Source organism: Enoplosus armatus, chromosome 9, assembly GCF_043641665.1.
Source record: "Enoplosus armatus isolate fEnoArm2 chromosome 9, fEnoArm2.hap1, whole genome shotgun sequence".
Lineage (NCBI taxonomy): Eukaryota > Metazoa > Chordata > Actinopteri > Centrarchiformes > Enoplosidae > Enoplosus > Enoplosus armatus.
In genome coordinates, this window is record NC_092188.1 from 5,404,341 (window position 1) to 5,461,886 (window position 57,546).

The window sequence follows — 57,546 nt, forward strand, 5'->3', positions numbered from 1 at the left end:
TTTTACCTTTATATTTTTACATGTTTGTTGTCTGTCAGATTATATGTTATATGTTAAAAAAAATGTAGCACCATCAGACCACGGCAAAAACACTGTTAGGGGGTGAGGTTGTGCAGGGGGAATTTGGACTCATGACCTCTAAACGTCTGGCTATGGCCCTACATGTCCCTGCCAACTTTTCTTTGGTTTAAGTTTAAGTGACTATTATGACTTCTCTACTCCAAGTCCAAGTCCATCTCCTGCGGAGAAGATCATGATGGAGAAATGCTTGAAGAGCACCGCACTCGTTCTGGTAAGTGTGGAAACTGTCATCTCAGCAGTCGAAATACTACTTGAACAATGTTTGTACAATGTTGTAGTTCTATGACTGATGAGTGCTAAATAGAGGGTTTTCATTGTTTTAAAGATATTGTCTTAAAAGTTGCCATCTACAGACTTGTAACAAGTTCAATTTCCAAAAAATGCCAAACATGAGCTGCTTCTGAAATGTGCGGTTTTGCAGCTTTTCTCTGTTTTATTTAATTGTAAATGGAATATTTATTATATTTATATTTTTAGTTTTTGACTCTTGGTTGGACAAAACAAGACGTCACCTTGGACTCAGGGAAATTGTGATTGGCTTTTGTTTTTGTTTTGTCTTTTACAATATCTGACGTTCTGTAGACAAAATTATTTATTGATTTGACTGAAGAAGAAAAAAAAGATGGTTGAATAGAAAGTTTGCAGAAGCAGTGATTAGCGTAATTATGAGATCCTGAGGTCAATCATCGCTAATTGAGAAGACAGAGGCATGACGGTGCTACCTGATTTAATTCACTTTCATTTCCTGCTTGGTTTGAGACAGTGGGAGATATTAATGTCACTGAGTAATGTGGATGGTGCTATTGTCAGTACGGTATTCAGCATGCACTTCAGTAATTATTAGTTGCAGCCCTATATAACAGTCAATTAGAGATAATAAAAAAGCCAAATTTGAAGGAAATGGGTCAAATAAGGACAAATTCTACACATTGTATTAAATCTCAATAAAACAAACAAATGTGTTTAAAGATTTTAAAGTTGTTGATTGTAACGCTGCTTTTTGTGTCCCACCAGATGCTTCTGAGAAGCATCAATGCTGTGTTGATCATCCTGTCGGTCCTGGAGCTCTGCGTCGCCATCAGCTCGGCCGTCTTGGGGATCAAGGCTCTGAGGAGCGGTGAGAAGGGAGAAAAAAAGGTGTGCAGGAGTGTGCATAATCATATCTTACTGTTAAACCTGTTGCAAACTGCTGTTGTTTACCCAGGAAGGGTTGACTGAACACAATTCCTTTTAAGTATTTGTGGATAGGCAACTCTAATAAATCTGTCAGTGTAGACTTAAACACACATCTTTTACAACAAAATTACATTTTATGCAGTTTGCTGCCAATTAGTTTTTCTTATTTTCTTTTTGTGAAACTTGGACTGAAATATGTCTGCACCTTTTTATATGATTTTATGATATCATTTTTCTCTTTTAGCGCATTGAAGACCCAGAACACTACAAACCACTACTGGAGGGAGTCACCAGTAACCCTGCAGCCTAAATGAAAGTATCTGCTGTCAGTTACCAGGAACTATAATCCCGTGCATTTATATTATTGACTGTATGTACTTATTTGTCAATGATATACGCGAATCCAGCTGGTACAGTCTCTGCCAAACTTCTGGTCTTTTCCTACAAGGGTTGCTTAAAGATATTTGCACTTATATTTTAGAGTATTTTTTGTAATATTGTGTAAAATCTATGCACTAAATGATACATGCTGCTTTCCATTTCATTCTCTGTTGATGTTTTTTGTATAATTTCCCCCCGGGGATCAATAAAGTATTTCTGATTCTCATGCTGAACTTTTGATGATGATGCATCTGTGTGTATGACATTGATTGACTGTTTTCTCTTTTACAATATTAAAAGAGTAAAATACTTAAACAAGTGTAGTTACTACTTATGAAATTACTTTTTTAAATACAAAATATATGATTAGTTTGTTAGATATGATCCACTTTTGAAGATTAAACTACCCAACAGTATATGAAGTAGTTAAAATAACCTCAGCCAGCTACAACATTAAAATGCTTTTTACACATGTATGCAACAGTACTAATAATATAACTTGATAACACTGACAGCAGCCACTCAGCTGCATAACAAGTACTTTGATACTTTAAGTACATTTTGCTGATAATATTTCTGTACGTTTACTAGTAATGGAGGATTTTTACATAGTTGTATTGCTACTTTTACTAAAAATAAAAGTTCTGAGAACTTGTTCCAACACTATTCATTTTAGGCGGCATTAAACTTCAAAGTCACTGAGTTGCAAGATCATTAAGCAACACAAGCTTCAGATCAATGAGGATGCAATAAAATTTTATTTATTTTTATCACAATTAAATGTTACTGCCATTGCTTCCAAAATTACACAGTTCAGGATACAACTGACAACGACACGGAGAGTATCAGGTTTCAGAACATTTTGGAGTTCCAGATATTTCAGATATATCACAGTGTGTACAGTGACAAGTGACAGCAAAGATACAGGAAAGATTTCATTGTGATCCATCAGATTCAAACCCTCAACCTTTCAAACAAACATAATTACCGAAACTTCTACCACCAGTTTAAACTGGTAACAGTTTGAATGAGGTCAATGCCGGGGAAGTCCATGGCAATGACACCAAAGCATGGTCTGGGCTTATTAGGGTAAAACTGTCTCAGGTATTGATTGAGCCATGGATTTACCTTTTCAGCCACTCTTTTTGGAGTCAGAAACATTCCCCAGAAAGTACCAAAGCCAGTGCCGCTAGTGTAAGTCATAACAACATTATCACCTCCACAAGCTTCAGTGGCTTGGTTCAGCTGCTTGATTATTCTGTTGTCTTTATCTTTAATGTTGCTAACCTTGGTGTTGCTTTTCCCGTCTGTATCTATGAGGGGAATTCCTAGTGTGAAGGTGCTCTTCTGCAAAAAGACAATTTTCCCCCTGACCTGACCCATATTTGGCACTCCAGAGGTCACCCAGAAATTCTGGTCGTTGCCAATCAGATTCTGCACCATTTGATTGACAGTATTCTTCTCAAAAGACTCTGGTTGCACTCTAATGAGCACAGCCTCAGTCTTAAACTCTGACAGAAAAGCTCGGACAGTGTCTAGGACCTCCTTGAGTGTGCTGTGCTGGTACACCACCCCGTGCATGACATAGAGGGTGTTACCCAGTCCAAACACTTTGAGATCCAGGAAACGAATGCCGGCCCTGAGCTGATTCCTCAGGGACAAGGCCTGACGTTCACCCTCTGGACCTCCGTACAGGGCCATGCTGTCATGGGTACCAGGGATGGTGATGAGAGAGAGGGTGCGGAAATCCTCAATGCCCGACATCCATGGAATATTGTAGGATCCCGGGAGTATGAGGTTTTCATTGTCATTGAAGAACTGGCCTTGTCCGTGGCACAAAAAACTGATGATTTAGAACAAGATTTTGTGACGTTACAATAACTCCAATGCCACAAGGTTGCAGCCTAAAAACAATCTGTCCTTGTACTTAAATTGCAAAAAAACCTTTCCATTATACTTACGTGACAGACAGCAAAATGTAGTGGAAAAGCAGACACTTGTGACCAGCCTCCATTCTTGCAGAAATTTGAACAATCTAGCAAATAATTTGTAAAATAAAAATTATGCATTTATCACATCAAAGTCACTAATTTTGAATAAAAGACATGCATGGATAAATGACTAATTAATTATCCATAGTAAGCATACTCTCGGAAGGTTTTAACTAACAGTGTCAACTAAAATGAACCAATTAATGTACCATACCTTACAGCCAGGAGGATTTCACAGCAAACCACTCCAATGGGCAGAATGTGGAAAGCTCAACAAAAAACCCATAATTTATATTGCTTTGTTATCTGCAAAAGTCTAGGTGTGGACCACAAATATCATTGTATGATTCAGACCTGATTGTTCTTGATGTGGGACAATCAAACATGTTTGTACAGATTGTGGTGTTTGTTTCCAGAGTGTTTGAGAAGGCGGGTCCCTTTCCTGGAAAAGAAAAAGGGTCAGATTAGATTTGATTTCTAACATGCATTATCTCGAATGCAAGCAGCCACACCTGTGCAACAAAACAAGGATGACTAAACAGTGAAATAAGAGCCAAAAATGTGTGTGCTAACATCTTTACCACATAATTGGTGACATTATTGAACATTTGCCAGATATAACTAAACAGAAGCTTATCACCTGAGGGGCAGAACTGAGGATTTGCTATGCAATAGACTAAACACACACACACACACACACACACACACACATATATATATGTACAATAGATATGTTGATTTAGGAATTCAGTCCAAAAATGTTATTTTCTCCATGATTCAGGACTTTACTCCAAAATGTAAAGCTGTTGTTTAATTAACGAACGATGGATGGCAGCAACACGCTGATGAAGCGTCAACTCTGCCGGAAGTAAAGAAGAAGACGAAGAAGAAGAAGGGCGAGCGAGAGAGAGAGAGAGAGAGAGAGAGAGAGAGAGCGTAGCAAAGATGGCGGAAAAAAGCAGCACGGACCTTACGGGGGACGCCGACGTAGATAAAAATGTTGCCCCCGGAGGGTCTATGATGGTGGTCACCGTCAAAACCCCCAATGGGAAAGAGGAAATTGCGATTTCAGAGGACTCTTCTGTCGCTCAGGTGCGTTTAATGACGCTTTCCCAACATCTGACAGCGGAATCATGCTACGATCACAAAGCGTCCCCTCGCAAACCTTAGGGGACAGATCAAAACGATCTTCTTTTTTTTTTTTTTACATGTTGTGCAGCAGCGTGTTGCATCATCAATTGTATTTGTGTAGTCTTGCAGATGTCTACTGTCATATATAATAATAAAATGTTTTCCCGGGACGATGCCAACGTTCAGGTCCAATGTTTCGAAAGACAAGTTGTGTGATTACGGAAATGGCAGCGAAGTTAGCTTGTCAGAGCTAACGTTGGCGTTACAGTTAAGAAAAAGAAAGTCGATTTTAATCAGACACTGACGTTAACTAACAGCTACATCGTTCTAACGTTGAAAGTGCTGTTAAATTAGTGTTTGTTCACTTTGTCCTAAAGCGATAACGACTTAACCGTTGACCAGTCGCTGATAGTTGGACACCTCTCAGTGACAGGGTGGGGTGCCGTCGTCCAGCATTACCAAGCAAATCAAAGAGCAGATATTGATCACCCACGCTTTGATAATGTTCTGTCAAAGTATTTGTCGACCATCTTACAACCTGTTTGCGGGCTCTGAAGTTAAAGTTTACTGTCTGCCTCAGTTGCTTTCCTCCAAGTGTACAGTGTACAAAACAACCCGTCTCTTACTTCCAGTGTAGGAGTGCTACTTACTTTGGGTGATTTGAGGAAATACAGCTTTATTTAGGAATAAGCACCATGTGGGGACAGTATTAACTAAAATAATAAGTTTCAGAACTAGATCCTGACCTGTGTCCTCTGGGCAGTTGCCTGGTTGATAATGTACCCTTGCTCTTGTCTCTTTGTCCAGTTCAAACAGGAGGTATCCAAAAAGTTCGAGGCCAAGCAGGACCAGCTGGTGTTGATATTTGCTGGAAAGATTCTGAAGGATGGTGATACTTTACACCAGCATGGTATCAAAGACGGGTTGACTGTTCATCTCGTTATCAAGACAAAGTAAGTACAATTCATGAGATGTGTGTAGGTTAAGAAGCAAAGCTCCCGCCTGGCAAGAGTTTTATTTATTATTTATGGTTGCATTGTCTCTAAAGATCAACAGGTGGCAGCACATCTCAGACAACTTCCAGTTCTGCAGCACCTCAAAATAACAGTAGTAGCTCTAATGCCACAGCAGACAGAACAGGAGGTGGCACAAGTCGGACACCAGCACAACCCGCCAATGCAATGAGTAAGAATGTATATATGTTTTTTACATTACATAACTACGTACATTACTTTTTACCCTGCAGTGAGTTTCATTTTGCTGATTCCTACTGCATAGATTATGCAATTGTAATAAGGGTGAGCAGAAGATGAATTTAAGTCACCGATTCAAGATACTAAAACACAGTGATTGACATATGAATGTGATGGCAAGATGATGCAAAGTAGGACATACCACAAATCCATATAGTGAAAAGACAACATCTGAACCTGTATGCCTCCTGTCTTCTTAAGATCTTGCCAGATTGTTTCACCCCAGTCTCCCCTACTTTCCTGTAAGGGATTGTCGATGGTATGCATGGAAATCATTATCGGTCCTAGAACAAGCATATAAAACATACATCAGACACTTTAAACTTTATGAATGTTAATTAGACCTGGCGTTAAGGCTTCATGGGTTCAGTATTGATCAACCCTGAGAGTTGGGGTGGGGGCTCCAACATTCAACGCTTGAGAGCTGGTCACAAAACACAGTTGCATTCACAAGCTGATATGTGATTAGAGAAGTTATTTTTATTATTTATATGACTGAACATGAATGCAGCAGACTTTCAACTGCATGTCCACACAGACAAGAAACCATCATATATGTAGAAATTTAAAAATATATTTGGATGACAGCACATACATTTGGGAGGACCAACATAATTAAATTCTATAGCAAAATAGGATTGAAATGCCACATCCCAAATGTGGAAGTTCCTCGTCAACACATTCCTGCAGCTTTACTCCTCCTCCTCAGGTGGACTTGGTGACCTGTCCAGCCTGTTAGGTCTGGGCACACGATCATCCAACTTCATGGAGATGCAGCAGCAGGTGCAGAGTCAGCTGATGTCCAACCCACAGATGATGTCGCAGATCATGGGGAACCCGCTGGTCCAGAACATGATGTCCAACCCAGACCTGATGAGACAGATGTTTGCAGGCAATCCTCAGATGCAGCAGCTCATGGAACAAAACCCGGACGTCTCCCGCATGTTCAACAACCCTGAGCTCATGAGACAGGTCAGTGCAGAGCTCTCGTTAACCTCAAAGAGCTAGTGCTGATAAAAGTCCACCCATCAAGTGCACATCTTGTGGTAAAACTTCCAGTAGTTCAGCAGAACCCTACCTACAGTCTGTGAGACCATTGCTTACACATTATGGTGAAATTTAAGTTTGCATTAAGTTATTTTTGTGTAATTTGGTGACTTATTGTTTAATATTTTCTGCAAGAAATAGGATCCCAAGTATAACTTGATCAGGTAAAATGTCAACAAACCAATGACAATGACATTGCAGAAGTTCACTCCTTCCAGTGGGAGCTCCCAACAGTGTTATCAAAGCTTGATAGACATAATTCCAGTCAGAAGCTTGCTTCTTCTTCCACCTCAGCTCTCATTGTTTGTTTTTGTTATTTGAATCCTCTCTTCCCTTGAGAGACCATAGAGTTGGCAAGGAATCCAGCAATGATGTAAGAGCTGATGCGTAACCAGGACTGGGTGCTTAGTAACCCTGAGAGCATCCCCTTGTTCTACAATGCTCTAAGGAGAATTGTGTGCACAAGATAAAAAGAGCATCTTTCATTACTTCAGGGACTCTGTTGGGTTTGACTTGTGTCATGTTTGTCATTGAGCAGATGCAGAATCCCCAAACACTGTCCATGCTGACCAACCCCAGAGCCATGCAGGCCCTCATACAGATCCAACAGGGCCTGCAGACCTTACAGACAGAAGTCCCGGGATTCATGTCCAGGTACCTGCTATTTTCTCTAAATCGAATACTTTAACTCAATATAATTGTCTTAAGCTGGCAGTCAATTCGGTATTAATCAGAATTCTCTCCATCATCATGAAAAAAAGGATAAGTGACTAACGAGGGCCTCCCTAGATTCACATAGATTGTGTTCAGTTTATTATTACCGCCTCATGTTAATGTATGTAAAGAAAGAGTAAACCCAACAGATATATGTGTACTGTAAGAATTCTGTTTATTAGTTGGTAAGTATTGGTAGTGGTCATTTAATGTCACAGTATATTCTGCTAAAATTCACAGGAATTGCTGCAGTTGTCTGGATGTATGACATTTCTTTCCCCTCTCTAGATTGCCTCCAACCACAGGGGGCAGTATCCCTCCACAGAACCCTAACCCTGCTGCCATGGCATCAGGATCCAGCCTCCCCTCAGCCACCAGTCCCACTCAGCAACAGCTCATGCAGCAGATGTTACAGATGTTTGGAGGCGGAGGGTCATCAGTATGTTTCATCTAATTGCCTGTTTTCCTTTTTGGCAAAATCAGAGCAGTGAAAGGTTCTAAAGCTTAAAATATGAATCAGAATCAGAAATCAGAATCAGAAATACTTTATTGATCCCCGGGGGGAAATTGTATATGACATCGTGTTAGAGGATAATTTGTCTATATTGGAGTAAGTTGGAGTTAAAATCTAGAGTGCTTAATGTGTCAAAATCAGCTGGTATACGTATAAAGAAACATTTGGTTGAATCTCTTCACTCACTAAATAAAGCTTGTAATCAGAATCTCTTAAAAAGAGGTCCACCCCGGTGAAAAGTATCTGACCTCATGCGTCGTCTCTTCCCTCTCAGACCCCGGAGGTTCGTTTCCAGCAGCAGCTCGACCAGCTCAACGCCATGGGCTTTATCAACCGCGAAGCCAACCTGCAGGCACTCATCGCTACAGGAGGGGATGTTAATGCTGCCATTGAGAGACTGCTGGCCTAACTCACTCGGTTCATTCTGGGGTTGAGGGTGGAAGACTGGCAGAGTTGGGGACTGGCGTGAGGAATTAAAAAAAAAAAAAATGAATAAGTGAACACAGTCCTCCATCATATACAAGCCTGACCTGACATTCAGATAGATGTATTCCAATCACTTGTTATCTCTTCAGCTGATCTGCAAATCATAGCAAGGATGAACAGGGAGGTTGGGAAATCAGAGTGGGAGAGGCTGAGGAAGGATTGGTCTTGTGCTAAATACTGTGGCAGCACTGCTTATGTGAAATGATGCCACGACTATCACTACCACGACCACTCAGTTACTCCTGCCAGTGCAGCTGGAGATGATTTCTGACATGACAAGTGCTCATTCACTGGATGTCTACATGAGGTTACCAAGGAATTAACTTGTAACAGTTACTTATTTTTACATTATTTAATTTTAACAGATTGTATTTAGCAGGTTAGATAAAGAGTTTTGGATCACAGTGTTGTTGCAGTAGGATGGATGATGGTCTTCTGTGCTGTCTGTCTGGAGAACCAGCTTGTTTTTACATGTTTTGTTTTCATCCTCTTGCCTGGTTTACTATTTATCACTTCACTTAAGTTTTATACCCTGACAGCCCCCCCCCCCCCCCACCAAAACATTTCTTAGTACTGAATCTTGTTTGTACGGTTGGCACTGCTGCCTAAATGTTTTAGGAGTAGTACAAAGTGGAAGTTTTCAGGTTGTAGGACCAAGGCTATCTATAATGTATGTGAATGAGGGTTGGACAATGTGACATTATACACAGTGAGAGGATAGAGATTGTTCTATGTTGAGGTAGCTATCCCTTTAATATCTCTGGTTGTATTGCCGGCAGTGTTGCCAGACTGTGATATTGGATTTACAGGATTTTCTTCAAGTACATTTGTCAGGTTTTTCATTTGCAGAATTAGCCAAAACTGTAATTTCCATCTGATTGTTTTAATATATAAATAGTTCTACAATAAAAGTCGCAGAATCACAATGTCGCCTTAAAAATAGATTTACCTTGACAGAGGATTTTATTCATTTCACCCACCCCTACTATAGACCATGTTATTGGAATTTACTCAGCAGACGGGTTTGGTTCTAGTTGATTTCCTGATACTAACAGTGTAAAAGTAAATAAACTTGGACCCATTTGGATTTTTTGTTCAAACTATAAAATGGTTTCTCTATGAAGGGGACGTTCTCTGATGATACTGTGATTAATTGCAGTTATGGATTACTGAATAGAAATTGTGAAAACCCAATAGGGAACCGATAAATCAAACCCTTTCACAAAAACACTGCTGTCCATAGTGCCTAAATATAATGTTGGGTTCTGCAATATGTTGCAAAATGATCCATGAAATCTAATGTTGTATGTCTACCTATGGACTGATAAGTAGAAAATTTGTATTTTCAATCCAATAAATTATTTGCAATGTGTCTATTGTCTATTCTGAATGAAAGCTCTTATAAGTATATTACTTCAAAGAAATCTAAATTTTGCTGTCTTTGACTGTCACCTGTACAGTTCTGTTAAAATGTAAATGTAGCAATACTACATATATTACTCCAGGAACAGTAAAAGTCTGTGTTGTGCCTTAATTAAAAAAAAAGTACGCAAGTCTTAGTATTAAAAGTAGAATTACGTATTTGTTGTTACTATTACTATTTTAAAGCATATTTTGTCCTTATAAGGTTGAATTCTATAAATATTGATATGAAACTTTAAAAATCTTATCAGTGTCACATAAAATCTTAAACTGCAAACTAGTAGCTATAGATGTCAGATGAACGCAGTGGAGTACAAGTAAAGTGGTTACCTCTGATATATTAGTGGACGAGAAGGGTTAAGTCTTACATAAGTGCCACTCAAAACTGTAGCAATACTTATCTTGAGTAAATATGCTTTGTAAATATGTAAGTAAATCAGTAAAAACGTTATCCTTTCATGAATCTTTTTTTAAATTTTTTTTAGTATGCCTACAATTCCCACAATGCCTTGAGACAGTAGCCGGAAAGGGAAGAAAACAGTCAGCTGACTGGACTGTGTGTATGTTGATGAGTAGTTTTTGACAGTTTACAGGCAGTTGTTTAGTCATTTAAAATTTTATTTTTTTGCAATATCACAGGTTAGTGAGTAAGTAAGTAAGTATGTTACGACCAAAGGCGTTAACGCAGGTTCTCAGCCAAGCGAACACAAACGGAGTCCAAAGCACACTGTGAGTACAGTTAGCTAGCTAGCAGCATGCTAGCGAGATGCTACTTGGTACAGGAGTTAATATGGTTTTTGACCATTAATTAACTTACACAGTATGTTGTTGTAACGGTGACAACGGTGGGCTTTTTGACATGCATGAGTCTACTAAACATCCTGACGAATGCTGCGGTACAAGTAGGCTCATATTAGCAATATAACCAATACATATTTTACAGGGATAGCTCTTTATAAGTAACACTAGCTTATGTGTAAAACTCACATGTTGTTCGCAAGTAGTAATTCTTATCTGAAATATAGGGCTGTAACTAGCTAATTAGCTTTAGCTTATTTTTATTGTCATTCGTCTGCCAACTGTTGCAAATTGTTTTGTGTATAAAATGTCAGAAAACAGTGGGAAAATGCTCATTATGATTTTTATTTATCCGATCAACAGTCCAAAGATATTCAGTTAAATATAACTTATGACATATTATTTTCAACTAATGTTCAACTAATCTATGTCCAAGTTCACTAATTTACTTTAAGGTCATTTTGTAAATTCAAACTATTTCTGCAGATGCTTTCACTTGTAGTTATTTATTAGTGTAAATATGGTTCTCTTGTCAGTTCAAATTGGCATTCAAAATGGTCAAATCTAGTTTAATTAAACTTGCAAGCGCCTTCGATAAACTGTGACCACCACATGATCAATTTACATATTGTACATAGACCCTTTAATATTACTTTATATGTACAATATATACTATGATTATATTGGTACGCTTGGGTTCAGGTGGTCCACCCCTCCACTACATTTCTTGCCTAACTGTAGATATTGCCAACAATGTTTGGTAGCTTGAGAGATTTGAGGTTTGAGTAAAATCCACCGTACCGTGGTCCGTGCTGGACTTGAGTAAAATCATTTCACATGTTCATCTGCTGGATACTGAAACACTCCACTTTACATTTTTACCAGCTTACTGAATAATGAAGGTTCACTTCTGGCTTACTCTGGGTATGGGGACACTGATGCACGTGTGACAGCCGCCATCGCTAGCAACATCTGGGCAGCCTACGACAAGAACGGCCACCAAGCCTTCAACGAAGACAAACTCAAATTCATACTCATGGATTGTATGGTAAGAAGTGCAGTTCTTCTGAAACCATTGCAGTTGTTCTCAGATATATGATGAGTGATTGTGACAGCTGACCCTGGGGCACTTTGTCACTCTCTCGTTTTCTCTTTCAGGAGGGAAGAGTGGCCATTACCCGTGTAGCCAACCTACTGCTGTGTATGTACGCCAAAGAGACGGTGGGCTTTGGAATGCTTAAAGCCAAGGTGAGCGTTTTAACACTTCAGCACTCAATGCTGACGTCGGCCATTTGTTCTCCATACGACCAATGTCCTGCTTTCACTAGCATGGTATTTCATACATTCATGGTGGTTTCCTGTACTTGCCAAGCTCATTTATATATTTGTGGTTACAGCACTGACATGTGATATGGCTTCGTTTTAAGGTCCCTGACCTCCATCATGTCATGGCCATGAAAAATGTATTAATATGACATTTGTTGGGGTTATGTAGATGACAAAAGAGAAGGGGCCACTTTTCACCACTGGAACAGGTTTGAATGTACCTTAATTGAAAAATTGGTCTGCATCTAGATCTGGACGTTTTTTAACGTTTTCTGACAGCAGAACAGTTTTAAGTATTATATGAAAGGATTGTGAAATAACAAGACGCAACCACAAGCCATGCGGGTGACGGCACGTTGAAGTTTGTGAGCCTTAAACCTCCAACATCAACCATCACCAATATAAGCAACGTCTTTTCCTTTTCCTTTTCATTTAATATAGAAGCATGGTTGTAATGTTTCTGCAGCACAGTTTCTGATCCCTTATGGAATTTAACTTAACAGCTGTTTTACTCTGAACTTTGGCAGAATGTCTTGATTAGTTTACACACACAGGCTGACTCTTAAGTAGTCTGTAAGTAGGTAAACACTGAATTTAGTTGTGCAGGATCGCCCAGAATCCAATACTTTTTATCAGACACTGCAGGCAGACAGAATATTTTATTTGAAGTTTGAATGATGAACTGAAAAAACTTACAGCGTTCACACCTGTAGCTTCTTGATGTGGTAGATTTCAGTTAAGTCTTCACCCCAGCTGACGCTGCGGTTTACTGCTTCAATCCCAAATGGTTCATCCTTAAGTGTTCTTTGAAAATAGCTTGAAGAGGACACAACTGTATTCAACAATATATAGTAGAAACGTGTACTGTACTAGGGCTGCAACGAATGATTATTTTCATTATAAATACATCTGCAGATTAGTTTCTGAATTAATTAATACATTATTTGGTTTACAAAACATCAGAAAACAGTGAATGCCCATCATATCATCTTTTTAGAGCCCAAGATGATGTCGTTAAAAGCTCTTGTTTTGTCCACCCAACAGTCCAAAACCCAAAGATATTCAGTTTACTCTTAGAAGCAGAAAATACTCACATTTGAGAAGCTAAAACATGTCCTGTATTTGTCATTTGTGCTTAAAAAATGACTTAAACAGTGAATTAATAATCCAAACAGTTTCTATTGCAGCTCTATTCTGTATTGTATGCTGTCGTGTTCAGAAGTCATTTAAAACCAATCATGTCATATTGAATTGACAGAAGAACTGTTTTATAATAGATTTTCAGTTCAGTTTTGAAGGGAGCCTGATAATACAGCTTGTATCCTTAGCTTAAAGTAGTCCAGCCTTTATTAATGCTGTTCTGTGTATGTTGTGTTTATAGGCAGAAGCCCTGGTGCAGTACCTGGAGGAACCATTAACCCAAGTGGCAGCATCATAGTGGAGATGTCGCTTCTGTCTGTCTGGAGAAAAAAAGCATCATATGATCCAGGACATTCATGGACTACTGTAATATTCTGTGTACATGCATATATCTATGAGTGTGTGGGGTGGGGGAGTCAGTGTATTTATAATCATGGTATTAAAACAAATTACTTGTATGGGTTTTTAACCATTTGCCGTCTTTGTGGCTCATCTGTTCATCTAATAGCCTCTTCTGAAACTCCACATGATGTGTCGGCTGGAAGTCTGAGTGTACAACTGCTGAAATGACTCCATTATTCATTCATTTGCGGTTTTAATTCAGCCACAGTTGAGCAGAAAGTGGAACATTTTTGAATCCTATCAGAGGACTAAAGTGCATGTAATATAAAGTTCATGGAATTTCTGTCTGATAAAATGCAGTTAACATGATTTGCTATGTTGTGTCTTGAAGCTGTCAAATAAACAAGACATTTTTGGATAAATATTCTCACAATCTTGTTTTTTGTTTGTTTGACACGAGAGGGCTCAAAGATGGAGATGACACACGATTAGTTCAAAGCTAAAATATCAGGTTTACCTGGATTCTTAGCATGATAAGGCCTTGAAAGTAGCCATAGTGTAAGTTCTCTGGTACAAATTCAACTGTATCAGTGATTTTTAATGTCAAATTAGAAAGCCCCCCCCCCCAAAGAACACTTGAAAGAATAATCAATAAGAAGCAGGTTAGATGTATTTTGTATTAGCTGCATTATTACCCCTTTGCAAAGCTTAGCATTGTTATTTATTGATTTTTCAGGCAAATAAAAAGAGCCAGAAAATCCTCATGTTGTTGCTCTTATTGAAAGAACAGTTCCTTATTTTCAACATACTCACATTTCCATGATGCTGTTGAAATAATAATTAACAAGTATTCATTTCTCAATTTATTACCTATATCTGTTAGTTGAAGATGTGACAACACTACAGTTTGGCATCCTTAGCTCTTTGACGTTTTCCTGTAGATAATCACAGTATATACGAGTTCATATCATATCAGATATCAGACTTTCGACTCACTCTTTGTTTGCTCACTTGCCTTAAAACCTGAACCTTCTGTTGTCTTTGTTGCATGACAGTGTTTAGAGACAAGCATATATGTAATGTAAGACATTTTGACGACTGACATATAAAAATGTAAGACTATGAGCCCCAAAGTGAAGACCTTTCTCTTTTAAAATGCACACAGCAGAGTTAACCATGACAGAGCTAAAAAAGGCCTATTAATATGTTGTTATAGTGTATTTATAGCCCAGAAGACAAAATCTATGACTCCCTGCAGTTTGAGTGAACTTGACCTCTTCTGCAAGGAGGAACATAAAATCAAATCAAAAGTCTCACTCACATTTTAGCAGTTTTTGATAATGCATTATGAAACCGATATTACAAAACTACCACATACAATTGTCTTAGTGACCACAGAGGATCCAATAGGAACAACAGATTACAATTAAGACGACAATTTTCATTGCATTATTGCTTTATTGGCAGAAATGTCAATATATGTATTATGCATATGTGCACATTCCAGTAAAATCAGCATGGATGGTGTCATAGTGTCCAAGGTGCTGTTTTGTCATTTTCTCTGATGTTCAGCTTAAGAAGAGATAAAAAAAAAACTTTGTTGTACAATATTATAGAAATACCATGTCAACTCTGTTTCCAGGTGGTTTTCCCTTGCAGTGATAAAGCAAGAAGACTTGCTTCCTGCTTCCTGCTTCCTGCATGCAGTAATTGGATTGGTCCAGCAGGAGGAGCTTGACAGCCCCTCTCAGCGGTACCTGCTCGTCGCCCTACCTGTCCAACCTGCCCTGAACTGACTGTTACTAAGACACACCTCCACCGCTGCCCCACCACTCCCTGACACAAACCCCGCCTGCTGCAGCAGATCAACCTGGATACACTCAGCATGTCTTGTTCAAACAAGCCAGCTTTCTATTAAGTCAGATAGAGAAGGGTAGTGAAGGGCAGAAAGCTGGTGACTGGCATTCATGTGTCAAAACATTTTTGCAGCCATTTTCCTTCCTGAAGCCTGAGGATCTGTGGGGCAGGCTGGTTGTGGTGTGAGTCAGTGTCATCTTACATCTTGCAGTCGGTCTGTGGGTGCTGGAGACACGGCAGTAAACTGTGGGGCGGCAACATTGAATGGACAGAATATGGGGTCAGATGAGGCTTACAACTTTGTCTTTAAGGGTGAGTACATGTTCTCCTGCTTACTTGATTCGATCTCCAGGTACATCTCTGAAAGGTGTTATTTTTTTAATGTTCCTTTGCCCTTCAAATTATACTTCCTTGTTTATTATTAACTTGGCTTTTTTTCTAGGATCTTTCTAGATTTCTAGGAAAAGGAACGTGTTGGGTGTCAACAGAATGCAATACATTATTAGTAATAAACAGCCCAGTGTAATATACAGTACATAGTAATACACAGCTTAGACAACTAATAGCCTGGACTTGTCTGTCAGTTCAGTCAGCTGTTTATGTAAATATTGTACGTAGGTGTTTTGCAAGTCCCAAAACGCTACAGGTGTGGTGCACTATTATAAAGTTTAGTGACACTACAATCACATTACCAGTTCAGCACTATTGTCCATGGGTAAGTAAACAGGAGGCATGCACAGCACAGGTTATTGCTGAAACCAGGATGTGTACTTTCATTCCTGCTTATCTGTAGCATTCCATGCAGAACAACACTGTAACATAGATTGTATGGTTTAAAGCAGTGCCAAAAGGCAAAGTACATCCCTCATACAGTAGTTTTCCAACACATTCAGTCTATAAAAGTGTTGTCAGTGCATCTGCGCTGGAATTGAATTATGCTCTGTTCTTTGAAAAGTAGGTGCCATTCAGTCTATTCATTCTGCACTCGACCTACCTGGCATAGTAATCATTTCTTATACGCAGCTGGTTAAGGTACCAGATGGCTCTTAACAGATGTACAGAGAAGTGAAAGTCATTCAGAAAGGAGATTTGGTACAGGTACAGTGCTGGTGATTTGACATTTGGGTACAAGAATGCCATGTTGATAAAAAGCACTGCAGGTGAATTGTGGAGCCAAGGTAACTGTGTTCAAAATATCAAATAGCATCACTGCTATTGTATTAATGAGGTCCACTGCAAAATGACATATGTAGACGGTCAAGTCAATTTTATTCATACAGCACAAAATCACACATAACACATTTGCACACGATGACAACTCAAATATTTCTACATTTTGGGGAAATCTGCTTATTCGCTGTGTTGCTGAGAGTTAGATGACAAGATTGATACTCTCATGTCTATACAGTGCATATGAAGCTACAGCCGGCAGCGGCTTAGCTTAGCTTAGCATAAAGACTGGAAACAGGGGGAAACAGCTAGTCTGGCTCTGTCCTAATTCTGACATCTCTAAAGCTCACTAAACAACACATCTCGTTTGTTTAATCTGTGCAAAGTGTAGAAACTGTTGTACTTTTATGGAGGGTTCTGCAGGACTATTTCTTGGCCGTGTGCAGTGCCTCTTCACAGTGACGGCAAGACTCCAGGAAGTCTTCCTGTTTCCCCCTGCTTCCAGCTTTTATGCTAAGCTAAGCTAACTGTCTGCTGGCTATAGCCTTATATTTACCGTACAGACATGAGAGTGGTATTTATCTTCTCATCTGACACTCTGCAAGAAAGAAAGTATGCATATTTCCCAAAATGTTGAACTATCCCTTTAATGGAGAAGAGAAGGAACAAAGCTCAGGAGCAGCAACAGAGGAGGAATCCTTCCTCTCGCCGGTGATTTGTGAATATGTTCACATACTGATTATCGCAGAATAAACCTATTCACTTGTGTGCTGTAGTATGTCAGAAATATGAGCAGGTTTATATTCCACCCAGTGATTCACAGATAGCTCAGAGAAGCTAATCAGTAAAATCAAATTCTATAGTTGCTAGGAATATAAGCCCGCATACTCTCGACCCTTCACATACTGTACATGGGCACATTGTGCAAGAACACTGCAGTTTATGTTATGCTAGCAATAATTTTTTCAATGTATTGCTGCTATGATTTGTTTTGATATTGACCATTAAACATTAATGAATGTGTAGCAAGTCAGAATCAAACTTTGCTCGGTTGAATATACTCCTAAATTATTTTAGTTTAAATTAAGTTTCCACCAAGATTTCAGGTCTGTAAGTCTTCCAGTCCTGAAGGTCATGAAAACAAACAAAATGAAAATTGAATCCTCACTGCAACGCATCAAGTTCTTCCCAGCTTCCTCACAATCAACAAACCAGGCCACCGGAGAGCTTGAAGGCCTCTTGTCCTGCATCGCCATAGAAACCAGGGCTATTGTTTGCATAAGAAGTTACTCAGTAGTGGAGGAGAAGAGGGAGGAATCAGGCATTCTCACCTCACCCACTGGACAGAAAAGCAGTACAGCGATCTGGCTGCAGAGTGAACAATTACCTAAAACAAGCAAAAGTAGAGCAACTTGTAAAACATTATTTGCCACGAGCTCAGACTTCAGGTTACACATACTGCAAGTGGAGAACTGGGGCCAAGTCATTCGTGCTTTCAGATTGTACTGTTATGGGAATCAGCAGGTGTTCAGGAAGTACTTGACAGCATTTTGTATCTGTGATTGTGTGACTAGGGATATGAGTAAACTCAAACTGAAGTTCATTCTGGGCCTGGAAACAGAGGTTGAGAAAAAAAACCCTCACCAAGTTCCATTTAGCAGCTGTTCTGGTGCTCTCAATCATCAATCATACCCTTCATCAGCAGATGGAGTTTACCCAATTTGCATTTATTTTGAGCGTTTTAAGGACTTCACGTGCATGTTGGCTTAAAAGTTGAGGTTCAAAGTTCATTCTCTCTCTTGGAAAAGAAGAAATAGTCTCACTACAAGGTTCATTTAGTAACTATTCTATTTATCTATCACATGATCTTCATCAGCAGATGGAAAATATCAGAGAATTTGAACATCTACAGTTCCATGGTTTGCATCTGCTGATGAAGTGATATGATTAAAAGCTCCTAAACAGTCGCTAAAATGGACCTTGAGGTGAGATTGTTTTCTCAACAGTCACCAGTGGTAGAGGAAGTATTCAGGTCCTTTGCTTAAGTAAAAAAAACATACTACATAGCAAGTAAAAGTCCTGCATTGTACATATCACTTATGTAAATGTATGTAAGTATCAAAAGTAAAAGTACTAATCATGAAAATTGGCACATTAAAAGTGTTATATTTATGAATTTAATAGCCGAGATGTTAATGACCTATTAATTGATTACTTTTATTGTTAGGTGGATTTTTATTTTACCTTCTGACTGAGACAGCAAAGCTAAGCTAGTCGCCTGAGAGTGGTATCAATTTTCTCATCTAACTCTCGGCAAGAAAGCAAATAGTATTTCCTAAAATAAAACTATTGTTTTTAACTGCCATCACACTCTAACTCTATGTTTAATTACACATAAACCTGAATTATCATCTCAGTGTTCTCAAGCTCACACGCCTCAGCAATATGTGACTGCATATTCAAAGTGTGGTCATACTTTCCTATCTGTGCCAATTAAGCCAAGCCTTTCTTCTCTCTGAGTCAGCTTCTAGCAACTGAAACCCAGACATTAGTCACTGAAACATACAGAGGGGGTGTCTGTTATTTCTGGTCCTGTTTACCCAGTAGGTAGGTTCCTCTGACCAACATAAAAGGAAGTAGCAGCTTAACTTGTTCCACCTGATTTGGAATCACCTTACGCTCGTAGAGACTGTTTTATTTTCTGAAAACAAAGCTTCGCTTGTGAAAGGTTTTTACCTCAAAGGTTCTCAGTTTGCTGGAGGGGGAAGTTGTGTCCTCCCCCTTCTAGAAAAGTTGACACATGTGGAAGAAAATACAAATGGCAGTAAATGTGTTCCTCAGTTTTGCTAAAATAGGTTTTTTAAACATCAATCAGGAGTGAGACATGACTGACCAAAGGTTTCAGATTGTTGCACAGCTTCAATGATAAATGATTAAATGCTCTTTGCCAAAAATTAGCGACAACTAAAAGAACATTCAAAATGTCTATTGTAAAGTCCTCCACCTTTGCAACCACATCTCTGCCCCAACTGGTTCCAATCACTGTCTGTGCTTTGCTTCCTTCACTTGTCACCTTCCATCCTCACTGGTTAAAAAATAAACAAAACAATCAGTGTATTTTAGAATTGACATCTCACCAGTGCATGCTGGGATAGCCTACAGCCCCACAAGATCCTCGGCTATCAATCAATAATCTGGTGTTTTCTGTTCTGCATGCTTGAGTTAAAACAATTCACTTATTTACCATGAGTGTGTGGTGCTGTCTTTAAAAGAGGACATCATATCCCTAATGGCGTAACTCGCCCTGGTCTTAGACAGCTAAGACTGAGGATTTATGGGGCGACTAAGAAAGACACACCTAGACTAAAGGCTCCGATTAAGAAGGGCTGTAAAGGACGTCACAGGATTGGCTCATATTAAGCTCTTTGAACAACCAAACCCAAAAAACAAATTAAAATACATGCGTTTTCTGCGTTTTGTGTCCTCTGCAGTGGTTCTAATAGGAGAATCTGGTGTGGGAAAGAGCAATCTGCTGTCCCGCTTCACCAAAAACGAGTTCAACCATGACAGTCGCACAACCATCGGGGTGGAGTTCAGCACACGGACAGTGCAGCTCAACACCTTCACCATCAAGGCCCAGATCTGGGACACGGCCGGGCTGGAGCGATACCGGGCCATCACTTCTGCGTGAGTGTCAAGACCCATCACAGCTTTCATAGATCCATTACTATATACATGTGTACTTCTTATCACACACACACACACACACACACACACACATTGTATAGAGTGAATGTTTTATTTTTTAACACATTTATATGTCTGGGTATTGTTTCCCAAACGCGCATTGCTTTTCAGCAGATTTTCAAGGCATTCCTGCAGTTAATTTATGATTAAATATTGAATTTTTAGTCTATTTCAGTTCACATACTGATAACCGACACCAACCCAAAAAGAGGGGTTGTGGCCTTGTTCCTTTCAGTCCAATTAGTGCGTATACATATCAAAAACATGTATCGTGGTTGTATTATGTCTTGATCCTACTGTTAGTAAAGAAACTGACATCTCTTTGTGTTCCACAATGATTCCTAGCTGTGTTAATGTTGAACATCAGTCCAGGAAATTGAATTTAGGTAACTATAATACATTAAAGGAATATGTCCACATTTAGGGAAATACACTTATTCGCTTTCCTGCCAAGAGTTAAATGAGAAGATCGATACCACTCTCAGGTCTGTTCACCAAATATGAAGTCAGCTTTAATCTTCTCATCTAACTCTCAGCAAGAAAGCTAATAACCATATTTCCCAAAATATGGAACTATTCCTTTAAGTAGCAAGTAGCAGCACAATTTCAAACGATAGGTTCAGCCATGATTGGTAAATCTAACAATGTCTGCATGCACAACTGCTTGGTTCTATATTGGAAAGAGTTTTGTGTTCAACTTGTCAATAGGCTAATGCAACACTGGGTAACCAAGTGTATAAGTCTCAAATTAGTGGAGATAGGATGATGGTTCACATTGCATCACTCCTTTGTGACTAATAGAAGTGTTGTTTGTTCACAAAGAGCCCGCCTAATGCAACTTTCAGTAACAATGTGTGCATCTTCCTTATGTGTTTTACATGAATTAGTACTGAAGTAACATACATGTATGTTGTGCTAGCAGATGCACTGATTTGAATATTGCATTTCTTTTTAAGCAAGCAGGCACACAGAATGTAAAGACAGTTTTTTTTTTCAAATCAACATTTCATGCTTGTTTTCTTGCGCCATAGTTCTTGAGCAACCTGTATGTCGGCATCTTAAGGTGGTGCTGTTATCAGCCAAAACACACGCAAGGACAGGCACTTATCCTCAGTTTCCTCCCACATTACCTGAAAAGCAACCAGCACATACTCGTCTCCTTTGAGTTTCCAACTGGCACGCTTGGGTTCCAAAATCCAATTGGTTAGAGCAGAGACCTTTGTTTGAACACTCTCTGTTCTATCGCAGGGTGCTCCTGATTTATTCTTTTTTTTAATTAAACTAGAAGGATTAATAGTGTGGAAACTGGTTTTAAAACAATAGAACCATGTCAATTTTATTTTTAAGACATGGAAAAATCTGAGGATATGCTACAACGCTGGATTAGCTCTTTTCTGACAGCTTGGCTTTTGGAGTAATTACTTGCCGACTTATTCCAGTATGCAAATTCTCACTCCCATGGAATTTCCCATTTGTGCTGTAACAAGCAGCTAAAACCTATTAAAGTGGAATTAACTATGCTACTGGAAGAGGCGAGCAGAAATGTAATTGTGAAGGAAGTATTGATTGGTTCATGACTTCAGAGCAATCATTAGTCAGTACATTTTTTTTCAATTGACAGCAAGAGAAAGTATTTATTGTCAATGAAGGTAGGACGATGCTTTAAGCGGCCATAATCGATATTTTTTATAATAACAATGGATCCAATGACTGTGTGTATTGTGAATGGGGTCACTCTTGGTGATGAACCCACAGAGATCACCAGACTCTGCAGTTCACCTCAGCTCTGCAGAGCTTTGTGGCATCTTTCAACTCATTGTTTTGGTTTGGTTTTTCCGACCCACAACTTTACTGTTTTGGTCCGCTGTCACTGCTCTCATAGAGCTGTTTTCGGCCACAGCAGCTAAAAAGATGAGTTATTACACGTTTTAGTGTGAGTATGTAGATTATTAACCTTCAGTTACGATAACTATGCAGTCAGTGCCATACTAGCATTATGAAAAAACAAAGACACATGTCAATCAGGTTTAACTGTGAGGTCAATCTCCTCCTAACAGGTATTACAGAGGTGCTGTTGGGGCCCTGCTGGTCTATGACATCACCAAACACCTGACTTATGAGAGCGTGGAGCGCTGGCTGAAGGAGCTGTACGAACACGCGGAGCCCCACATTGTGGTCATGCTGGTGGGCAACAAGACTGACCTGGAGTCAGAGAGATCTGTGCCCAGTGAGGAGGCCAAAGACTTTGCAGGTACAAAGTCAGCAATGTCACCTCTGTATGTTCATTGTTCATAATTGGTTATTGGAACCTGAATTTATGATGTTTGTAGAGAGTGTAAATGAGTCTGTTCACCAAATTGTATCACCTGTCAATGAGTCTTTGCACAAAATCAAGTCAAATTCTTATTAATTGATTCTTCATGGCGACAAAAGTGAGTCTAAATTCCTATTTGTTGATTAGAATTGGTAATTAAAGATATATTACGTGATGTTGTTATAGGGCTCAGTACTTCCCATTTCTTGGAGGATTATATCTGAGAAGAAGAAGAAAATTACTTTTTGATAAATAACATATATAAAATAACTAACATAGCTTACTTTTATCTAGAAAAGAATGGTCTTTTGTTTCTGGAGACTTCTGCTTTGGAGTCAACTAATGTGGAGGCAGCATTCAACAATGTCCTAACAGGTAATTCATTTTAATGTATTTAACTTTTTTTTTTCTACTTTGTTAAAAGCAGTTACACAAATCTGTTGTTCATGTCCAAATATGCACAAAGGGAGGATATTCTTCTTACCAATACAGTAAGGTTGTCATAGTTTACGAACTGTGTGGATGGCATGGTAGACAAAGACGTATAAATGATGTGGACTGGATACACACATTTTCCCATAAACATGTGGGGATAAGGCTCCACCCTGTGACCCTGAATTTAACCTCACATAGCAAGACCTCCATCTCCTCAGCTCATGAAGGTTTGGAGAAAGTCTAGGTCTGGAAAGGGTCAGCATAAAGTGGCCTTTGGTCGTCCCGAGGAAGCCATTTGATTGACTGCTGTGGGAGGAAACATCTCTGGTTGTTTTCTGGTTGGAAATGAACAACTTCACCTATTTATTTTGTGTCGCAGTCCTTTTCTAATCAACTTTCGGGCGGTATGGAAGTCTGGAATGCGTGACACATGTCCTTTGTTTTGGTACTATAAGACTTGTGCTACATTTTCCTCTTTTCTTTCTTTTCTAGCACAATGTAAATGTATAATGTATGTGAATTTTCTGCCACAGAGATTCAAAGGAGGGGGAGCAGCAAGGAAGTGGCCCAGGGCTCTATCAGTGCTGTGTCCTTGAACAGCTCCAGAGCAGAAAACACAGAGGAGAAGACGCCCTGCTGCAGGAACATCTGAGCACAAGGTCCTTCAGGAGCCCAGGGGCCTCAGGGTGGGGGACAGATGAATTCCTCCTTCACTCACAACCCTGTGCTCGGGCTCGATGAGAGGCAGGCGATACGGCAACACGGCAAACAGTCCCGGCTTAAGTGATGCCACTTTGAAATGACTGATTTACAAGTTGTACAAGCTGCATGGTGGCATGATGGTATTCAAAAGATGATTAATATATAGGAATGAATGAAGAGTCCCTGCTGACTATTGAACATAGGTCAAAAGTAAAACACTTCACCGTGTTACCTGCAACATGAAATATTTATAATCCGTGCAGAGAATTGGAGTAAGGTTGACGCAGCATGGCATGTGTGATGTTTTAAATGTAAATGACACGTGACAAATACTGTATGGACTGTCAGTCTTTGCTGTCACTGCTGTGCATGTGCTCCAGCTGATGATAGGGTGAGTCTGATTTCATTTCTGTTGGGAAATAAACGATTTGTGGAGACAGTTGGCCTGCTGCATGTATTTGTGTCTTGTCAGAAAAGATAGGCCTTTTTCACAGAGGACATTTTGACATGTCACAGTAGGTAAAGCACAGGTGTACATAATAAAATGTATGATGCTTTGGTTTCAGGGTCCTGGTATTGTGCATTGTGGGTCACTGTTACACTGTCACGGCTCACTGGAAACGTTGAATAGAACAGAGCCATCGTTATTGTTCTTAGTAACGCCTACCGTGACAAGTCAAAATGTCTGCTGTGATAAAGGCCTACGATTACCACCTCAGCAGTGATTCCATTCAAATTAAACGCTAGTTTTCAATCACAATAACACACACACACATACACACACTACTAAAATATTACAAATGCTTACAAAAATGAATTTTAGACGCACAGTGGTGGCCAACCTTTTCACTGTTTTGCGATAATTAAGTGGCCCAATTAATATTGGCTAAACCCGGCCAGAATGATGACGCATGCAGTGAATGAGTGCACAGGCCTCTTGTGTTTTTTTCCTTCCTGCAAAAGTAATAACAGTAACCAGCTGTCAGTTTTATGGGAAAATAGTGGATTTCCTGATAGAGACAGAAAACAGGCATTTCAGGGACTTTCCTATTCTGTGTTGAATTGTGGGAAACACCAAAAACGGTTTAATATAATGTATACAATTACAGTTTAGACTATGTGTTATTATTCACCTTTTACTCTATAATCAAGTTAATACATAGAATTGTTTATCTAGATAATAAATATGGTACGTGCTTTTATCTCACGCATTAGACATTTCAGGATCTGTATCTCAGATTCTAATATTAGCTTCTTATAGTTTCTTTTAGAGTAATGCATATAGATGTTACGTTTAAAATATTATTAAGAAAGCTGGACTTTGTGCTCTTTTCTTAAAAGATGTCATGAAGCTTTTGTTTCTGTTTTGGTGCTGCACCCACAGTAAAATATTTTGAATTTGAAGGGAAAAAACTTTCTTTAAAGAAGAAGTATCACTGCTAACTTTAAAGATATATTTGTGCTGTTTGGAGTGATTTCAAAGACTGGGATATCTTATATACTGTCAACCTATTTTTGATGTTTGGAAAGTACCAAATACAAACAAGCAAATTCACAAACCAACCAATATAAACCAAACGTCATTGTATTCAATGCCACTTTTAGGATCTGGATATCCTGAAACTTGACAAAGATTATTCAATTTTGATATCTGCATTGGATAGCTTTAAATCCTGTTTGTTTATCCGGGATCTTTGTGAATTCCATTCTCTCAATAAAGTCTTATTTTAAAAAAAAAAAAGCTTCTTATATTATACTTTTGCACAGTCATAGTCATAGTCATTACTTACTGTTTCTACTTGAAACGATAACATTTTAATTTCATATAGGGGCAGAATGTTTGCTTTCAAGAACATCAGTATGAAAGATTAATAGCGTCCTTAAAACAGAAGTTTAACATCATTACATGAGTCCCTGCATCTTACGTTGAGATCCACTGAGCAGACCACACAGTGTGTAATTCAATGTTACTGTAAGTGCCTTAGACTGTGTATATTGTACCTGCAGTCACCTTGAATTATTTCCCCCATAGAAAGAGGAGAAAGAGGCGAGGAGAATTTGATAAACCCTTGTTTTGTTGACATTGGCTTTACTTCCTCATTGTCTGGGGTCCCACAGACCCTAATGATGGATGTGTAAAAAAATGCAAAATAAACACTTTTGTCCTTCAAATATGTTCTTTCTTTTCTCATGATCTTAAGAATACCTGTGAAGTATTGAAACCCATGCCTTTGCCATAAACTTTTGAACATTTGATGAAGGAGCCAAAATTTGGAAATGACCATAAACCATTGCTGCTACACCAAATAAAGAAATAGTTCATGTTTTTGGGACTGCAACTAACTGTTTACATTGACGATTGGTCTGCAGATTATTTTCAATTGATAATTTTATCTAAATGTGAAAATGCCTGTTCCCCAGACTCAAAAGTGATGTCTTCAGATGTCTTGTTTCGTCAGACCAACAGTTAAAAACTCACTGATATTTTGTTTATGATCATGTTCGTCAAAGAAAAGCATAAATTCCTCACATTTAAGGAGGTGCAAATGTTTGGCATTTTTGCTTGAAAAATAACTTCAACAAATATTCCACTAGCCTAATTCTCTGTCGATCCACAAATCAATTAATCTAATCATGAAATACAGTGTATTTAACCACAGCTTTGGTCTCTTAGACCCCTAACAGACAAAAATGCATAGGCTAATTTTGCATAGCATACAACTGAAACAAATGCAAATTGTGATAAATTTAATGTAAAGTCAAGCAATATTGGGTTGCTAAACCGGGTCCAGTGTCTCCATAGACTCCAAACAGAACAGGCTTTAAATTTTCAGTATGGCTTCTTTTGTCTTCCTGGGGAGCTCCATACTGTGTTACATCACTGTGTCTGTACAGTTAGGCTGCAGTGACACGTCTTGCAGTGAGATATTTGTGATACCACTGTTTGCCAGCTGGGCTCTGCTGCTGCTGTTGCTGCTGCTAACTACCCTGAAGCTTGATATTACCTGTTGAGGCTTGGGGCCGCAGACGTCATCAAAGTTAACGAACAGCGGTCAAATCATGAACGACAGCGCGGCGGACCAATCACGTCAACGCTCGTGACAGGTGTCGATCAGCTATTGACCATTAGGAGCGAACAAGGGGCGGGACAAAGAAACTGACGTTACGTCGCAGCCTTGGTAATGGCAAGTGACAGAGGGTGAGGAAGACGAGGCGAAACTTTTTCAGATACTAGTTGCTGTCGGATGTTTTTATGCTTGATAACAGCAGCATTGTCATATTCTTCTGCTTTGACAGTGATTCAGCGTTGTTGTCGTCTGAGTGATAATTGACCGTCTTTCGTGTGAGGCTAAAGTCGTGAACGGTGGTCTGTCGGTCTCGAAGTAAGCTGAATACACCAGAAGTTTGTTCGACTTCGAGTAAATACGTAGAGTCACCGAAGAGGAGAAGCAATGACTAACAGAGAAGACGAATATGACTATCTTTTTAAAGGTGAGTCGCTGTTTATATTTTAGCTAGTTCGCTAATTCTCGCCACCAGGCATTCACCTGTGAGCAAGTGTCATTTGATGCCGAGGTGTTGACCCGCCTGCCTAACAACAAGGTGTAAGACGACATTTATCAGACCCAGAGACAAAAGACACCTGCTGTGAGCTGTAACTTTGACTGTTGTTAGTTGAGACATAAGTTACGACATTGTGTTTAGCCGCCCAGCCACATGATTGCAATATTGACAGGCAGCTAATAAAGACTTTTATGTACCGCATCATCATCTTGCAGGCCGATGATGCAATCATGTTAGGATGCGGTGTTGGGGGTTATAAACTGTGTCAGGGCGACAAATCAAAACAGCCACCATCCACACATGCTTAGAGAAGAAATACAGTTTGGGCCATTAGTTTTGTACCAGAGGACGGAAATCACTCGTGTTAGCAGTTTAAATGTACATACAGGTCTTGGCACTTGGGAAAAAGCATCTCTTATTTTGTCAAAAACAGCTCCAATTATTACTCCACCTTAACTCTGATAATTAACAGTTGTCAATACGGTCCAACAAACATTTTAAAGCTTAATTTATAGATATCAACAAGCTTGCCTGGTCTCCGTAATATACAGAAGCACTGTGACACAATGTGACATGTAGTGTAAATGATACTGTAAGGTGGGGTGGGTGGGGGGTGGTGATTGTTCCCATATGGCCAACTGGTACAAACTGGTGGTTCATAGTTGTACCTTGTCATAAGCAAGGAGAAATGTGTCCATGGTCTGTTCAAATATAGAACACTAAACAAGCATGTGTTGTCAAACTGGAAATACCTGCATGATGTGTGTGTGTGTGTGTGTGTGTGTGTGTGTGTGTGTGTGTGTGTGGCCGCTGTGAAGCTCTGTCTCTGAGCATAGAGAAGATGAGATTTGCTCACTCACTCTCCGATTAAATGACATGATTTCTGGTGCCCAAATAGCAAAGTTATCTGAATCATGTCCAGCCGTGCAGGGACACTGATAAGGTATCAGCTGCCATGCAGTCTTTCGGTTAAACCAGGAAAGAGCTAACGTTATTGTTACGGCCCTCTTTTGTCCCTTGCTGTTGGATAGCATGAGTCAAGTTGGGTGAGCTCTTGGTGAGTCACATAAACCTTTCCCTACTGATGGAGGCATCAGTGCAGGAAGTCACCCTGCTGTCCTGCTGAAGCCATACCTCTGTCTCATTTCAGGGAAGTGTATTTTCTTTTAGAAACCTTTCTCATACTAACTGCTTCACTTCTGGTCTTTTTTCCCCCCGGCATTTATTTGGGTTTAAAGCACATTTCACTACCCAACTGAGTGAATTATGCTAAATCCATCTGCATCTTTCTGTGGATATATATAGTTTTAATGTTTTGAATCTAATTGATGCATTTTGATGCATATCAGCACTGATAAGAAAATAATCATCCTACTTTAATAGAAGGTATCTCTTTTAGATTGTCAGCCTTAGCCAGCATTATAGACTGCTTTAGTTTCACAGTAGAAATTATGAAATTGGAAATATGATGGTGAGCTTTTGTTCCATTTATAGGGATATCAGTATATGAATTAATCTCACTGAACTGGGCTCGGATTATCACAATAATCACTGGGTGCAGGGTTGTATAATAAAAGAGAGGTGTAAAATCTTTTTAGCTGAAGAATGCAAACCCAACAATAGGCTGGTGAATGGGTGTGTAATGATAATACCTGTCTGATGGCAGAGGACCTGGAAATGGTTGCATAATGGTTTTTGTCCTCCGCCCAAGATCTTTTGTGTCAGACGAAATGGAGAATGACAGTGTTACCTTTTTGGCGTGTAGGAGAGCCACACTTTTGAGATGTGTAGTCTCCCATAATTTTACCATATTTGGATTATTTCAAAGTATAAATAAGCCAGACCCGAATGTGGACAGGTTTCTACTCGTGTCTGTTACACCATAGTTGCACAGACAAACCTTTAATATACAGTTTCCCTTAAGAATGAGCAGCATTGCTTAAATGCAAGTGTAGACACAGTGGACGGTTTGTTAATGCAGTTTCAACATTCCTATGTTCCTATTTCCTAATAGCAGGGTGGTGTGATGGTGTGGTAGGTTCCTTTTCACAGACCGACTCACCTGACAATTGTGGAAGTAGTTTTCTGACAAACACTCACCCTAATAAAACCTGTTTAAGTGCATTTTAGATCCAGTACAGGAGACATTGCATTAAAGCCTCTATTCACACACTAAGCCTTAAAGGACTAGCTCACTCTAAATTGTAAATGTAGTCATTTACTTCTCTCGCCCCCTGTTAATGAAAGCTCTACTGAAAATAAAACCTTTTTACAAGTGTCGTCCTCATTAGGGATGTTAGCAGATTTGATGGATTTTCATGCTTTGTTAGGGAAGTGTAAAATTGACTAAAGCAATTTGGAGGAAGGTTTAGATATAACTTAAATCCCACTGCATTTTGTGCTTTGCATTTGCACAAACATCAGCCCTTAAAACAACAGGACAAGTTGCTTCGACAGATTGATTTGATTATACGTGTGGTGTAATCTACGTCTCCGTTCTCTCAAGGATTAAAAATAAAACATATTTAACTTCTCGTCAGTCAATCCCTGTCATGAAGTATATTTGACAGGTGAAATCTGCAGCCAATCACTGATTTAACCTGGATTAATGGGCTCTGTCTACGTACATTTCCTGAAAAGAGCAGGTGGTTCTAATATTTTGTATACTCAGTGGGAGTCCCCTGAGTTTCTGTGCTACCTCGGCTGTGAGCCACACATGTGCATCATTGGTGAGGCAGGCTATCTAATAGAAATGAGAATCAAAAATTAATTAAAAAAAGGCAACCCATCTTGTTGAGTGTAACTTCTCTTTGTTTAATGAACTGTGTCACCAAAGGTCTACCATGAATTTGCCTTTACAGCTGCAGCCATAAAGTATGCTGTGGTGCTCAAACACAAACACATTTTTGTGTAATCTATTTTCCAAATGTATTTTTCAGTCTTGAAAATGAGATTGTGTTGTACCGATCAGTCAAACATTTTGTTTGCAGGTAGAGTTTACGTTACGATCCTCTTTCTTTGTCTTTTCTTGCAGTGGTGCTGATCGGAGATTCAGGTGTAGGGAAGAGTAACCTGCTGTCCCGCTTCACCCGGAATGAGTTCAACCTGGAGAGCAAGAGCACCATCGGGGTGGAGTTTGCCACTCGCAGCATACAGGTAGAAGGCAAGACTGTCAAGGCTCAGATCTGGGACACAGCTGGACAGGAGCGATACCGAGCTATCACTTCTGCGTGAGTACAGTACATCATTGAAGCCTTTGATAGAGATGCCCACTTCACACAAGTACATGCTCACTTGAAAGAAAATAGCAGGTCTTTTTAATTAAGTCCAGCATACACGCAGACCAGCAGAGGTCCACATGCACTGGTTAAAACAAGCATGCTCTTTATATAGACATAGAGGCATTCTAAGCAAATGAACTACAAAGTGCCTCTTTTGCTTCCTCTTTTTTTTTTTCTTTTGTCAAAACTGTTATTCACAATCGTGGAGTTTGGTTGCATTACAGGAGGAATGGCTGGGGTTGTAGTTTAAGGGTTATTAACTTCCAACTTCCATTCTCTATCCATACATTTAGAATCAATCAATTACTGCCTTATCGTTCCTAAAATAGTTAGAAAGAGATATCCGGATGTGATTAAGGCTACAAAATGCACCTTTTTGCCTTGGGGCAGGAAGTGTTTTGTTTATCACAGCTTCCTCCTCATCTCTCAGTCAAGTTCCCATCCACATTTATCTCTCTTTTTGTCTGAATATGTTTTGGCTTTACTGTTTTATTTCTTGTGTTTCGCAGTTTCTACCGTGGTTGTTGATCAGACATCCTTGAGCTTTAAAGCTGGCCGAGCCCATCTGACACACCCACAAAGAATCCTGAAATCAACAGGCTGTGACAAGAAAAGTCATCTACTCCAATTTATATTATGTTATCTCCTCTCATGTTGTCAAGGTACTACCGTGGAGCAGTTGGAGCTCTCTTGGTTTATGACATTGCCAAGCACCTGACGTATGAAAACGCTGAGCGCTGGCTGAAGGAGCTGCAGGACCACGCTGACAGCAATATAGTCATCATGCTAGTGGGCAACAAAAGTGATCTGCGCCACCTAAGAGCAGTGCCCACAGATGAGGCCAAGGCCTTTGCAGGTATTGTCACTGTCATGCCGCGCGTGTGTGTATGTGTGTGTTGTATGAGCACATATAGTATCTAACCTGTATTGGCCTGTGAGGTTCTAGGATTCTGCCTCATTAGATTGTATCGCCAAGTTAAAGCTGTGATAATGAGAATGGATGGACTGACCCCCTAGCTGCTTTAATTAGGTCTTGAAGTACTTTATAACATATCATGTGTGTTGCAGTCAGTGAATTTGATTAATGCTTATACTGGTGCCATAAGTTTCCTTGCAGTTTAGTTTGTATTGTTTTTTTAAAGCAGTCTTGTGCACTCATGGGAACACCCATGTCAGAAATGTTTGCACTGTGATACTGTAAGGCATTTTACATAAATGTGCCCACCACACGGCACATGTCCTTGGCTTGAATGTGTTTGAGTACTTGTAATAAAGCTCAGCACTAGGTCAAAAGGACTTGATTTAAATTAATTAAAGTTCCATTTATCTCTGCCCTCTGAGAATTTCAAGACTTTGTTTCAGAACAAGTTTGTTTTTTACAGCCAGCCCCGCAGTTCACCTAAGAATAATTTTGTTAACCTTTTTGACAGTATTTTGGTGTGGTTGGACCACGTGTTTACTCTTGACCTTGAGTTTATTAGCTTGTGTCTGATTCAGTGTAATACCTGCTTTGACTGGTAAATGACACTTGATAGGACTGCCTGTAAGAAAGTAAATACATGAGCCCTGTTGAGCCATATTAGAATAAAGAAATTCATTTTTATTACTAAATAAACATTTTTACCTGTCGGTGCTTTCTGTTTACACTGATTTGTTTTTCTATACCACTGACCTAATTTATAATACCTAATTTCCATGGAGACCATGTGGTGTACACGTCCATGCAAAATGTAATATAATGCCAGGGTTGAAGAGTTCTCCTCAAAGAACAGTGACAGTGGACCAAGCTGATGTCTCACGTATGTGTCTCACTGTGTGACAGTTACCCCCTCAGCTATGACAGAAATGATTTTATACTAAATTTTAGTTTTGGAATTGGAACGTACGGATTACAAAGAAAGAACAAATTGAGAAAATGACAGTGATTAGTGCTGAAACAAGTAGTTGATTAATCAGTAAATCAACTGACATTGATTTATTTGATTGATCTATTGATTTCAGTTTTCATAATGGATATTATCATTTAGGGCTGCAATTAAGAATTATTGTCATTATCAGTTAGCTAGCGATTATTTTCTCACTTAATCACTTGGTCTATAAAGCATCAGAAACACTTTTCAGCTCCAGGTGATGTTATCAGATGTCTTGTTTTGTTTGACTAATGGTTTAAAACCAAAACCTACTTATTTACTATAATGTTAAGATAAGGAAAAGCAGCAAATTCTTACATTTTTAAGAAGCTGGAATCATGAACCGGTCTGCATTTTTGCCTGAATACTGACTTAAACTATCTTGATCAATTATCAAAATAGCGACAGATTAATATTCTGTCAATTGCAAGCAAGTAAAAGCACTAAATATTTGCTGGTTATATCTTTATTAAATTCATTGATTTTCATTCATTAAAGTCATTTCAATGACATACATTTTGGTTGTTTTTTTTGTTGTTGGTCGGTGGTGAGTCAGCGTTAATAGTAACACCTGAACTTTTCCTTCTATGACAAGTTAAAATGTCGGCTGTGAAAAAGGAGTATTATAGAGACTATTATACTACTATAGGGTAAACAGTTAATTTGTGATGTATTATTCGTCTATATTTGTAACACAGTTGTTAACCTTTCTGAATGCAACGTGTATATCCCAGCAGACCATGTTCTTTGCTTTCAAAGTTTTTTTTTTTATGATATTCTTTACTCTGTCTGTGTGAGTAACATTGCCATTCATCAGATTGTAATTCTGCATTACAGAGTAGACCAGTCAGCTGTCGCACAACCCATTAAATGTACTATAATTACAAAGCAGTTCACAGTGAGCAATCAAACAGGAAGCCGTTGAAAAGACTACATTTCTGGGGAGAACCCTGGAGTGAGTGTGTTATGCAGAAGAAATCAATCCCATAATCAGTGCAGTGTTAATGTCAGCACAGTACAACAGCACAATACACCTCAGCTCAATGTAGTTATGAAAGTTGAACAAAAAAAAAAGCAGCCTAACATATTTTGGCATTATGTGCATGTGTGTATTACAGAGAAGCATGGCTTGTCTTTCCTGGAGACATCAGCGTTAGACTCGTCTAATGTGGAGCTGGCTTTCCAGACTATTCTCACAGGTGAGTTTCCTATTTGTGTTTATTTCTTGCCATTTTTCAGTGTTTCTAGAAAGAATGTCTGAAAGTGTTACATTTCCATCTGGACTTTGATCATGACTTTGTTTATATAACACCTATCCTCTGCCACTAGATGGCAGCAAAATCCATCTTATCAGTCCCCCATGCCCATCACTGATGTGCAGTCTGTGGCAAGAATACCACCTGAATCTTTTTTTAAGGTCAATAGCATGGGTAATTGGCACACTGAAAGACCACTCAGACAATCAGTCCTGGTGAGAGCTGCTATGAAGATGGCCAGTCACCAGCAGACCACTAAAGATTGGTCTTTGTTTATGGTCACTAATCCACCAGATGCATCTGTTCAAGAATGAATTCTGATACTGGTTCACAGTTGTGCGTTCTCAAGTAAATGTCTATGAGCAGTTTCCCCAGGATGCATTTAGCTACACTAACAAGTTCATTTGATGTTGGAGATTTGGTAAGAAAAAAAGAAAAAAAGCAATTGTTGTGACTGAGTCAACCCCTGGAGTGCCTAAAGGGACAATCCAACAGTGAGTGGTGCTTCCACTTCAATTGCTCCAGGGGCTATCGGTCTGCAAGTATGTGCCACTTGCTGTTTTTATTCCCCATGTTCAATTCCCAGACGCCTCTGCTTGAGCCGTTTGAGCCATTCTGCCCACACCACAGCTTTATTCATAAAAACTTCAAACCAGCAAGCCCCATTTAGCTAACGTTGCTAATTAGCTCATTAAGGGAGGAGAAGAGAGGAAGTTAACAGTGCATTAGCAGACCGGTAAGAACTGAGCGTTAGACCCAGTGGAGCAGAGAAGACGCCACATGTGTAGATATCAGCAGCAGACAGATTGTAGGTCAGAGAGGGTCATCCTGGTGGATTATTGTCTATATAGACACGGCAGCTGGTGCTGTGTAGGGTCTGTAGTAATGAGTCATAGTTACACCACCTGACGTGTCACGTCACCATCGTTTTTTCCTTTAAACCTTCTTGCTTCATAGGCATTTTTATTTCAGGACTGTTTTGTTCCACATCTGGCTGTAGTTTAGAGTTAAAGCGGCAGTATGCAACAGTAAGTCAGAGCACTAGTCCTGCTCTCCTCTCTCAAGTTGACCAACTGACGACCCCAATGGCATCCAAGCCAAGTTTAAGTAAATGGCATTCAGAAATATATTGAAGTATTGATGAAGCAAATGTTGATGACCGATAAACAGAAGTTCACCTGGGTGTTTGAAGAGCTCGGGTCTGCTAAATATGTATCTTTAGTGTATATTCTGCTGACCAGCACGATGTATAATATTTATTTAGCTACATTCTCATAAAATGTATTGCATATTGTAGTGTTGGGGAATGCCTAAAATGAGACTTGGTACTGCCACATGACATAACGATGCCAGTTTAGGATGGAAAGAATCCTTCACTGCTGCCAGGAGTCTGGATAGAACAGTTGTTGTTCAGTTTTGCCATGCTGTTTGTCCTTATCACAATATGTCCCACTGTTGGCTGGATTTATAGGCATCTACACATAACTAATTTCCTTTCACCCTTCTCTCCATCACAGCCATCTACAACATTGTGTCACAGAGGCAGATGTCAGGGCGAAGCGACTCAGACTTCTCACCAGCCTCCAACGTAGTGCCCATCACGGTTGAGCCCACTCAAAACTCAGCCAATAAGGGTGTCTGCTGCCAGACCAACTGAGACCTTACCCACTGACCTCCTCCTTCACCTCCAGGCAATTGGAGAAACAGCCAGATAGACAAACAGGGACAGACAGATGGAAAGGGAAAATGGAGAGACAGGTAGAGGTAACTATTTCACACACGGACACTTGTATTGATTTGTCGATTGTCTGGTAAAAAAAACAACTTATAAATATAATATATATAATATAAAGAAGGGGCCAGTGAAGGATGGATAGTAAAGAAGTTTAGATAAACAGACGGGGGGGGGGTATGTGTGGTGAGGAAGGATTAGTATTGATGGAAAGAAAACAGGTGAGATGCACCTTACCCAGTGCATTAAGCTTTGACAGAGGTACATGATCAGAAGAGATTCACAATCTAATGAAAATTTTAACACATTATAAGGTCCCTTTTGTATCTCATCACGATTTCTGTCTTTGCAAACTGTCTCCCCTTTTGAAAGCTCTGTTTTACAAGCTAGTAAATGCTTTCCCTCAGTTTCCCACTGCCAGGGTATTGGACAATAAAAATCTACATTCAAAAGACTGAACTGCTACCCCTCTGTCACCAATGTCATTCCCATTTTCCCTAAATGTATAATATTTAGAGAGTAATGTCCCTTACAATATTTATTGAACACTAGATTAAGGTCTTGTTTGGCCAAAGGGTTTGCAATTTAACACTAGTTGTTGTTAGATTTTCCACACTGATCGCTTCACAGCAAATGGAGCTCACTTGCTTTTTGAATGCCACAATCTTTATGTGAAGAAGTGTGTACGGGCAAGTACCCCTCACTAATGGAGGAGCAAGGGCTTATGTCATTTTTCCTAAATGCACATGCTGGAATTTTGGTTGAAGTTGGTTGGTTGAAGTTGTGTTCCACCAGACCACTCAGAGCAATAACATCCCTCCCTAACAGTGACATGTAATTTCTTTTTGATTGCTTTTGATCTTTGTTTGGAAGGCTTTCCGGCTCTGTGCGCACTTGGTACTCTACAGATGAGTCATGCTCTTGCAAGCTTTGCGCAGCGTTAACTCTAAATAGCTGCATCACTAGTGAATGGGTTAACTGCCTCACATGTTGGTGTGATAGCAGTATTGGCTCTGCTGATGACTGTTTCACCCCTGCCCTGAACCTTATGTAGTGGGAGAGATTAGGGAATTGGTGTAAATGCATGGACAACCCTGTGCTGCTGCTGCCTGCTAGCTGGGATAGATGGATAGATGGATAATGTTTCAGGGGATGAGGTAGTGAGGGCACTCAGCCCTGCCCTGCTCCTGTGGTCTCTGATGTACCCGAGATGGCTTGTTTTACTGTAAGTGAAATCCTCCACTGCCTGCTCACCTACTCCTTTCTGTCTCTCTCTACACTGTATGTAACTGGAACAGGACTCTGCCTTCTGGGATCTCCCTGAGGTCTGCCCTCGCTCTCACTTGTCTTTATTTCCTGTGGAGGGGGCGGGGGTTGTATTCAGGAGCCAAGATTGGGTTTGTTAGTGTCTAATAGTTTAATAGATGAAGAAAAGGAGAAAGTATGGTAGTGTTAGGAGGGGCTTAATTAAATCCAAAGGTTATGCACACAGATGGTGTTTATCCTGCTGATGCGTTTCCACATCAACATTGACTTATGTTGACTTCACAGGTCTTAAACTGGGTGGTGTAGGTTAGGGCTTTTTAACATTTATTCTAATATATGTATATTTGGACTGCATATGTATAAATAAATCTCATTTGTTATAGCCTGCCTCTTATGTCTCTTTCAAGATGTTTTTAAACAAAGGCTGCAAGTAGCTGGCTTCATCATTAGTGAATCTGGTAGAGGGCAGAGTTAATTGAATGAGTCATGATGAGTTTAGGTGATCGCAGAATATTGACATGGACGTATTATATAATTTAATTCTGAATGTCCACTGTTATTTAATTACACAAGATATTTGCTGTCCCTCTGATCACTGGGATTAAAACATGAATAGTCATCATCATCATCAAGGGATCAATTCAGCCATAAAGACACCCTCTTCAAAAATAAAAAAAACACAATTTGTTTCAATTGGAGATCATTTCATTTTTGTTTTATTAGAAACATTTACAATACATCTTGAATCTTGGAAAAATAACAAAGAACCAGAACTAACATGGCGCAGATACAATAATAATAATAAAAATGTCTCCAAAAAATGTAATTCACAAAAAAACATGTGCTATAACAAATAAACCTGCAATATCACATGCCTTGTAAGGGCATGGCATACTGTAACAGAGTTCAAAGACTTCTTTTTTTTTCCATCCATCAAAGTTGACGGTCAGCCACAGAGGGCCACATTGGCAACCCTCTTTCACTGTTCACAGAGAAACCAGAAACTAACGCCAGGTGATGCTGGCCCAAAAACTAATGCACTACGACCACTATTAGACCGGTATGAAACACCTCTACTGTGCTGGAAAAATTGGAAACGCTACCAAAGACAAACTGTCAGACTGTATTGGCCTCTTTGGAAAAGGTTGCGAGTTTCACCAGCGAGCGCCACTTCAGTCCCCATCCTTTACATGCAGCAGAAAATGTGCCATTGTAGTGTTTTTTGTCAAGTTTGTTTTTATCTGTATCAACTCTTACACAAACTAAGTACTTCAAGTTAATTCATATGAGGTGCAAACAGTCTTTCATCACTAACAGGTAACTGAGAATACAAAATCCGACTTTGATGTGGGGACTGAAATGGTCTCTTTGCCTGGCTCCAAACTCATGTCAACTTCCCAGTTTCCAAAGAGACTCCAACTATGAAAATCTACAGAGGAGAAACGGTCCAAGTGTACTGATGTTAGAGGGTAACACAGGACCTGCACCATTTCTCCTGTCTAAGTGACCATACAACATACATGCAAACTAGTACGGTAATGAATCTGTTTGTGTGTATATGTGTGCATCTAGTTACATAGATCTACTACACAGTGCGCTGTTGTCCTGTCCCAGATGCCTCCGTTCGATTTGCACACTTCACCTAATGAACACATTAGGGAAAGTCTCTCATAAAGGCTTCCTTTAAGCTGATTTTGCTCTGTCACTAGTGATCACAAACTGTCTGAGTAGTAGATGTAGAAAATGTATGAATGAAAGTGTGTACAAGTTATGTGTGGCCCTAATGGCAGGAGGGCCACAGCTGCCTCATTCATTCCAAGCATTGCAGTCGTAACATGTTTTATACGTTTGATAAGTAAAAGCGAGTTTAGATTACAGAGGAAATGAGTTATGTGTTTCAGTCAGTAACATGGGTTAGTTGAAGGGGGGGGAAAGGGGTTACAGCAAGCAGCACTGCACAAAGAATGCTGATGCAGGAAAAATATATAATTGAGGCACAAAATTGATGCTCTGTGACTAAAATATCTCCAAATTCTAAAAAATATTATATTATTTTCTGTAATTATTCCATTGTGAATGCACTGATGTTGAAGTAGCGCATGTCTGAAGTTAAAATTTAAGCTATGGGGAACTCTCGTTCCATTTACTTCATTCACCATGAAGTACATGGAAAAGGCGAGCGTCCATAACTTTCATAAATAAAACTTCTAAACTTCTTTTCTCATTTTTCTTATTAGTAGAAACTGACTTCCCTGTGTTTAGAAATATATTAACTTCTTGTAATTTTAATTAAAAAACAAAATGTCTTGAGGTTACTCATAAATATGTTGCTTCATTTTTTTTACTTTTCATAAATAACATCCAGATACTGACTTTTTCCTCTGCTTTCTATGAAATAATAACCCATGTTAGCAAAATAGATTTGAGAAATTGTAATATGTTTTTTTTTTATTCATTTTAAGTTACTTTCTATAAATGTATGTGGAAGAACTCAAATATAGTCTACGTTGAAAACCTGTCGCGAATTCTTTCCAAAAAACAAAACAAAAACTTAAAGCTCACTTGTAAATTGACAAAACAATAAGCATAAGGAGTGCATTGAGTTGAGTGGTCTTTTTTTCTCTTTTTTTTTTTTTTTTTTTTTTTACATTCAAATGCATTACTTGCTCAATGTGTGATTTAGACAGGTTGGTAAAATTGCTTAAGTGCATCCATTGAAAATAAGGATTTCCTATCACTCCTTAAAAGGGATTCTACATAAATGCATAAAGACCTTTTCATATCAAGAGAAGAAAAACATCAACAGTTTCTACCATTACTATAATAGTAAGCTTAATACAATATTGTAAATAATACTAACAAGAACTTAATGAATCAAATGTCACTGTGAGAGTCACCCCACCCCTTTGTTGCACCACTGGATTAAAAAGTATTTCATACTGGGTGAGTTGGACAAATGAAACTTACACCTTAGCATATTCTTAAGAATCATAATTAAACTTTATGTATCAATTAGTTAAACTACACGGTAAATATATGATTTTAAACCGATGTTCACTTTAAGGTCTTAAAGCTTTTTATACACTTTAGGTATCAGGCTGATGAATTCTTTATGTGATCTTAACTTTTTTTCTGATAAATCTTACCTACTGTACTATATTTTACTAACATGCAGTTAAACTTAAGGATACAGTTAATGGCTCTCTAAACGATATTAACCAAAACCAGTGTCGTTTTTGTTCACTGTTACACTGTCACCTTGTTTACATCTAAACATAATCCCTTGCGGTTTACTCTGAGGGTCTTAAAAATTAGGAATTCAGCCTGAATTTTCACTGGCATGTCATTGTCAACACGATTCCTTCTCGGTCTATTTTTCTTTTTTTAATTACTCGGGCAGCCCCTTTTTATCTCAACTTCTCAAGTTCAGTCAAGTTTTCCAGAAAGATTAAGACATTCCCTGGACTGTTTTTCTCCAAACAACCTAACCAGGACAATAGAAAACTACTCAAAAGGACTGTGTAAGTGCCAGGATGTGCTTTAAGCTGATCTCTTTGGGGAGAAGTAAGTCTGTTACCGGCGCCTCTGTAGTATTAAACTAATCTTACAACACTGAAACATGATATGCCTTCATTTCACAGTTATCGATTGAGTGGCCTCCAAGACTTTTGGGTAAACAATAATTCTAGCTATGAGATTATCTCTTAATAATCCTGATTCAATAAACTCTAAACCAAGCTGATTTTGATGCTAAAATAAGTTAACTCAAGTGATAAGTTAGCTCATGTCCTCTCCTTGTATTTTGTTCTTTGGCTATGTATGACCCTTTTCTTTCAAAAACAATACAGATGAAAAAGTAGGTGCAAAACAAGTATCAAAGAGAGCCATGAAATCAGAAACTTATTACTACTATGTAAACAGAAATCATCTTAAGATATGCTATAAGTAACATGTCTGCCCCTGTATGTAACTTGACAAAGAATAATGAGGTCTTCACATGGACAACATGACTAGTACAGTACATGATGTCATATTGTCCTGCCCTCTACTTCTCACTGCTGTGTGTACAGTTTTTTGACCAAAGCCTTCAAGACATCAGTCTGTCATAAGTAAAGTCACCAGCTTCTGCTTTTTAACAAACAGGACGGAGCTCGGAGCTTATGCTCTGGTCTTGTTGTTTGTTTACACTTGAGGGATCACTTTTACAGCGCGATGACATTTCCTCCAAGTTGCTGAAATTGCAGTTTCATCACTTCAGTGCTACTCAGGAGAAGGAATCCTTAAGTTTGTCTTGACCCACCCTGTGATCTGATTGATATTCAACATGAAAAAAAATTAAGCAATCAAATGACTAAGACCCTGATGAACACAACAAGAACAATTACTTATCCTGAAACTGTTACTAATTAATTATATCTCTGTTTCTACACTGGCGTGAATCCATAATGAATTTTAAGCAGATACGAGACAGAAATGCAACGGTGTTATCCTAATAATCAAGGTCAATTTCTGAATAGAATATTATTTAAAAAACTGACTAAGCAGGCTCCTCTGTTTATTGTCCCAGTATAGTCCTATTATTGCTTTTCATCCTAATATACATAGAAACTGATTTATTCATTAGGGGTTAGGTTATTACACGTACTATTCACTCGAGTTTTTATTTGAAGTTGGATTTATACATCAGCGGCTTCATAAAGGATATTCATTATTACAGTTTATAGTAGTGTCTGGTTAATTTCTTATCTATATATTTGGATGAAATACTACGTTAATCAGTTTAAATAATATTTCTTAAAATGTATGGATCTATCTAATATACTATTATAGTCAAAAGGATGATGGGGCACATATATAAAAGATTTACTCTCCCTAAAACTCAGGAACATTTTGAATTCCATATGCTAAAACATTGACAATGACACCTTCAGCTTGTAAAAATAATCAAAACCTCACTTTAAGCGGGCCTTTGTCTGGAGGTTCATAACTGATACACATACTGTATTTACATAGATGCTCAGAGTGCTTTCCCATAAAGTACAATACTTATAACTTATACAGCGTCTAAACAGGGAGAATCTCCAATAAGCCCTCTCTTCATCAAACCAGTGCAAAACTTAACCAAGTCATCAGCATTGACTAAATGGATGAGAGGTCTCCCAAATTACCACTAGTACTACTGTAGTATTAAGAAGAACAAGAACCACCATAATACAAAAAAATGATAGGGAATCCTTATGTGCATGTCTTTCAAATTCTATGAAATGTATTTCACCATCAGTGGTCGGTTTGGTATTAATCAAATGCGCATGTTCGGTAATAAGGTGCTCTACTTTATATTTTAAGTAAAATGTTTTAAGAGCCTAATTTCCTGAATCCCTCAAATCCCCACCCAAGCAGTTTGATTCACATTCTTTTCTCCAAAAATAAGTACTTTAAAAGTTGTTTTGGGGGGCGGTACTATCAAAGGCCAAAGTTGCTACCTTGTATGCCAAAGCAATGGCGATATTTTAATAAAAATATTAAGGCAGAAAACAAAATAACAAAAATACTGAGTTCAAAGAACAGTGTCGTACTGCCTTGAATTTGACGTTGAAAGCTTAAGCCAAACCACTGTGCAATTTCTCCATCCATAAAATCATAACTATTCTTTATTTCTACATCTGATAGATTTCAGGGTACTTTTTGCAAGTACAGTTCTTTCCCTGCAGTTCACACGTAATGCGAGTGGTCTGCTTTATATGTTTTTTTTTTGTTAAAAGAAGGAGGGGCCTTTGTGTCCTAGAAGACACAATTTGCAAATGTTAATTCTTTTTTTTGAGACAGAAGCCGAGTTGAATTGTTCTCCGATGCAACACAAGAGAGTTTCCTGTTATCACTACTGGCTCACATGTGACAACAACTCAAAACTTGCCGCAAGTCTTGAATGATCAATAAAATTGCCAGATCTGCAAGGTTTCGGTTTTTTGGAGCATACTTCTCTCTTTCTCTAGCCAAAATGAACCCCCCCCCCCTCCTATCATTCAACAGCTTTAATCCCTACCCCCATCCGCTCTCCTCTAGCCCTCTGAAATCCCCAGGCTGGGGCTAAGGCAGACGCAGAGGGTGTGTAATTTGATTCAGCATGAGTGCTGGTTAAATGGGGCGTTTCCTCTGCTTTCCTGTCAATTACAATTGTCTGATTTCATTCTGGAAGCTCAAAGCAAGGGGAGGGGGCTGCCATTGGCTGAAGCCCGGGTGTCCATAGTGAAGGGGCAGCTGCAGGATGTCCCATACAGTAGCGAGCTGACACGATCTGCACTGGCGCTGTCACAAAAACAGGACCCCATCCAAATTTCAGGGCGGTGCAGTTGGGGAGTGGATGGGGGAGTTAAACCTGCACCCCGTGTGATGAGATCACGCAATCTTTCTTTTGTAGGTAAACGTGTACATTTTCCATCATTTGTGAAGGACGTACGGCAAATTGTGCGACATTAATGTTGAAAACAGGTGACCGGTGTATCTCCTGATAACTGTAGATAATTTATTTTGCTCCTAAGCCTCCCCTCATTTCATAGGCGCTGCCAAATTCAGCTAGTGTCTTTCAAATTTTGTGAGTGTGTGTGTGTGTTTTGGGACAAAAGAGGCCCCCTCTCCCCAGTAGGGATAGCTCAGAGCGGCAGAAAAGGAGAGGAAAGGGGGGAGGAAGGGGCAAGAGGGAGTGGAAGGAGGGGGTCCTATTCGCCCAGCTGCATCCAGACCATCCAGCCCCCTCTGTGCTTGTAACAGAGGGGTGGGGCAGTAAGGGGTTCGCTGCGGGACCCTGTCTTACCCCTCATACAGCTCCAGAGTCCCCACACGGTCCGCACCTGGACCAACCCATTTGCCTAATTATCAATGAGTAGATCCAGGCCGTGTCCGAGCACTCTGCAGCCCACGCCGCCACCGGGCCCAGACAATACGCCCCACTCAGAGAGGCCTTCGCAAGCAAGCGATCGAACTGTAAGCAGGGGGAGACATAAAAGCCAAAGAAAAGAGAGAAAGAAAGGGGGCTAGGCGAGACCTCCAACTTGGGGTCACAGCCACAGTGTGCCATGAAACACCTGCTCCTGTACAGCTTTGCTAATTACAGGGGAGACAGCTGGCCCCTCAGAGCTCACACATAATGCTGTTAGTATTGGGGACGTGGAGTAAGGATTACTGATTTGGGACTCTGTATTTTACAGTATCAACTATTTTAGTCTGAGTCTGCTGCTGATTCAGGAAACATTTTACAGTTTTACTCGGCTTCTGTCCACAAACTAATTCTCCTCTTTATTTACAGTGCACACCTCAGAGAAATGCTTGTTGACTGGGGCTCTTGCTGTGTCCTATATCGTTCAGCGACTGTGGCCAAATGACCACACAAGACAATAAAGCGCGGTTAAGGTGGCTTTGAAACAAGTCCATTGGGGAGACAGATATCGAGAACTAGCCAACTGGATGAATTCCAAGGCTTTCGGCCTCACAAATTAAATCAGTGCTTTAAGCCAACCGAGGAACCACATGCTTTTCAAGTGCCACGAGGAGCAAGCATTACTGAATCTTTTCAACAAACTGCAGTGACCAAAGTGTAATCAATGGCTACTGGAAAGAAGATTTTACTGATACACAACTTTCATCTATCTCTGTGAATAATGAAACCAATAAAACGTAACCAATTACTATAAATAAATGATGTAATGTCCTATCCCTTTTTAGGATTGATCTGGTTTATAAGACTTTAAAGGTATAAGAATGAAATAAGGGGCCGTCTTTTGTTTTCTTGTAAAGATTACAAGGCTTTGACTAGAACCAATCTATTCACGTTTTCATTTTGCAAAAATTAATATCTATTATGAACCAATTATATCAAACCACAATCAACATCAGTAAAACTGAAAAGGCTGAATTCATCTTCACATCAGCTCCTGAAATTTCAAGGTATGATTGAAAATCCTATTTTAGACCAAGATGATTGTAAGGTGCAATGAAAATTCTACGTTTTTTTTCCTTCTAATAACAACATTGACTTTCTGGGTGAGTCAGGTGCAGATTGGGTACCTCAACAATCATCTTCTTCCTTCCATATAAACCCACTTCATGGCAAAATAAAAATTTGAATAATAAAATGTTCACATTACTGTCTACCTCTGCCTACACTGTGATTCATGAATGAAAAACAGCAGCAGTCAAAAAACTGAAAATGCAAGGTACTATACTTCTCTTATAAACAAAACTTTTATAAAATATATATGCATATATATATATAAAAGAAAAACTTAAAAATATTTCTTATACTTTTTAGTAAAGCAAGCAGTGCCTTCTAAAATATCTGCTTGATTGTTTTTAAATTTTCTGAAAAACAAAAATGTGTATTATAATAATAATCATAATAACAGTAAATAATTATTGAACAAACACTGACAAAACTAATGATAAAAACTGATGTGGTTCCTTAAGAGAATATTCGGATGGCCTGTGTGACCTGGGTGTGGCACACTGGGCACTCCGGGTGGTTGAGCTCACAGATTCGGATGGCACACTCCATGCAGAAGAGGTTATGGCCACAGGGCACCAAGGCAGCCGTCACTTTGCTTTCAAAGCAGGTCATGCAGTCCCGCACAGTGGCCGGTGGCGAGTCCGGCACTGGCAGACGGCCTGGGAAACCCTCGCCGGCTGAGGTGGGCTCACTGTGGGCGCGGCGGGCCTGGGCATGAGGTGAGCCGGCTACGGGCACAATGCTGGTGACTGAAGAGTTGTTGGTGCTTCCACCTCCGCAGGGCTCGGCTAAGCCAGGGGAGAGTCTGGTCAGGGGGAGCGGGAGGCCTCCAAAGCTCTTGGAACGCTGCTGGGCGTAGAAGGCCACCTGTTTGGGGTAGTCGGGGTCGCCCCAGCTCTGGGTACCCTCTGATCCAAAATAAGAGCATGGCTTCTCTCCGGAGTTGGAGAAGTTGCCCTTGTTGTAGATTCCCCCTCCCTCACCTCCTCCTCCCCCTCCAACCATGGCATCTGAGAAGTTCTGGCGGTAGCTGCTGGTGAGAGGCTTGCGCTGGCCCCCCTGCAGCCCCCACACCTGCTGTAGCCGGCTCTCCAGACCACCGCTACTGCCCGCTGGGCTGGTTCCACCATTCGGCCCCAGACAGTCATTCTCATTATTGTGGTCATGCAGGCCTCCTGTTCGGAAGGCGATGTGTGCTTCAATCTCCTCGCGGGCCCGCTCAGCGTTGCTCGGTGACCCTGTGATTTCAAAGACAGGGTCGCGGTCTCGACTGGGAGTGACGATGTAAGTACAGGTTTGCTGCTGGATGCGTTTGATGGTGGAGCCTTTAGGCCCCACTACCAGCCCCACGACACGGTATGGCACTCTCACCTGAATGGTGGTCTGACCTGGCAAAGGTGTAGGCGGGGAGCCGCTAAAGGACACTCCCAGCTTGTTGCGGGATGCCCGGAGCATGGAGAAGTGCTCTGCAGCAGAGATGATTTCACGGCGGGCCAGTGCAACATCCTCCTTCCGGCCTGTGATTAAGAATACAGGCTCCTCTCCTCTAACGGGGGTTTTGATGTAGGTGTTGGTCTTGGCCCGCAGGGCTTTGATCTTGCAACCTGCAGAGACACCAACATACATTTCTGAATAAGTAAATATGATACATCGGTTACATTACATTTTGTGGCTCACGAATCAAGTGGTTACAAGCTACAAGACGGTTACGAGTGAGAGCATACTTTGTTATCAACCTGAGCTGACAGATTTGGTCACCAGTTGTGACCAGTTTAACTTCATACGTTGCAGGTTTTTACTGGCAAAGGATACAGTACAGGATACAGAGCAATTCCCATGATTTATAAGGTTTCCAGCAGCTAAGCATTAGTGTACCTATTCAGTGTTTAGGTTCAGTTTTTTTATTAGCTCTAAATCAGGCACACATCTTAATAAGAGATATATGGATGGTTCAGATGTATTGGCCAGCGTGGACGTTGCTGTTTTGGAGGGCTGTAAGAGCTTCAGCAGATGCAATACATTTGCACAATGCTGGTGAGCAATCACTTTCTGACCTCTCCTTGAACTTACGAGACAGTACAGTCGACCCACACATGCTTAGTTTTTGGGTCATTTATTGCTCCACATCTGCCCTGTTTCTGATCACTGTGTAATAGTTTACTCTGCTGTAAAGTGCTTTTAAGGCAGAGTCTAAATGTGAGAGAGTGCAGGTTAATGTTATTTCATGACAAATTACCTGACATTGTAATGGGACAGAACAGGACATACAGTAAATCAGTCATTATTTCGGAGAATTGCCAGGTACATTTGAGGTCAAGAGGAACGTGGTAAGAAAAGATAGCAATTCTGTTTATATTACACCCCATGAAGAAGGCATCAAGCATTACACGGGTCAGTTTACATTCAGAAACTCGGGCAGCTTCCTCATTAAGACTTCCACATTTATTGACGACTTAAACGTGCCTTCCTCGTCTCGGCCGTGTCTTAAAGAGGCCTGTGCGTTTCTTTGGACGAGCAAGAATCATCAGGCATCCATCTATCTGTCTATTCAGTGAACAAATCTGAGCTCATCTTACCAGACTCCAGGTGCTTCAGATCACACAGCACATCATTGCATTACCTATCTGAAAATCACAGCAGCAGGTATCAAAAGCTTTAAAGACTCCTTAACTGAAGACGAATGTTGCTCTAATGCTACTAAATAGGTCCACTTTGTTCAGGAACACTTACTTCCCAGAGACTAGTGGTAGGGACAGAGGGATGGTGATACTATGAAGGTTTAGCATTGCTCATACCCTAAATCTGAAAATGCCCTTTGAGGCCATTGCCTGGTATTAAGCTAATAGACTTGTTCATGCCACGGGAGATCAAAGAGCAATTGCCACATTCCTTCTCTCGAACTACATTGCACCTTTCAATTAGTCCAAATTAATGTCTCAATTAAAGAATTATCTGTAAACAAAATAGGCAAAGATTAATTCATCGAAACCAGAAATTAAGGTCACTGGAGACAAATTAATTTTCGACTATTAAACTGTGGTGTAAGCGGTGCCTGTGATTCAAAACAAAGCCACCCTTGATCTATGAAGCTCCAGAGGAAGGTGCAAGAGCATCCTGGCGAATCAATGCCAGTGACTCTGACAGGAGAAAACAATCATATCCAACCCTTTCTTCATGACAGGACGCTCTGTTTGCCAGATTCACCAGGCGGGCTGTGATGCACAGTGCTGAGAGGAAGGGGGTGTGTATGTAGTGCCAGCTAACGAAGGGCCCGAATCAAAAGCAGCTCGACTCAAATCCCCCCAAATCAGCACTTCTTCCCGGTCAAGGCAAAAGGGCCCTCTCCCTGCACTTATGCTCACTGGATCCACCCTCCGGCTGTCTTCGGTTACCCCATTAAAATTCAAAACTTACACTTCAGAGTAAAGAACAGGAACCGCAATGGGATACAAGGGGCACTTAGCAGCACAAACTAAATCCACATCACTACAGCAGTGGAGCAAGAAAGGGGAGTATTGGCAAAAGAAGCCACCTCAACTCCTACAAACCCCCTTTTGACATTATTCAAGACCTGTTTGTTTTTGTTGCAAGATAAATCAGGATTTGCTAATGGTACCTTACCCACCCTGCAGCCTTTGTACTCCTCTCTGCCCAACCGCCTATTACTCCCTCTCCTGACAGACAACCATGTGGTATTGAGAGTGTGCAGTGAAGTGGGGCTCATGAGGAGCCCCTTGTGTTGAGCTCCAAGGCGTGACTCCCATTCAGCTTTTAGATGCTATACTGCCCTTCCTTGTTTTTTTCCCCTGCCCCTCTCACCCATGGGTTCATCACAACAGTTAACAATGGGTGCAGCCACACAAACACCACCACCACCACCACCAAGCAGAAGAAAGAAGGTACAAAATAAATCTACTTCTGGGTTCCCTGCTTCAAAACTTAGGTTCAAGCTCGTTCACAGCACATTTGTACATAAATATGGAACTTGGATGGAGTGAAAAATCACCTGACAGCAGTTTCACTGCAAATAAGCCCAAACAACCGATATTCTGTTTTTAAAAAAGGATTCCCACCTCCTGGTGCAACTTCTCGCTGAGTCACCCTTTAAGGCCATCCCGTCTGCCAAGCAGCAACACTGTCTTAATGCGCCCCTCCCCTTATCCCCCGACTTTCACACCTTTGTTTGACAGCTGCTGTCATTCAACTTCAGGTCTTTGTTCCATTAAAAAACCTCCGACTGTAAGAAAAACGTGCAAAATCTGTAATGTGTCTGGAATTGAACTTTCCAACTCCCTCATTTGAAAAAAACAAGTGGACCACGCTGGCTCTATTGTCCAATTGTGTCACTGGGGCAGTGCGCAACATAAACAACGAGCTGCATAAATTTGGAAAGAGGCTAAACATCTTCAACCACTGAGACAAAATGTGTTAAATGTGGTTATTTTCTTAGCAATCGATTCAGAGTGAAAGGCATCCCTCTCTTCGCCTGCTGCACGTTGCCTTTTTGAACAGTCTGGCGCGTCTCAGACGACAAAGGAAGCAAGTGCTCTCCGTGCTCCAGTGTGTGTCTGTGCGCTGACATTGATGGCGTGGATGTAGAATAATTCGCCCAGTAGGGAACGGGGCTCTCTCTCGTGCCTCTGTGCAAATCCACTCAAAAGCAAAATAAACACAAAGCGTCGAACGACTTGTTTCAATGTACGAGTGTTATGATGAGTACACGAGAACTTACAACGCTGTAGCAGAAAAAGTGGGAGGCTGATGTCTCGGGGGAGTACAAAAAACACGCGAGCACACACACACCACTCCCTTTTCTTTGTCAAATAACACCAGGTAACAGTTAGAGAACAAAAAACAAAGCACACGGGAAACCACGGCGGGGATAAAGCAGCACTGTTAGTGGGATAAAAGCACAAGTTTGAGGGGAAATTATTTGCAAGCCAGCGGTTTACCTTGTCTCCCCACTATTTCGGCCACATGTTCAGAGCTGGGCACTGGGACGCATTCTGTTATGTTGCAGCCTCGTCCTTTCGTCTCACTTGAGGAGCTCTCATACAGGGCGCACAACTTGCTTTTCCCTTGCAGAATCGCGGTGTCCCCGCCACCTCCGACGCTGTTCGTGTGGTTGTGGTGGTTGTTGTTATTGTTACTCCGGTCCTGTACTCCTGTTGTTGGGGCTCCGCCGCCGTCCTCGCCTTCCCCGAGCCCCAGCAGAGACAACTGGCCCAGCGCGACCCTGAGGGCACGAGAGTCGTCTTCCTCCTCATCGGGCGGCACGAGGAGACCTTCGCTTCCGAAGCCGGAGCCGGCCAGATCCCCGCCGTAGCCCCCATTTTTCTCCATGATCCCTGCTAGAACCAGCAGGCTAGGCATGGCTAACAAAAGAGTGTGTGAGACAAAGACAGGGGAAAGAGACTGGAGAAACAGCACCCGTGCCGCCTCCTCCTCGCCCCCTCCTCCTTCCAATTCCCCCCTTTGCGCTAGTCCCTCCCATAGACCGGCCCCCTCTCTCTCTATCCGCCAGACTTTCAGTACAGTAGTCTCTCTCCGAGCTCCAGGCAAACGGGACACAAGGCCGTCTGCACGATAGATGGGGCGGGCGATGTGTTGCTCCACCCAGTCTGGTTTACACAGCTCCCCTCCTCGCCGAGACAAAACGAGCCGCCCTCCCGTTGTACCATTCCGTCTCAGGTTCCCAAGCCTGTGGCATCTCAAACCAAGCTTCCTCCCGTCACCTATAGAGAAAATGCCTAATCGTTTACCTCCTGCACCGCACTCGTCTTTAACGCAGACTCGTTTGCGGCTCTAGAGCTGCAGTGATGCCTGAAAACCGCATTTCGGTGACTTATGTAAGAACAGCCATCCAGGATGTAAACAGTTGCGTATCAAAAGGTGCCAGTACAGTGCGCACATGGTCATCTGGTGCTGCTGCTGCTGCTGAAAAGATGATGTCAACTTTATCTTTCAGAGATAGAAACGAGCAGCCCCGGCATATAATGAGGGGGATCGTGGACCATCTGACATGAATTTGGGGAGTAAAGGAGTTAGTGACATTTTTTTTTGTGTGTGTGGGGGGTGGGGGGTGTCCGCCCACCTCTATGTAGCCGTGCTTTGCGGCAGGTCACCGCGTTGTTGTCTCCGGCGCCGTTGCGCATGAGGATGTTATGTATAGGAGGGAAAGAGGGTGTCTGGAGGGGGCGGTGGGGGCTGTATACGAGGAGGAGAAGAGAAAGGGAGTTGTCAGACAGGCGTTGCAGACCCTATGCAGCGGGGGAACATCAGAAAAGCCCTCGCACATTTCCCGTTAAAAAAAAAAAAAACAAGGGTTTTGCAGCAGCCCCGGTGAACAAAGAACCGCGCCGTTCGTTTCGCGTGCAGACTCCCCAAGATGTCCTCGACAGAAGCCACGCCTGACGGCATGGTTGTAGTACAACACAAAGACTCAAACTGCAGTAATAATAATAATACTATTGATGATAATATTAATAAAAATATGTTAATACAGCCAATGCATTTAGTTAGACCTTTTCCATTTTTGGAGATTTTTTTAGGTTCCAAACAGGCAGCAAAGTACCAGCAACTTACATGAACTGTTATTAAACCCTGGAAGTGTGCATTTATCTACAATAAATAAGTGAGATCAGGAAAAAAAATAAAGTGGAGAAATGTCTCCATGATAGCCCATAATTATTTTATTACTGAGTTGTAAATTATTATTACACTTGGGTCACCAACATAAATACAGCTTTGAGGGAAACATTGGAGCTGGTATTTAAATTGCCATACAGTGCTGAGCAGCAACCATGTTTTCAGCTTCCTCAAAGTGTCAGTCTAACTCAAGCTTAGCCTGTCGCTACCATCTGTGCATATGCATGGTGGGATGTACAGTGAGTATGTGTTGCGTAAGGCTACCTGAATGACGAGGCAAACTCTGGGGATGTTTACTCTGAGAAAACATTAGATGCTCCACCGCTTCACCATGCACATTATTTCTCTACCCCCACCAGAAATTAGAGATGTCTTTACATCCACGTGTTTAGGGAAACACTGGACTTGTTCACTGATGTTTATATATGAATTGCTGTTAGACGAAATTTCTGCGAAATCTCTTGGTGTGTGTGCTTTGTGTTCCCATGGGAGGTGTTGAATTCACTCTGTAGATTACTTGTGCATTTTAACCCCGTCCATTAAATTCAATTTATAATGATCTCCATCATATGTGGTGTTTTCCCACACTGTAACTGCAATCACAAAAACAAAAACACACACTGTGTCTTCCATTTGGGCTTATATGACAGACTGAGCGTGACATGTGACTCTTAGAGAGATTCAGCATGAATATTTTAGCATTTCTAGTGAGAACGCCTTCTGCCTTTTAATAACACATAGAACAGAGCAAACAATATAATCACAAATTTCCAAACACCAGGTCTGAAGATAGAAACAATATAAATGTTGTGATAAGAATGGTCCCAGTAAGATAGAGCAGGTGTATTTACATGCATAATCACAGTCTAGACGCGCTCGCTGGGTGCCAATCAGGAAGGGGTTCGTTCCCCAAGGGTGTGTTGCAGATGAGAACTCACAGGGAGACTCCTGCTATGAATCCAGGATTAAAACATCTCCACTCCACCCAATGACATGGATAAAAACAGCAGCAGGAAAGAGAGCAGGATGGCGTGATGCATGAAGGACCAGAGGGTGGGCCCAGGGGGTCTGCCCCCAATCCCAGTCCCCACCCAGTGGAGAGGCCACGGGATTGGGCGAGAGCACAGGTTGGGATGGGCACAAGCACCACACAAGGGCCAGTATGTCAGTGTGTCCAAGAGTTCGTCTGGCTCCATTAAAAGGGGTCCGCTGGGAGTCCAGAGCCTCAATCAATAAGAAGCATGGATCTGGGATAGTGTTTCCCCCCTGTCAACACACCCCTCTCCGCCTGGATGTGTGAGTTTGGCGTGTCCTGTTGTACCACATAACCTTTGTGACCCTGAACTAAACCTTCTCTGGCTCTGAATGGACCACAGCAGTTCTGGTTTTCATTCAGACCTCACTGCCTGTAGCTGTGGGCTACAATTGTCATTTGTACACTTGTGTTTCTGTGTATGTGTGTGTGTGCGTGTGTGTGTGTGTTCGCCACAGGATACTTGTGAAACCCAGAGTGCTGAGGTCATGTTACTTGCACATAAAAAAAACCCTCAATGATCTTGACCATCTGGTCGTCACAGTAGTGCTGTTTCTCTTTTTTCCCCCCCGATGAAAGGCTGACTGGCATCTTTGGGGAAATGCTGTGGTTTACTGTGCCGCAGAGACACATACCACTCTCTTTGTCCAAGAGTCCATGCAAATATCACTCTCACCTATGGACAGTGTCTGTCTTTAAAAGAGGGCAGACTTAATAGGCTGTAAATACATGTCTGAGAATCCCTAAAGGACATCCCTTTGACTTCCATGGCCAGATGTCCTTTTCAAGACTTTTCTGGTGCCCCGCTGTCACTTGAATGAGGCTTCTGCGAGCACAAAGGGATATGTTGGCTAAGCACCACGTGCTGATGCCATAGTGAACGGGCTCTCAGGGATGATGTAAGACCTCATGCAAATGATACCACATCTTGTGCTCATAAGCTGGCGAGAGCCCTGAAGTCGATCAGCTGAACAAATGAAAAACTACATGCAAAGGTCACTTTGTGTGTGGGGTTTTCCATCTTTTTTTAAACTTTTGTTTATTTGTATGCTCATTTGTTTTTATTTGTTGTAAGTTTTTTTTTTTTCAGTGTTGAGAACAGGGCAGGGCAGCAGCACAGGGACTTACAGACAGACTGCACATAATGATGATACAATAAGACAAACAAAACAAAAAAAAAACAATAAGTTTAAGACAACAGAGGGAAGGGTGGGTTGGAGAGGTTGTGGTGGAGTTAACATTTTATAATTAACATGCAAAAACCTCATCACACTTAAAGCAACCGAGTATTTCTTTAACCTCTTGTAAAATCACCAGTTTGTTTAGTTTTTTTCTGAAGGTTGACCATCATGCAGGGACTCAGATAACGAGGTCTTTTCCTCCCAAACTCCATCCATCCATCTTTGGAGGTAAGTTGGCAAAAATCACTTCCATTACCAGAAAGTGAAGGTCAACGAGTATGTTACCCCCACAGACTTAAAACTGCCCTTTCTCTGAATCATGTTTGACAAGACTTGACATGGAGACTGTAAAGTAATTAAATTCAAATCTAGGTTTTCATTCCACACTGGAGTCAATCCTATTGGGTATGCTTATTCGTTTTTTACAATGCTTGGGGATTTGCTCAGTGAGCAGCGTGACCCACAAGCACACTCTTTAGAAAACTACTGTTTGTGTGTGTGAGTGTTGTCATATCCCCAACTTTGGCTGTTTTTTACGCCTACAACTAAATTTATTTAATATGTCAGTTGTTTTTATTAGTCATTTAATCGTTTAGTCTATAAAATGTGGAATAATAAGTACTTATCACAGTTTCCCAGAGCACAAGGTGACATGCTCAAATAGCTTGTTTTGTCCCACCAACAGTCCAGAACCCAAAGATATTCAATTTAAAATGATATGAAACAGAAAAAAAAACAGCAAAACCTCACATTTGGGAAGCTGGAACCAGGGAAGATTTGACAAATTTGCTTGATAAATGAAATATCAATTGTCAAAATCATTGTCGATCAATTTTTGTGATTAGCTAGCTAATTGTTTCATCTGCAACAAAGCAGCAAAAGCGCTTTGGTGTGACGAGCGTGTCGGCACATTTTCCATTTTTGAACTCTGCGCACGTGATTCTGTTTCCCCTGCACACACAAACACACTCGACTGCTGTGAAATACTCACATGCATATGAAGTTGACCCACACACACACACACACACACACACACTCTCACCTCACCCTCTAACAACAAACACACACACACACACACACACGCATGCACTGGGATGCTGTGATTGGGAGAGCTGGTGTCAGCTGGGAATATGAGTCAGGTAGTATGACTTCATTGCTTTTTACGGGTATTAGGTCATCCCCCCCACCCCCACCCCCCACCCCCGTCTCTCTAATCACATTGATGCTGTACAGGCAGTGACACGCCTAGTGATGAGTAAGGCTCACCTCACCGCTTACTTCCCGCATGGTGGTGATCTCACACACGTCACAAAGACCCTAGAAGTCTTAGAGGTCCTGCTTTGCCTTCACTTTCTTCTTGGCATTAATTTCTGATTTTGTTGAATGTATTTCAGGTAGTGTGACAGTCAGTTGATTCAGATATTGCTTTTACTGTACACAATGAAAGATCTTTAATCTGCAAAAGGATTGAGTCCCGGGATCGGTGTCACACTGTAAAATTACCGGTTGGGTCATGTCTGAATTAATGAAATGTCACTGAATCATTATGGCTTGTTAGAGTTAAACCCTCTCACACCTGATTACACATGATGCAGCTCTAATGCACTTAAAGGATGAAATGCAAAGTAGATGAGCTTTCATGTCGTTTTCAGACGTGTGATGGAAAGTGACTGAGTACATTTACACAAGATCTGTACTCACATCTGCTTTACTTGAGTATTTACATTATATGGCATTTAATACCAGTGGTGGAAAGTAGCTAAATACATTTACTCAATTGCTGTACTTAAGAACAATTTGTACTTTACTTGAGTATTTTCATGCCTCTTTTCACTAATACTCCACTACTCTTCAGAGAAAAATATTGTGCTTTTTATTTATTTGGCACGCATTATTTTGTAGATTCTGATTTTACATACGAAACTGATTGTATCACTTTATAAAATATGCTATTAATGCATATATAATAGTAATAATATAACACATATGCACTGTCTGAGTACTTCTGATACTTTAAGTACATTTTGCTGCTAGTGTTCTGTAAAATTTTGAAGAGAGAACTTGCATTGTGGTATTTGTGGTATTTCTACTTTCACTAAAGTATTAAGGATTTGAATACTTCTTCTTCCACAACATCTTAGTACTTCAACAACATTTCAGACGGAAATGATGTGTTTTGCACAGGATGAATATACACAGATAAATGTAGTGGGTTTATCTAATGGCCGTATTTAACATTCAAAAACATACAATAATCTATGTTTTCAATAATTCATCATTATCAATTTAACTGTCCAACAGTATATAAAGTATGTTTTTAAAGCTTTGTGGTGTAGCCAGAAACTTGAAGTCACTAAAGTAGCAAGGAGTGCTGCATTCAAGAGCAGCAGCCTGCAGTATCATGGTGAAATTGTGTGGAATAAGCTGGACAGGACACCAGTACTCCTGATGATGATGTGTCTTATTTTTTATTGTTTGTTTTTTATATATGTACTCAGGACTCCCTGGAAAGCAATACTGATACTGTGTGGATTATCCTGGTGAAGTAACCTTTAATTTTAGTGATATTTTCAGGCAACAAGAAGGCTATATGATATATGATAGATATGGGCAACATAATACTTGTACAAGAAAGGGGTCTTTCAATGACATATGTAATGGATTACAGCTTATAGGCATGTATATGTTGTTCATTTTTTCCAGTATTTTACATATTGATGATATTTCTCCAATTTCTCCATACAGTTTATTTTGTTTACAGTTACACTCCACTCGTCCTCTGTTGGAGGGTGTGGCTGCAGCCATTTCCCTGTGGTGGCTTTCTTGATAGCAGCCAGTAGTATTTTAAAGAGGTACTCATCCTGAGCCACAAGTTACCATGAAAAGAATAAAGGGAACGCCCAGAAAATATGAAAAGGGTCAGGCATTTTTTGTTTCACCAGACTGCCTCCGGCATTCATCCTGTCCCTGAACACCCCTTGGAATTAAATGAACTACACTGAATTAAATTGAACTAACTAAATAAATAATAAGTGCAGCGCCAGCAGCTTAAAATGCTGAAAAATATAATATACATGATAACATAACACTCTGAAAGGGTCAATTTAACATAAGAGTACTTTTTGCTGATAGTACTTTCAATTTTGTGTTTCAAAAAGTGTTTTTGACCACATCATTGCGACAATGTCAGAAACATGCTTACAGTTAGGATCCATTTCTGTAGACGAATGTGCCCCGAAAGTGACACTTGTGGTTCTTAAGGTACTTTTTGTGAGTTTGGTCGTCCTAGCGGGACATTTTGAAGGGTACAGTTTTGTACCAAAGCATGAAAATCTATACATCTTTGTGAGTTGAATTATGCAATAATTTCAGAGTTACAGATAACAAATGAATCCTGGCCTGAATGTGCAGTTTTAGGACCAGAGGAGGCTACAATCACAGCAAGCGTGGATTCCCTGGCCTGATTTTCCTACAAGTGACCCACAATCCTGTCCCAACATTCATGAACATCACGAGTGTAAACAAACCATTTACAGCTCAGTACATAGGTCATGTAAAATTCATGTTCCGCTGTACTGTTAATGATGAGCATCCCCAGGAACAGCTCTGTAAATTATCTCCAGCATCCTTCAATTGCTTTTAATTTGTG

General features: G+C 40.4%; 6 protein-coding genes across 8 annotated transcripts; 4 read left to right on the forward strand and 2 right to left on the reverse strand.

Annotated features, from left to right (window-relative positions):
- Nucleotides 1–2,377: 2,377 nt before the first annotated feature.
- Nucleotides 2,378–3,881, reverse strand: LOC139290040 (1-phosphatidylinositol phosphodiesterase-like). Its single transcript, XM_070911730.1, has 3 exons — nt 3,844–3,881; nt 3,600–3,673; nt 2,378–3,481 (listed from the first exon to the last, which is right to left on the reverse strand). Exons 2-3 carry the CDS (start codon nt 3,650–3,652, stop codon nt 2,635–2,637), a joined length of 900 nt encoding a protein of 299 aa, XP_070767831.1. The 5' UTR covers nt 3,653–3,673; nt 3,844–3,881; the 3' UTR covers nt 2,378–2,634.
- A 692-nt stretch (nt 3,882–4,573) lies between these two features.
- LOC139290039 (ubiquilin-4-like) lies at nt 4,574–10,148 on the forward strand. Its single transcript, XM_070911729.1, has 7 exons — nt 4,574–4,721; nt 5,568–5,713; nt 5,809–5,945; nt 6,723–6,985; nt 7,599–7,714; nt 8,063–8,213; nt 8,563–10,148. The coding sequence occupies exons 1-7, from the start codon at nt 4,575–4,577 to the stop codon at nt 8,695–8,697; spliced, it is 1,095 nt and encodes a 364-aa protein (XP_070767830.1). The 5' UTR covers nt 4,574; the 3' UTR covers nt 8,698–10,148.
- Nucleotides 10,149–10,736: 588 nt separating this feature from the next.
- lamtor2 (late endosomal/lysosomal adaptor, MAPK and MTOR activator 2) lies at nt 10,737–14,201 on the forward strand. Of its 2 annotated transcripts, XM_070911731.1 has the most exons (4): nt 10,737–10,925; nt 11,880–12,042; nt 12,153–12,242; nt 13,702–14,201. In XM_070911731.1, exons 1-4 carry the CDS (start codon nt 10,858–10,860, stop codon nt 13,756–13,758), a joined length of 378 nt encoding a protein of 125 aa, XP_070767832.1. In that variant the 5' UTR covers nt 10,737–10,857; the 3' UTR covers nt 13,759–14,201. The 2 variants fall into 2 exon arrangements, with proteins under 2 accessions (XP_070767832.1, XP_070767833.1); XM_070911732.1 differs by lacking the exon at nt 12,153–12,242.
- Nucleotides 14,202–15,677: 1,476 nt separating this feature from the next.
- On the forward strand, nt 15,678–24,466 carry rab25b (RAB25, member RAS oncogene family b). Its single transcript, XM_070911401.1, has 5 exons — nt 15,678–15,971; nt 20,321–20,516; nt 22,634–22,827; nt 23,185–23,265; nt 23,859–24,466. The coding sequence occupies exons 1-5, from the start codon at nt 15,935–15,937 to the stop codon at nt 23,975–23,977; spliced, it is 627 nt and encodes a 208-aa protein (XP_070767502.1). The 5' UTR covers nt 15,678–15,934; the 3' UTR covers nt 23,978–24,466.
- A 2,730-nt stretch (nt 24,467–27,196) lies between these two features.
- On the forward strand, nt 27,197–37,423 carry rab11al (RAB11a, member RAS oncogene family, like). 2 transcript variants are annotated; one of them, XM_070912318.1, is made up of 6 exons: nt 27,197–27,226; nt 27,325–27,519; nt 30,626–30,821; nt 31,535–31,728; nt 33,901–33,981; nt 35,556–37,423. In XM_070912318.1, the coding sequence occupies exons 2-6, from the start codon at nt 27,480–27,482 to the stop codon at nt 35,693–35,695; spliced, it is 651 nt and encodes a 216-aa protein (XP_070768419.1). In that variant the 5' UTR covers nt 27,197–27,226; nt 27,325–27,479; the 3' UTR covers nt 35,696–37,423. The 2 variants fall into 2 exon arrangements, with proteins under 2 accessions (XP_070768419.1, XP_070768418.1); XM_070912317.1 differs by lacking the exon at nt 27,197–27,226 and having other exon boundaries at nt 27,237–27,519.
- An 8,068-nt stretch (nt 37,424–45,491) lies between these two features.
- On the reverse strand, nt 45,492–50,408 carry mex3a (mex-3 RNA binding family member A). The gene is made up of 2 exons (XM_070912601.1): nt 49,988–50,408; nt 45,492–46,639 (listed from the first exon to the last, which is right to left on the reverse strand). The coding sequence occupies exons 1-2, from the start codon at nt 50,406–50,408 to the stop codon at nt 45,492–45,494; spliced, it is 1,569 nt and encodes a 522-aa protein (XP_070768702.1).
- Between the last annotated feature and the right edge of the window lie 7,138 nt (nt 50,409–57,546).

Coding starts and splice junctions, on each gene's coding strand:
- LOC139290040 (XM_070911730.1), bottom strand. CDS start 3,652: ATGGAGGCTGGTCACAAGTGTCTGCTTTTCCACTACATTTTGCTGTCT. Junction 3,482..3,599: donor TACATTTTGCTGTCTGTCAC/GTAAGTATAATG, acceptor CTAAATCATCAG/TTTTTTGTGCCACGGACAAG.
- LOC139290039 (XM_070911729.1), top strand. CDS start 4,575: ATGGCGGAAAAAAGCAGCACGGACCTTACGGGGGACGCCGACGTAGAT. Junction 7,715..8,062: donor GTCCCGGGATTCATGTCCAG/GTACCTGCTATT, acceptor TCCCCTCTCTAG/ATTGCCTCCAACCACAGGGG. Junction 8,214..8,562: donor TTGGAGGCGGAGGGTCATCA/GTATGTTTCATC, acceptor CTTCCCTCTCAG/ACCCCGGAGGTTCGTTTCCA.
- lamtor2 (XM_070911731.1), top strand. CDS start 10,858: ATGTTACGACCAAAGGCGTTAACGCAGGTTCTCAGCCAAGCGAACACA. Junction 12,043..12,152: donor TCATACTCATGGATTGTATG/GTAAGAAGTGCA, acceptor TTTCTCTTTCAG/GAGGGAAGAGTGGCCATTAC. Junction 12,243..13,701: donor TTGGAATGCTTAAAGCCAAG/GTGAGCGTTTTA, acceptor TTGTGTTTATAG/GCAGAAGCCCTGGTGCAGTA.
- rab25b (XM_070911401.1), top strand. CDS start 15,935: ATGGGGTCAGATGAGGCTTACAACTTTGTCTTTAAGG. Junction 20,517..22,633: donor TACCGGGCCATCACTTCTGC/GTGAGTGTCAAG, acceptor TCCTCCTAACAG/GTATTACAGAGGTGCTGTTG. Junction 23,266..23,858: donor ATTCAACAATGTCCTAACAG/GTAATTCATTTT, acceptor TTTCTGCCACAG/AGATTCAAAGGAGGGGGAGC.
- rab11al (XM_070912318.1), top strand. CDS start 27,480: ATGACTAACAGAGAAGACGAATATGACTATCTTTTTAAAG. Junction 27,520..30,625: donor ATATGACTATCTTTTTAAAG/GTGAGTCGCTGT, acceptor CTTTTCTTGCAG/TGGTGCTGATCGGAGATTCA. Junction 30,822..31,534: donor TACCGAGCTATCACTTCTGC/GTGAGTACAGTA, acceptor CATGTTGTCAAG/GTACTACCGTGGAGCAGTTG.
- mex3a (XM_070912601.1), bottom strand. CDS start 50,408: ATGCCTAGCCTGCTGGTTCTAGCAGGGATCATGGAGAAAAATGGGGGC. Junction 46,640..49,987: donor CGAAATAGTGGGGAGACAAG/GTAAACCGCTGG, acceptor GTGTCTCTGCAG/GTTGCAAGATCAAAGCCCTG.